The 71655-nt window shown below is 32.8% G+C and overlaps 5 protein-coding genes and 1 pseudogene across 8 annotated transcripts; 2 read left to right on the forward strand and 4 right to left on the reverse strand.

Moving 5' to 3' along the window:
• Positions 1-9826: 9826 nt before the first annotated feature.
• LOC146919828 (uncharacterized) lies at positions 9827-15194 on the forward strand. Its single transcript, XM_085713221.1, has 3 exons — positions 9827-9971; positions 11073-12921; positions 13133-15194. Exons 1-3 carry the CDS (start codon positions 9904-9906, stop codon positions 15056-15058), a joined length of 3843 nt encoding a protein of 1280 aa, XP_085569347.1. The 5' UTR covers positions 9827-9903; the 3' UTR covers positions 15059-15194.
• An 8520-nt stretch (positions 15195-23714) lies between these two features.
• LOC146919829 (uncharacterized) lies at positions 23715-28147 on the forward strand. Of its 2 annotated transcripts, XR_015011611.1 has the most exons (11): positions 23715-24140; positions 24740-24832; positions 24923-25039; positions 25200-25628; positions 25715-26022; positions 26105-26204; positions 26364-26423; positions 26634-26717; positions 26848-26964; positions 27111-27249; positions 27574-28147. XR_015011611.1 is itself a non-coding variant. In XM_085713225.1 (10 exons), the coding sequence occupies exons 1-10, from the start codon at positions 24111-24113 to the stop codon at positions 27874-27876; spliced, it is 1641 nt and encodes a 546-aa protein (XP_085569351.1). In that variant the 5' UTR covers positions 23715-24110; the 3' UTR covers positions 27877-28147. The 2 variants fall into 2 exon arrangements, 1 of the variants encoding a protein (XP_085569351.1); XM_085713225.1 differs by lacking the exon at positions 27111-27249.
• A 270-nt stretch (positions 28148-28417) lies between these two features.
• On the reverse strand, positions 28418-43601 carry LOC146919830 (uncharacterized). Its single transcript, XM_085713222.1, has 24 exons — positions 43118-43601; positions 42553-42662; positions 41411-41576; positions 41209-41309; positions 40991-41063; positions 40756-40891; positions 40406-40566; positions 39939-40063; positions 39760-39859; positions 38764-38860; positions 38508-38559; positions 38197-38298; positions 37961-38107; positions 37639-37801; positions 37314-37544; positions 36651-36823; positions 35276-35404; positions 34913-35030; positions 34584-34779; positions 34325-34436; positions 34092-34246; positions 31078-32449; positions 30018-30212; positions 28418-29239 (listed from the first exon to the last, which is right to left on the reverse strand). The coding sequence occupies exons 1-24, from the start codon at positions 43251-43253 to the stop codon at positions 28760-28762; spliced, it is 4830 nt and encodes a 1609-aa protein (XP_085569348.1). The 5' UTR covers positions 43254-43601; the 3' UTR covers positions 28418-28759.
• A 1080-nt stretch (positions 43602-44681) lies between these two features.
• LOC146919831 (uncharacterized) lies at positions 44682-48408 on the reverse strand (annotated as a pseudogene). The gene is made up of 8 exons (XR_015011612.1): positions 48068-48408; positions 47864-47981; positions 46643-46704; positions 46506-46557; positions 46292-46397; positions 45732-45830; positions 45507-45630; positions 44682-45432 (listed from the first exon to the last, which is right to left on the reverse strand). The product of XR_015011612.1 is annotated as an uncharacterized LOC146919831 (transcript).
• Positions 48409-50212: 1804 nt separating this feature from the next.
• On the reverse strand, positions 50213-55043 carry LOC146919832 (CDPK-related kinase 5-like). 2 transcript variants are annotated; one of them, XM_085713224.1, is made up of 11 exons: positions 54454-55043; positions 53582-53712; positions 53358-53399; positions 53129-53237; positions 52603-52681; positions 52222-52518; positions 52035-52147; positions 51408-51515; positions 51263-51325; positions 50999-51166; positions 50213-50609 (listed from the first exon to the last, which is right to left on the reverse strand). In XM_085713224.1, exons 1-11 carry the CDS (start codon positions 54967-54969, stop codon positions 50472-50474), a joined length of 1764 nt encoding a protein of 587 aa, XP_085569350.1. In that variant the 5' UTR covers positions 54970-55043; the 3' UTR covers positions 50213-50471. The 2 variants fall into 2 exon arrangements, with proteins under 2 accessions (XP_085569350.1, XP_085569349.1); XM_085713223.1 differs by having other exon boundaries at positions 52222-52681.
• A 13764-nt stretch (positions 55044-68807) lies between these two features.
• LOC146919833 (peroxidase 10-like) lies at positions 68808-70577 on the reverse strand. Its single transcript, XM_085713231.1, has 4 exons — positions 70289-70577; positions 69988-70179; positions 69659-69821; positions 68808-69445 (listed from the first exon to the last, which is right to left on the reverse strand). The coding sequence occupies exons 1-4, from the start codon at positions 70502-70504 to the stop codon at positions 69036-69038; spliced, it is 981 nt and encodes a 326-aa protein (XP_085569357.1). The 5' UTR covers positions 70505-70577; the 3' UTR covers positions 68808-69035.
• Positions 70578-71655: the final 1078 nt, after the last annotated feature.

A 71655-nucleotide genomic window follows, 5' to 3' on the forward strand; every position in this document is an offset into this window, starting at 1 on the left:
ATATATTCTAAAACTAATTAAAATAATTAAATAAAAAGGAGGGCGTTACAACTCTCCCCAACTTAAAAGAATTTCGTCCTCGAAATTGAAGCACAAGAGAAAATAAATTTAATTATTGTTTCTTCAAACAAAACACAAAACCACATCAATGTTAGTCAGTTAAACATGATCACATAATAAAACATAACTACTAACTAAAAAACATGACGACACGACACAACGACTCTTCTACTTGGCCGGACGGACCGACCTGCTCTGATACCAATTGTAACACCCCGTTTTCCCAACGTAAAAATTTCTTAAATAAAATCAGAGTTTTTCATCATAAAACGGAATGTCACATTCCTTAAAAAATGTAAATGGAATAATAATTTATCCTTCAAAAATATTACAACATAATCTTTAAAACTACTTCCAATAATCATCCTATAGATTATCTAAGGTCTGTACACAATTTCTACATCAATTCAGCAAGTTTTCATCATCTAATCATCAAATCTCTCTCAAAACCCTAATTCTCAAATTCTCACAAACTCTCCCCAACTTGTTAGATGTAATATAATGATTTAACAACTTAATATTAATGCAAGATAGTCTCACCCTTACCTTAACAAATCGATGGGCAGCCTCTTCTCTTGGTTCTTCTCTCTTCTCTTCTCTTCTCTCTTGTTCTCCTCTTTTCCAAAAAGCGGTTTAACGTAAACTCTTTCTAACCTAAGCTTCTCTATTTATAATATTAAACGCTCATTCTAAATCTATTTTGGCCCAACAACTTATTCTTCTTTCTATTCTAACCCCCTTCTTATTTCTCTTACACCTCAAAACTACTATATTTCTCATAATCTTATTTATTTCTAAATTAAATATATCTCTCCCCCACTTAATAATAATAATACACCAATAACAAATATATCTCTAACAAATAACAAATATATTTCTACACCAAATAACAAATATATCTATAACAAATAACAAATATATTTCTACTTTAAATAATAAATATATCTATAACAAATAACAAATATATTTCTACAGCAAATAACAAATATATCTATAACAAATAACAAATATATTATGCTAGTAAATACCAACATATAACATAACAAAATATCACATAAATCATGTAAATCATACCAATCATATAAATACATTCTAAAACTAATTAAAATAATTAAATATATAGGAGGGCGTTACAGGGTAAGGAGAGCAAAAATGAAAACGCCGTAAACGCCTTCCCACAGGGAAGCCGCCTTACCTTAGCGGGGTAAGGAGAGCAAAAATGAAGATGCTGTAAACGCCTTCCCACAGGGAAGCTGCCTTGCCTTAGCGGGGTAAGGAGAGAAAAAATGAAGATGCCGTAAACGCCTTCCCACAGGGAAGTCGCCTTACCTTAGCGGGGTAAGGAGAGCAAAAAATGAAGATGCCATAAACGAATTCCCACAGGGAAGTCGCCTTACTTTAACGGGGTAAGGAGAGCAAAACAAAGTACAAACTTCGAAATAAAATAAAACAATGCAACAACTGGATATACATTGGCAATAGTACTCGAAATAAAACAAATTACCATACAAATTATCACACATTGTCAAAACGCCAAAGAATAACAACAGAAGCAAAAGTTCATATTACCATACCAAGTCAAGATTAACTGATAAGTTAAAAGGATTCAAAAGACACTTAGAGGTACCACGCCGTCTATTACAAAAAGGCATTTAGCCTAAATCAAAAGCAAAGGAAACACTAGAAGACACACCTCCTATCTTGGGGGCTTGTGGACGGGGAAAACCCGGATGGGGGACATAGCGCCCTCTATAAAGAACGATACCACCTGGATATACCCACAAGAAAAGATACACAACAAACTATATCTCCTATCAAGACTAAAACACTCTGCCTTGTCCCAAGGCTCGTGCTTGGGGGACTTGTGGACCGGGAAAACCCAGATAAATGACACAATGCCCTTCATAAGAGCTCAAATAGTCATGAGCGCCCTCCTTAGAGGCCGAAATAGCCTAGGGCACCTCCTATACAGGCACCGGCATTCACACGTTCTAGATACAGCTAGAAACCTCAATACTTATCCGATTCCAAGTAACTTAATGCCTAAGTTAGTGGGCTGACCCGACCCATCTATGACTATAAATACTAACCTTGAGAGCATTCTTAATGCATGACCTAAACAGGCTAAACCTAGTTTTATAGATTGTACTCTCTGCAAGTACAATTATTATCACATATTTTAAACAGGAGTATACATATATCTTAGATCATAATTTTAGTTTCTTTTGAGTATGTTGGCTTTTCAATGTATGCTTGAAAATTTATAAATCAACTTTTGTGATTATAATATGTTTTTCTCTATTACCAAATAAATTTTACGATATCAACAATAAATTGGTTCAATTGGTAAGGTATCTGGATAAAAAAATTCAATTGAGAATCAAGAATTGACCTTGTGTGTTCCATAAGTTCTTTGACGAAAACTAATCAATGATAAGCGACCTTGAAAACTTCTACCTATAATTTGGTAAAAAAAACTTTACATATGTGTTTTTTCTTGGTTTTCGGGTGTCAAACATTGATTACGTTTGAACCTTTTTAACCTTTGATATCTCATTTTTTCTTGGGAAGGGAAAAAATAAGCAAAACCCTTGAGAATCGAGGTCCGGGAGTTGTTTTCGCTACGGGAAGGTGTTAGGCACCCATAACGACTATAGTATCCTATAGGAACCGTCTTTACTTTCTACGCTTTAGTTTTAAATGCTATTTGGAAGTGATATTTACACCTAAGAGCTTACTAAGTCAAGAATTGGAGGGAGAAGAAAGTGTTTGATTTATTTTATTTTATTTGAATTGAAGGAATATTGTTTCCTTGCCTACGTACCCTTTTAAGGGATCAAATCCACCGTAGTTCTCTTCCAAAAATGTTTTTTGTTTTTGTTGGTTGTTTTTAATTTTGAAAATGGAATTTTGAAGAATATGAGAAAGAGGCCTCAAGGGCATAAGATTGTGAAATTGTGAGGTTGGATTAGTTATTTTGCAAAGGAAAGTCAAAGTATGATTAAAATTCATTAAGATTTTTGTTTAAGAAAAGAAAAGGAAAATTCAATGGGATTTGATCCCAAGGTTTATTTAGAAAATCATTTGAGTGATGTTGTTCATGTTTTTTGGAAAAGAGAGTTTTTTCTAAGTTTCAAATCTCCTAAACATGCATCTAAGCATACATATCCTAAACATGCATCTAAAAATATCTATGTGATGTGTGTGCATGTGTCGGTGCTTGTGTCGGTGTACATCATTAGAGTCCATTGTCCTTTACATCATTGGCCTAGATACATGCTATGGTCTTGCAAGGAATTTAAAAGCATAAGGTAAAATACAAGAAATCCTAGGTTTTACACTCTAAATTTTGCATGAATTTTAAAGTGTAAGAAAGATAAAGACCAAGAGTATAAGATGGAGGATGAGATGTCTTATGGAATGCATGAAACATGAAGTAAAGTGGTTAGTAGCATAGGGTATTATAGAATGGAAATTGTAAGCAAAAGAAGGGTTAATAGGCTTTTACCCCCTGTAATATAGGTCAATTTTGGTTTTGCCCCCTAGGGAATTTTTTTTTTAGATTTCGTCCTCGTAAAATGAAGATTTTTTGGTTTTGCCCCCTGAGCCAGTTGAGTCAGCAGAATCTCCTACGTGGCATGCGACGTCAGCAGATTCTGCTGACGTGGCGCGCTGACTGTATAATTATTTTTATTTTTTTATTGGGGCACACGTGGCATTTTTGTTTTTTTTTCTTTAAAATAAAAAAATTAAAAAATTCTGGAAAAATAAAAAATTAATAAAAAATTGAAAAATTTTGGAAAAACGAAAAATTAATAAAAAAAATCTGGAAAAATGAAAAATTAATAAAAAATTGAAAAAAAATATTATAAAATTCAGGAAAATTGTAAAAATAATAAAAATGAAAATAATTGAAAAAATGGAAAAAATCTGGAAAAATGAATAAAAATAAAAAAAATCTTGAAAAATTTAAAAAATCTGGAAAAATGAAAAAAATAAAATAATCTAATAAAATGAAAAATAATTAAAAAATTCTGGAAAAAATAAAATTTTGAAATTTTCTAAAAAAATTAAAATTCTGGAAAAATAAAAATTTTCGAAATTTTAATGAAAATTCTGGAAAAATGAAATTTTATTGAAATTTTTTTGAAATTTTCGAATTTTTGAAATTTTCATTAGTATTTCTCAAAAATTTTCTGGGAATTGTGGTGTATTTATAAACCGAGAATAAGGGAAAAAATACACTGAAAAAACCGTATTTTTCGAAATTTCAAAATTTTCATTAGTATTTTTTCCGGAAATTTTTGTGTATTTATAAACCGGGAACTTTTGTGTATTTATAAACCGAGAATAAGGGAAAAAATACACTGAAAAAACCTAAGCTCGACATATATACTAATCAAAATTTCGAAATTTCAAAAAAACGAATGAAAATTTCAAAAATTTCATTTTTTTAAAAATGATTAATCTTTTTAGTTTTTATTGAAAATTTCGAATTTTTTTTAAATATTTTCCAGAATTTTTTCATTATATTTCATTTTATTAGATTATTTTATTTTTTTAATCATTTTTTATTTTTATTAATTTTTCCAGATTTTTTAAATTTTTTCAGATTTTTTTATTTTTATTAATTTTTTCCAGATTTTTTTTATTTTTTCCGTTTTTTTTCAATTTTTTTCATTTTTATTAATTTTTCAATTTTCCAGATTTTTTTAATATTTTTTTCAATTTTTTTATTGATTTTTCATTTTTCCAGAATTTTTTAATATTTTTTTTTAAAAAAAAAACAAAATGCCACGTGTACCCCAATAAAAAAAAAATTATACAGTCAGCGCGCCACGTCAGCAGAATCTGCTGACGTCGCATGCCACGTAGGAGATTCTGCTGACTCAACTGGCTCAGGGGGCAAAACCAAAGAATCTTCATTTTACGAGGACGGAATCTAAAAAAAAAAAAATTCCTAGGGGGCAAAACCAAAAGTGACCTATATTACAGGGGGGTAAAAGCCTATTAACCCGCAAAAGAAACACAAAAAAAAACTTGGCAAAAAGTAATGAAACCCTTAACCTAAAAGTGGCAAGATATTCCTAAAACTTATCATAATATCAAAACAAGTGTATGACCTATAATCTTCACATCATGTCAACTTTTCTAAAGGTTTTATTACATTCAATAATGTGAGGATTGTAAGGATACACTCAAGTCAATAATCATGATATGTTTTAGACATATTTTGGCATTTTATCTTCACAAACCAATATTAACATGACTTGTAAAACAAGCAAACACATACAATATATTCTCATGCAAGAAAAAACACTTCAAAACAGTAAGAAATCCATTGCAAATTCACACTTCAACAATCAATATCATGTATCATGATTGGGGATCAAGAACATGCACCTTTCCCAATTTTTTTAATGTAAAGTATCACAAAATAGCAAGAAAAGTAACACATTATTTTTTTTTTATCAATTCTTTGATATGCAAAATCATCACAAAAATATCACAAAACTAACAAGAAATATACGTGAAGATTTTTAGAATTTTAAAGGATTTTTAGATGCACAACTTCACAAATTCTAACAAAAATAGTAAACAATTAGCAAGAAATTCCACATATATTTTCCCTCAGGTTTTACACATAACAACACCACAAGAATATCAAGAAAATTGTCAAGAACATGTAGAAAATTTTTAGGAATTTTTATCAAAGTTTTTGAACATATAAGGGTACAAACAGCAAGAAACAGTTTTGAAATAGTAAAAAAATAATGAAAAACGAAATCCAGTACAAGCAACAGGCCCAAGCCCACACACACATGGATCCTGGATCATCAGGGAGCTTGTGGAACGTAGGATTGATCCAGGAACACTAACCCTAGATCTAACGGTGGAGAATCAAGGCCCAGGGGTGAACCAGACTGGTTCAAACGAACCGGTCTGGTTCATGCACCTATATAAGTGCAACAAACCGGTCTAAGGTCATTTGCACTCTTCGTTCTCTCTCTTCTCTCAAATCTGGTGAGAGAAGCTCTCACTTCTCTCTAAGATTCCGTCGTCTTCTCCGACGGACTTGTCCACCGCCGGTGACGGAACCCTAATCCTCTCCGATCTACATGGATCCAAGCCCTAAACTAACCTATTTTGCATGTTGGTTTCAAATACGAGCTTAGATTTGAGAAATAAACGGTGGAACTCTGTGGATCTACGTTTTGATGTTTCGGTTTTGAATCTTTTTCAATCTTTTTTCGAAAGAACGGGTTCTGGAGTTTGTTGATCTACTTCGTTTCACCGTTTATTTTTGTTTATAAGCCTTCGATGAAGATTTGAAATAGAAACGAGGAGGTTTTTGTGAGTTTACCTGTTGGAAACTGGAGATTCGAACCAAAAGGAAGGTGAGAAGGATGTTGAAGCTTCCTCTTCATCTCTGATGTATATTTTGATTCAAACTTCGAAAATAAATCGAAGTTTCTTCGTCTTCTCACTCTTCGTCTTTTCGAACTTTTCTGGTGCTTGATTCTCTTCCGTTTCCACTTCGATCCTCTTCCTCTCTTCTTAAATCCTCCGTGATCGCGTTGGATTCGTCACCATTGGTGATGAATCTACGCTAGAATTGCGAAGGTGCAAATTCTATGATGAAGATTCCTCAGAGAATCTCTGAGAATTTGTAAATTCGAACTGATTTTGTGAAATACTTGTTGAATTGATTTTGGCGTGATGAAATTGATACGAATTTTGTGATGAATTGAGGTGGATTTTGGTTCTGGACGGTTAGGGTTTAGAAATTGGGGATGAAGTTCTTCATGAACTTCATCGTGTTCTTGGATATTTTATGGGTTTGATTTGTTTGATTCTGGAGAGAGAAATGGAAAGGTGTTTATGTGAGTTGGCAATTGGTGATTGATTCCCCTTTTTGTGCATTGATGAGTTGGCGTCTATGTATAGGCCAGGTGTGATATTCTGAACCAATGAGCTACTGACACCTGTGCTGGACTTTGTTTGATTCGAACTTGGACAAATTATGACTTTAGGGACCTTTCTGCAATTATTAATAATGGAAGGACTAAAAAAGAAAGAAAGAAAAAAAAACAACAAGGACTAAAAATGCAATTATTAGAAATTTTAGGACTAAAATGAAAATTAAAATAAAATTGAATTAAAATTGGTAAATGAAAATAACGTAAAGTGAAACGATTAAAAATAACAAAACGGACTAAAACGAACCAACTACTAAATGAGGTACTTTAAAGCAACCTCTCTCTGTCAAAATTTCCTGTGAAATAACCAAAATGCCCCTAGGGACTAAAATGACTCAAAATGTCTCAGATGCAATTTTTAAAATGGTTTTTTAACAGGGAATTAAGGCAAGAGTTTATATAAGCAAATTAAAAGACTCAGAGACAATTTTTAGAGATTAAACAGAGTTTTAACACAGGGAATGACTAAAATGCCCCTAGGGGCTAAACTGACTCAAAATGACTTCAAATGTAATTTTTGAAATGGATTTTAACATGGAATTGAAACAAAGACTTATAAACCAATTGAAAAGATTCAAACAATTTTCAAGGGCCAAAATGAGTTTGAATGCAGGAAACGACTAAAATGCCCTTTTTCATGAATTTTGCAAATAATATTGAAATAAAATGCAGAGAGATATGCAATTGATCAGAGACAATTCAAATGACTTGAAATGCAAGAAAAATGTTTTTGGATGACTTGGAATGCAAGAAAACATAGACAAATACACAGTTGAAAAGATTTTTAAAGCTAAATTGAGAGATAAAGCAGAGTAAAATGTCAGTGTAAACAATAGCAAATTAGCAATTCTTCAAGAATAATAGACATATATTCAAGATGGAAAAATATTTTGAATAAGTATTTTTAGGTCCAAAATTAGGGTATAACAATATGGTTTTCCAAGCATTTTAAAAATATCTTGTACACATATCCAACAAAAGAGATAGGTCTAAAACCCGTCAAAGATTGAGGACTTATCTTCATTGAAATCAGAGCTATAAATGTGATATTTAACCTACTCACCGATCTTCCATTGTTATGGAACTCTTGAAGAACTTTGAAAAATCTTTAAGCATTTCTACAAATTCTTTTAATAAACAAAAATTTACACCATCCGAACTTGGACTCTTGAAGCTATATCCCAAACTGTGTATTTAACTTCCTCCAAGGAAAATTTCGAGATAAGGAAACTTCATTTGTGACAGAAATATGAATCATATAAAAGTTTTTTTTAGGGGTATGAATTATAAAAGTCAAGTATTTTAGTTTATAGTGGGTTATAATTAAAATCCGAGGCAGTGCATCATTATAGCATTTTACCTTTGTTTTGATGGACAACAATTCTTTTACTATTTTTTAAAGGAATTCTTTTACCTTTTCGATACAATGTTCTTTAAACTCTAAATTAGTACTATTTTGATATAAAAAAACTCAAAATTACTATAAACTAGCTGAAATATTTTATGAAACAACCTTGAATGAAAGGGGTAAAGTCCAGGAAAGTATTATCATAAAAAGAAAAGTCCATGAAAGTGCTTTGGTAGTCAATTGAACAGTGGTCTCGGTAGTGACTTTGCCATGCCCATGCCACTTTTCCCAATCAAACCTCGAGATTGGGCATGCTTATTTTAGATATTTTAAATAAATTTGTAGCACTTTTTTTCATTGTTACTAGTATGTATTTTTAAGAAATTACTCTTTGATTTATTATTTTTTAACTATTTTTGAAGTATTATTGTCTTAATATACAATCTTTAACTTTTTACTAAATTATTTATAAAAATTAAATACCATCATACTGATCATATAAACATATATTTTATGATATTAATATATTTTTAAATTTATTTATGGAAGAATTACAAAAATAACGACACATGATTTTTTTAACTGAGAATAATATTGAAATAAGATAACCATATGGTTAACATTTTCTGAAATTAAACAATATATTAATTTTAATTTAAGAGATCGATATTGGTATATTTTAACCAATTAATATGACAAAATCTTCATATTCAAATGATTAAACTAATTTACACAAAAAGGACTAATCAATTCTTATTCAAATGATAAATATTTTCTCAAGAAAATTTAGAAAGTCAAATTCATTTTTTTTTTTTTGTTTACAAGATCAAATTCAACTTTGTTAGGAAGACATAACAAATAATTCACGGAGGCATATAAGAATGTCAAAAAAGTCTAACAAACAATGATTAAAAAAATATTGAATTGATGAAACTATTTTCTTTAAAAACCATTGCAATAACCTTTTGACTCATTATCTTATTTTTAAAAAATTAAGAAAAGTAAAAATTACCTTATTATAAGATTAAACATCGAAAATTGCCTTTCAGCAACATTCAAACTTGTTTTTGACCTTTTGATGATTAAAAAAATAATATAAAATAATTAGAACTCATTTACTTTTTATAATTTTTTTTAGGCGAATTGGACTTTAGAGATCGACTAAAATCCGAACAACCACAAAAGTCGATAAACATTAACAAAGTAGTAACATATCATATGTCAAAAAGACCTCACACTGGTAGCGGATGTTAAATATCCAAGTGAGGATAAGTTATCTTATTAATTTTTTAGAAAAGAAACTCATTTATTAATATCATAGTAATAAATAAAAGTATATGAGTTTAATTAATTAACCATGGTGGTTCTTCTTTTACCACACGAAAAATTTCATAGTTAGTGACAACAAAAACCAACCATTCATTTTCATTTTCATTTCATATATTGATTCATCTTATTGTAAGTAAGCAGCATCCCAAAAAATTCGGTTCAACTTCTTATGGGTTCTTCTCTTCCATGGACTTTCTTCAAACCCTAATCTTCTTCTTCTTCAACCCTTTCTCCATGTTCAGCCTCAGCCGCCGGTACCACTTTTATCTCTTCTTCCACCATTTCTTTCTTTTTTCAATCAATTTTCAAACTTTTTCATTTTCTTCAACTTTATCACCGTCTTTTCTTTAATGGGTATTTTTTATTTTTACTTTTTGTCAATTTTTTCTTCATTTTTTCATTTTCAGTCCTTCACTGTTCTATTTGTGTCATCTATGATATATGGTTTGAGTAAAGATACTTTCTTTTTTAGTTTTTTTTTTTTTGAGAGCGAAGAATACTATGATTAATTTCATTTGAAAAATCTGGGTTTACGGTTAAGGTTACGCAAAAATGGTTTATTTAAGTGTTTATTTATGGTATATTTTGTTTCCTTACTTATTTTTGTTTACAAAAATTATATTTTTCTTATTATAGATGATTGGTTTTAAGCAAGGTTGGTATGATAATTAATTAAACTTTTCATTTTACACATAGGTGGGTGATAAGGGTTCTTGTCTTTTCTATTTCTAGCATGTTAAGCTGAATTCCTATAATTGGTTCCTATCTTTGTGTACATGCTGTTTATTTATTTACTTTTGGCATTATATGCTGCTTAATCTAACGTATGTAACACATGGTGCTTGTGTCAAGAATGGAATTACTTGTTTTGTAATCAATGCTGTGTGAAGTGTAACTGCAATTTGTTAAATTAAATTTTGGTAGCTTAGTAACTGGGCCATTTCAATTTTTAAACATTACCCTTTTTGTGTGCAGCCTTTTGCTATTTATTTATAAATTAATGTAAGGTTTTGTTAAATTACATTTCTCTCAAAATGTCTTTTCATTTTCTTTTGGAGCCAAATCAAATTATGAATAGGAAAATATTTGGTTACTTGACATTTTTATGTTTGTAGAAATGTGTGTATTATTTTCATATTTAATTCATATGCACCGTCAGTTAAATATTTTTTATGCTGTGAATCGATTGTAACTCTTAGATCATTAAAAACATTAAATTTGATCATATGTTTGGTTGTGATTTTGTTACAGTGTATCAAAATTAAACACATTATTTTCTGGCAATGAAAGCATTCTGTGCTATAATTGTTTTTTATGATGTGAAAAAATCTAACATGTATTTGTGGTTTGAATAGGGGATTGTTGCAGCTGGCCAGAAAATTCACTTGTCATGTGGTTCTGTCATTAATCTTATATTACTTTGTTGCGAATGGATTATGCTCTGTGAATGGCGTACAAAATTCACCAGACTATGATGCCTGTGCATCTTTTGAGAAAAGTTACCATTTTGATTCTTCAGACACCGTCGTTAGTGACTCTCGTTTAGGCCACGGGTTTCCAGCTGCTCACAACCGTTTTGGAAATGTGTGTCCAAGCAGCCATTTGTTTTGCTTTCCTTCATTGTTGTATGGGTTTTTTCGCGACGATAAAATTAAAAAGGAAGCGTCTGTAGAAGAATCTGGTAGTCAGTTCAAAAGTCCACATTGTGTAGAATTAGCTCAAGATAGTTTGCAAGCAATTAACAAAAGCTGGTCATCTGACTTTGGTGTGTTTAGGCTACTTAGTGGAGGGGTTATCTCGTGTTCTCTGAACTCGAAAGAGGGATTGAATGAGGTACCGTCTCTTCAAACTGAGATTGGTAGTAAAAATGATATTTCCTCGTGCGGAGGCTCTTTACTTAAGCTGAAGTCAAAACATATTCGGCCAAAGACCTCCGAAGTATCGACTGAATCAAGTTCCTTGGATGGTTCTGTCTCACCTAATATAAAGATTGGCCCTACTGTGTTGGACTGGGGTCAAAAGTATTTATATTCTTCTTCAGCAGCTTTTTTAACTGTGGCGAATACGTGCAATGAGAGCACATTGCACCTCTATGAACCATTCAGCACGGATTTACAGTTCTACCCCTGTAACTTCAGCGAGTTTTCGCTAAGGCCTGGTGAATCAGCTATAATTTGTTTTGTTTTCTTCCCCAAGAGTCTCGGCTTCTCATCAGCAAGCCTGATTTTGCAGACAAGTTCTGGTGGATTTGTAGTAGAGGCTAAAGGACATGCTACCGAGTCTCCTTTTGGAATTCAGCCATTATCGGGGGTGGAAATCTCTCCTGGTGGAAGATTGAGCAGGAGTTTTTCGTTGTTCAATCCCTTTGATGAACCGCTTTACCTGGAAGAAATAACTGCTTGGATATCAATATCTTTGGGGGATAATTATTCTGTTGAAACTGAAGGAATTTGTAGCGTAAATGATTTTCAGGTTTTTGATACTCGTCTCTCCCCAACCGTTAAGGATCGTTTGGTTGTGAGGAGTAGTCAAGTAGGGTCACCAGTAGTAGCAATTAGGCCACATAGGAAGTGGAATATCGGTCCACATAGCTCTGAAACTCTCTTCGAGATTGATATTACAGTTGGATTTGAGGGAAAAATCTTTGGTGCATTTTGTTTGCATTTACTGAGATCCTCACAAGACACATCTGATACTATTATGGTTCCTATTGAAGCTGAAGTTGATAGTCGTTCTGCCTCTGACACTGTTGGTAAATTTGTTTCAGCAACTCTTGAGGGTCTTGCCACATGTGATAGTGGTGAAATTGCTATCACTATCTCTCTAAGGAATGATGCCTCTTTCATTTTAAGTTTTGTTAAAGTTCTAGAAGTTGCCGACGTGGAGCTTTTCCATATCAAGTACAAGGAAGGTTTATTGCTTTTCCCTGGTACCGTTACACAAGTTGGCATCATTTACTGTAGTCACCTTCACTTGGATTCACCTAAAGTTTCCGACTCCCGAGAGAACTGTAAACTGTCAATTCTGACAAATGACTCGAGTAGTCCTCTGATTGTGATTCCATGTGAGGATATATTATATATTTGTTCTGAACATCACAGGCTTTCATCTGCTGGAGTAGAAGACAAGTCTAAACATATCGACGCTCGCAATAGGAGGGAAGGGTATGTCAGCAGAAGCATGCAATTGCCACCAAATGTCAAGGTATGTTAATTTTACTCTCCTTCATTTCCCATTCATCGCAAGTTGTTCTGCGTCTGCATGTTCATAATGCACAGCAATGGAATTCACATATCATATTGGAATTAAGTTTACTTACTTTTCTTTAAATTATCCATTGTTGAGTATACATCTATTGATATTTCCAATTTCGAATAATCATTAAAACATTACTATCTGCTGTTTTTGTATAAAGGTTTTAGAGACAACAGTAGACGAGCTAGTTCTTGAAAACTGGAAGTCTCAAGGAACAATGAGTGGCATGTCGGTACTTGAAGACCGAGAGATGCTATTTCCAATGATTCAGGTCGGAAGTTATGTCTCTAGGTGGATCACTGTGAAGAATCCAAGCCAACGTCCAGTTATGATGCAGCTTATCTTGAATTCAGGAGAACTAATTAACGAGTGTAAGGGACTGCATGATTTATTAAACCCTTCTTCTTCTGGCAGTTTGGTCGTCAATGAAGGTGCTACTCCAACAAAGTTTGGATTTTCAGTACCAGAGAATGCTCTGACCGAGGCTTATGTGCATCCTTACAATCATGTAACTTTAGGGCCAATTATTTTTTATCCATCTGATCGTTGCAGCTGGAGTGGTTCAGCATTGGTAAGAAACAATCTTTCAGGTGTTGAGTCAATACCTTTAAGAGGATTTGGAGGGTTGCTTTCTCTAGTTTCTCTTGATGAGAGTTCTGAGCATGTTCATAGTGTAGACTTTGATCTTAAAATGCCTAAGCTGCTCAATTTTTCTCTTCCCTACTCTCTACTTCACACAAAAGAGACAACTTCTCTCTGTTCACAACCTTTAGTGAAAGAGTTATATGCCAAGAACACGGGAGACTTGCCCTTGGAGGTTAAAAGTATCCGAGTTTCTGGGAGAGAATGTGGGTTGGATGGATTTAAGATTCTTAATTGTAGGGGTTTCACTCTTGAACCGGGGGAGTCAGTCAAACTTACGATGTCATACCAAACCGATTTTTCTACAGCTTATGTGCATCGGGACCTTGAACTTGCATTGGATACTGGTATTTTCCTGTTGCCGATGAAGGCAAGTTTCTCACATGATATGCTAAGTAACTGCAAGAAGTCCGTGTTTTGGACGCGAGTTAAACGAACTCTTTTTGGATTCCTTCTTGTTGCATCCTTATTATGTTTTGTATTTTGGTTTGTATCCCCTCAAAGCACTGTGTTGGACTCCTTGGATTTCTCGCGCAAGAGTGACGGTAACTTGGTCCACACCTCCGCCATGAAAGATGGTGGGAAAACCTCTTTGCTGGATCACAACCAGAGGAAGAGTAAGCTTTCTGTGACCAATAAGATAAATCATTTAATGGAGGCTTCTTGTGGTAGTTATTCATATGGTGTAGGAAATCCATCGGAACATAGAACGTCTCAGCATCCGACACAGACTTCTGAAAACCATCATTCTCCGGATACTCAAGTTCCAAGTTCCGAACAAATGAAAGCATCCGAGAATGGTCATCTTGTGGTCAAAACTGGTAAAGAAAAAGGTAGAAGAAGAAAGAGGAAGAATCTTGGCGCGAAATTAACAGCATTGTCTGAAGTTTCAAGTAGTCAAAGTGGCAATTCTACACCCTCATCTCCCTTATCACCAGTTACTATGCCTAAATATAACTGGTCATTGTCTTCTGATGTAGAGCAACCCCTCGAGACTCTTGGTTCAACAACATCGGTGGTTGCGCAACATTCTGTGAACAACCAAGGTTCTGTTTTGAAGCCTGCTTCTCCTCAAGTGTCACATTCAGCTTCAAGAAGCGCTGCGACTGCTAATATAACTGTTAAGTTACCTCATGCCACTTCTCCCTTTCGCACAGGCGCTCATACACCTTCATTGTTGTCATCAGAATGTACTGCTACTACTACACATGCTAGAGCTCCTGGATCAGAACTTGATAACCAAAAAGAGGTTCGAGCTGAAGAAGAGGCAGGACCAGCGGATGAGTATGAATATGATATTTGGGGCGAACATTTTTCTTTACCTCACTTGTTAGTTCCGAAAAATGTTACTCACATGAAGCCGAGTCCTGTGAACAACAATAGTTTCGACAGCTTTTTTGTAAGGGGTCCTCAAGCCCTTGTGACAAATTCTCAAGAAGGATAATTAAGTTGAAAAATAAAAAGCTAGCATAGCTGCTGCTACTACTACTACTACACTCATGCACACTCACTATGATCAACTAGTAGTGTAAAAATTATAATGTTGTGAATATTTTAACAAAATCAGTGCTTGACGAAAATCCTATACATTTTTTTGGTAGTAAAGGGAAAATAAAATATTTTTTTAGAGAATCAGAGAAAATGAAATATTGAAAAGTTGGGCCTGGTTTTGGTTTGGTTGGACTATATGATGTTGGTCCATATTAGTGTAGGAAGGTTGCTCGATAGGCCTCCCAGGTTGCCCAACACATGAAAAAAGTTCGTTCAATCAGGATGTATCTCCCAATAAGTTCCTGCGATTGGGAGATACGTGATGCATTTTGATAAATTGAGGGGCTTTTGAGCAATCATGGCGGGTCTATAGAGCAATTTCCTCGGTTTAGTTGTCATATGATCTCTCGTTGGTTGTGAAAAAAATGGTAAGGTTATGAATTTAGTAAGATTGTTTTTCTTTAGCATGTAGAAAGCTATGTAATTTTGTAAACGTAAATGTGTTCCTAGAAGTGAAATTAATTGCATTATAATCCTACGAAGTACCAGCCATTGGATTCCAAAAGTTTGTTTTACATTGGTATACAGCTTGTAGTACGGGTTTTTCTCTAACCAGGACCCATTCTTTGGGTAGTGTTTTCATTTTTGGATACATGACTATGACTATTGACCAATGACAACTTCTTCAATTTCAGTTGTGTTATTGTTGGCCAAGTTTGTTGGAGTGGGTTCAGGAAATCTCACATTAGTATAAAATGGACACTTGAGCAACATATTAGTAAGGAGATTGTATACTTAATTAATTAATACCTAACTAACAATTTTGGGGTGTAAATGTGATGTCCAAACTATTTGGAGAATTGTTCAATGCGTCACATGGATTGTTCAAAAGTCTCTCGAATTTATCGGATCGTAACTCACATCGTATAAAATCTAGTGGGAGTTACGCCTGATGAACCTTTTTTTTTTTTTTTTTTGTAGAGAATCGTAACTCTCGATGTTGGGTTACGAGGGGAGTTTGGGGGACCACACACATTAGGCAAGAGCAACCACGCAAATGAATGAGACACTGCACTTTTACCCAAAACTTTAAGACGATGAATCTATGAGTTATCTCACTTATAAAATGCTCAACCTTCATTTTTTAACTGATGTGGGACTCACCGACTATACAACAATCTCCCCCTCAAGTATGAGTCCATCAATTCATAATGGCCTCTCCTCACGTGGAAGCTCATTCATTCGCACACACTTGTACTTGTACCGCCATTCCGTCACTCAACGGAACCACCCTTGCTAGGAAGACTTTCGACACAAAGAGGCGGTCGAACTCTTTGCTGAACAGGTCACGAGGGATTATAGGTGACCACCCACATTAGGCAAGAGCAACCACACAAGTGAGATCGACACCACACTTTTACCCAAAATCTTAAAATAATAAGTTTATGCATCCTCTCACTTATAAAGTGCTCAACCTACACTTTTCCAACCGATGCGAGACTTCTATTCACATTTGCTTTACAACACTTATTTCATAGGCTTAACAATCCATGAGGCATATAGAGAAATTGTGAACTATTTGTATAGTCGTTTTTTGTCTGATTTGGTGATCTGCTCGTTATTTTAGGCTCTCTATGATCGAGCCAAGTCTTCGGCGGTTGACACAATTTTTTGTTGTCTTTATTTTAGTGTGCTAGGATAGTTGAGGATCTTCTGTATTTATAAGAAAAATGGAGAACTAAAGGTTAGCAAGTAATAGATCTCAAAATTTTTAAATAATTTATTTTTTTTAAATAAAAAGTAAGATACACAACTACTTTTTCATATTTTTTCTCTTAATGAAATCCTCCTTTTTTTTTTTTTTTGGAAAAATGGAAAATATTTAAAGATCTGTTTTAGGTAGGGGCTAACTAATAGAAAAAAGAAGATAAAAGATATATTGTTATTTTCAAATACATGATTTCATATTTATGTAAACGGGAAGTTGAAAGCTCCCACACTAAGCCAAACGGACTTTAAGATTTTGCAATACATTCAATAGGCACAATGTGCCATAAAATAATGGTGATTGCTAATCCAATCCCTTTAAAATGCGACATTTTAAATCAATTTAGGTTGGTCTGATGATATTGACTTGAGATCTAGGAGTGTGTTTCTCCTCAAGATTTAAAAAAAAATGCGACATTTTAATGGAAGGTAGATCTGGTGTATTTGACAAATTTGAGCATAAAGGGGAGAGATGAACAATCATCTAAAATAATTAGCAAATTTTATGGAAAGTGAAAGGAAGATGAAGAGTCTTCCAAAGCAAGCATGCAGGGAGGAGATCATGTCAGTTCACTAATTCACAGATGCTATGTTGGCCATATACCATTAGGCACCAGCCAAATGTTAAATCCAAAGTTTCTGATATTTTAATTTTGTACACACATATATACACTTTTGCGGGCCTCTATTAAAATTTGTGACTTCAATTGGCAATGCAATCATGTGTATGGTTGTAACTTGAGAGTTAGTTATAATGTCAACAAGGCATTGTTGTTTGTCTACACAAGATGAAAGGTACTACTCAATGTATATGTTCATTCATTTGGTCCTGTCACCAATTGGATTACCTAGCAATTAGTGGACCAAATTCTATTTTAGGACCATTTTTTCACATCATCAACATATTCCAATTGTTGGACCAAAATTTTAAAAAATACAACGTGGTGCTATCATTATGCATTGCATGACAAACAATCTTTGTATTGAGTAATGTTTCCAATTTAGTTCATGAGACCCTTCTAATTAACATTTTTTGAAATATTGAAGATCTAGTATTGTAGTACAAACAATACATGTACCATTTTTTAAAAATTTATACTATACACACAACTAAATATTTTTTCTCTCTGTTATAATTAAGAACCTTTACACGTTGATTAAATGTATGTTGTTGTATTTGAGTTTGTGCTGCCGTCAATATCCACAAAAGTGAAAAGCTGACTTTGGAAAGAAAAAGAAGGTATATGGGTGCCACACAAAAGTTGATTTCTTTGTGTGACAGCAAAAATGGTTATAGGCTTTAAGCTCTTCATCACATTATTGTGTTCCCATATGGTTGAGCAGAGCTGGTCATGATCATTGACACAATTGTCCTTGTAACAATTGTTGTCGGCAATGCAAACTTGTCACAAATCGAAGTGAATGCTTATAGAAAATACAAATAAAAATAAACTTTGATTATGAGGAGACAAAATAATTTTGACATGTTTAATTGTTGTTAAATATTATTGAATTTAAGTAAAAAAAAGTAAAAAAAAGTTGAATTGATTTTGCATTTAGAATTCACTAGTCTGAAACTGAGGTTAAAAATATCCCATTTTATACCCGTTATAATGATACTTGGATTAAAACATGAACGCAATAGCATTTTTGCAAGGTTTTATACAAAACCGACTTCAAATGGTGCAAAACGGGATTGATAGGGTTTTAACCAAAATATGTTATAAATTCACTTAACTTAGGTTTTTGTTCTATATTTCTCAACTCTATTGCGAAAAAATCCTTGCTCCAATCACCATTGTCGTCTTTTTTTTCCTTGTCGAGACCTCTTTTTCATTTTTGGTCGTCTCTTGTTCTTTCTCACCCCTCAACTTCAACAAGTTTTACTCACTTGTTTCTTCCGCCAAGGATGTTTGTGAGGAAATGGTCATATATGTTCCTTGGTGTTTATCCATATGCTTGTCCATGTTTAAATATGTATATATGTTCGTATTGTAGTCAGTGTAAAATGTGTTTATGGTTTTTGTGTTATACATTTTTTATTCATGTTGAAATTGTTATATGCGTTCAGATGGACAACGATAATTTTGTTCCTGCCATCCATATCAAATCAATAGGATTTTCTTCCAAATTGATTTGTTCTAATATTCATTTGTTATCTTTGCCATTTTTTTATTTGAGTTCTATCCAAAAAAAATCATTATATTTGAGTTTCTTTGATATTTTTTTCAAGAATATCATGATATGGTACATTGAATTCTATGGCCTGGAGGATGATATTGAAAATCAATTCGAGCCTGTTTAAGAAGTGGAAACGTGCCATTTTTAGTAACAAAAATACAGAGATGATTAGGGAAATATATAACTTTTTTTTTTTTTTGAGGAAAGGGAAATATATGATCTAACAAGTGGAACATTAATTTATGTTAATTACACTAGTTTTTGTCACTTCATAATTCACATCTCAATGAAGGTATATATGGAAAGGGGGAAATGGGACAACAACAAAGAAACGACTAAGAACAAACAAGAGACCAAGGTTTTACAACTCGAGAGTTTACCTCAACTCATTTTGTTCAGGTAAACTCGACTCGAGAACTCGTACGAGTTTACCTAAAATTAAAATTAAATAAAATTATAAAGGTTTTCAACCACTATAATAAAGCATTATGTTCAACTAAACATCAAAATACAAAATAAACTTGCAAAATCATAAGTCTCTTAAGTCTTTAACCATCCAAAAAGGCAAGTTTCACAAGTTCCTAAAGTTATTAATAAAACTATCAAAAAAAAAAAAAGACTTACATTCCGATTTTACTAGAGTTTACCCGATTTTACCGAGTTTGACCGAGCTAACTCGAGTCAAACTCGTCAAACATTCCGATTTTACACCAGAAATCGAGTTTATCTCCGAGTTGACACGATTTTGATACTTAAAAACGTAAACTCGGCGAGTTAACACTCGATTTGTGGAACATTACAAGAGACGACTGATCAAAACATTAATAAAAGAGTTAAGACTAGTCTAACAAATGTTTTTATCTATGGATATCGATCTACTGATGATGATGAATCTTATGATTAATCTTCAATGAACTATGATATAACTGTTTTATTAATCAAATTTGATCTTAGCTATAACAAAGTTCATGATGATTATAACTAAACTTTGTAGCTAGATTTAATTTATTTAAAATCAATTTTTGTCACCCAAAACCAACACACAAAGCAAATACAACAAAACATGCAACAAACAATTTCTAACAAGTGAAGAAGGCGATGAAGTTTTTCTTCTTCTATATTGAAATGAGATATTTCCAACTAATGAAAGAAAAATTATACTCCATAGAATAATAATTGGGTATATTAATTAAACCGTGCGTACACATATAATTGAATTGTTAATATAGAAAAGTGTAGATATTTTGACAAGAAAACATGCACTTAGCATCACAATCCAAAAGGTGATTTAACAACAAAAAAATGAGTGGAGATTGGCTATTGGAAGAACGAAGCCATTTTCCCACTTTTTTCATGTGCATGTGACTGTGTCCTTCCCTTTTCACGAATCGCAACAAATTCACCACTCACTCATCCTTCTACTTTATGCTTTGGATCAAGCTCACAATTTTATGGTGATTGTACGTTTTTGCACAAGTGATGCGTGGGACCACCTGGTCCATAACCCTACAAACTAATACCAAATAGATGTACATTTAAATTGGTTTTAGATTATTATATTCAAAATAAAAAGTTTTAAGCAAGAGTTCTGAAAGTATATGGAGAAAAGATCAATTGATGAGTTAAGGAATTCCGAAATGGTCAAAAGTTCGATCAATAGAACCAACATAAAAGAATACGTAGAATGTTGAAAAAGGCAAAAAGACTTAAAAACTACAAATTTTAGGTATTTTGGTATCATATAACAATAGTTGAAAATTTGAGCTACTAAAGCTGAACGAGGCGACAAAGCGTGCAGAGAGACAAACCTCGAAGTTGAGTATTTCCTAATAGAAATATTAATTGTGGAATCTATAAAATAAAAGTTTATTTTTGGAGCATAAGTTAAACATTTGTCATAGTAATCAGTACATCTTTTTTTAACCTAATTAAGATCGTTGTTAACATTATCTTTATGTTCGTTACTTCTTTAAAAAAAAAAAAAAATTATCTTTATGTTAGTTACTATATTTTTTCCCTCTATTTTTATTCTCCATTTATTTTACTTTCTGCTTGAAGTCGTTTTCTTCATCCTTTGGAAACAGCGTATGAAAGTGATGGCTTATGTTATGTTTTAGAATTTCCACTGGCTCAATGCTCCACGATTTTTGCCCTTAATCCTTCATCTTGCCAAAGCATATAAAGCATGTCATAAATCACACTTTGTAAAATGACCAAAGCAAGCAAAGGCCTTTTATGAATAGCTTTTGATTTGATCCACATTTTTAGTTATATTGTTACGTCATATTCTTAATTAAGAGAACCCGTTATATCTAATAGTGCAAATTCATCATAGTCAAGTTAAATGTATGTTTGAATTTATGGTGATTTTTCCAAAATTACAAGTGAATCACTATTTTGCAAAATTGTTTGTGATTCTAAACACGCACGAAGTGCATTCCCCACTTTGAATTAACTCATTTATTTTTTGTTCCAACAATAAAACTTTGAAAAACTTTTTGTTTTTTTTTTTTTGAGGAAAAACTTTGAAAAACTTATAATTTGTTTAACAATTTATTCTAAATAGTAATATTTTATTTGTATTTAATTTTATTTCAAATGATAATATTGTTCAAGTATTTCTAATTAATATTAAAAAAGTTAATTCAAATTTTTAAGTGATGGCGTTTTTTTTTTTGAAGGATAAGTGATGGTGTTTTAAAAATTATTATATCAATATCACATGTTAAGATATCTTCCAAACATATATTTATAAGTGCTGGTAGTTCTCACTTCAAAAACTTGTTTTGTGGAGTTGTGTTACGTTTAACCATAAGTTCTAAAATGATATCAAAAACTATATTTAAGATTAGTTGCATCATATGCTATTAGCTTTCCGCTATTAGATCACTTGGGTCATGCTTCAGATTACTGTCTTAAACGTGAAAGATGTGTATTAAGAGTCTCATGTTAAAAGATATATGACCTAAACAAATTTTTATAAGTAGATGCAGTACTCATCACACAAGCTATATGTTTGCAGTGATGTATTCTACTCGACCATAAATTCTATGAGTTATTATATCATATTACATGAGAATCTTATAATAATAAAAAATTTCATATATCGGATTATGAGGCACCTGTTGCAATGAGCAGATTACTGATAACGTTGCTTGCTTATTAATCTTGTGTTCGCATCCAATCCGCAATGATTCCTAACTCCGACAAGACTTGCATTTTAGAACGCCCACATGAGACGGTTTTCTATACGGTCAGTGTACCACAATTAAGAACCATGTGAAGTACCACTATTCACCAACAAATTCAACTTTGCACCTTTCATGATATTAAATACTACCTCCGTCCCTAATTATAGGGCCATTTTGAAAAAATAACGGGAATTAAGATAGTGGATATTTGTATTAAATATGTTTGTAATTACTATTGTTTTTACAATTTTATCCTTTAAGAGAGAGAGTTGGTTTATGTTTTCAACATGTTATTTATTGCTGATGGAAGAAAAAGATGTATAATAAATAGGGGCATGTATGTAAAGAAATAATTAATGTAGTTGGAAATAGCAAAGGGGTCTTATAAAAAGGGACAAAAAAATTTCTCAAAAGGGTCTTATAATTAGGGACGGAGGTAGTAATTAATTCTCCTGTTCAGCAAATACATGTCAAATAATAAAACGCAAAATAAATAGGCAAAATACCTCTTTTGATCCTTTGAGTTTAACAAAAATAATGGATTAGTTTTAAGTTTTTTAAGTTTCAAATATGTTCTTTAAATTTTTATAAGATTCAAATAAGCCTTTAAATTTTATTAATTTTCAAATACCGTTAATTTAATACACCTATTTTAAGTTTTTTATATTTTTATGTTTTAAATAGGTCTTTGAAAAAGTAATAAAGACCTATTTAAAAGTTAAAAAACTTAAAGGACCAAAATATGTATTTTACCAAACAAATACTATTTGATAGGCTGAGGCTCAAATTAGAACCCACGATTCATCACTTGTAAATGAGTTAATCGAGCTCTCATCTTAAAAGTCACCAATATAATTGGTATCTTTTTTATTTAATTTAATTTTGACAAAAATAATATAATTCTATCGTTTAAAAAGAATAAGTAGTTGTCCTCATAAGCTTAACTAAGTTGATAGAGACATGATATATGTAGATGATGAGGTTCAAACCCCATAATTTTATTCACTTTAAAAAAAATTAACTTGTAGCCACTAAACTACTTAAAAAAATAATAATAGTAATTCTCATTTTTATTATACATTTATCCATTTTTTTACAAACTCTTGATTATTGATTATTAAAGCATCGCCCATTTTTAAAAAAGTCAATAAATAAATAGACATATTAAAAAACCCAAAATTAATGAAATTGATGTATTATATTTTTTTTTTTGAAGAAGCTAAATTAATCTACCTAAATTAACGCCGGAGAAAATCGAACATGAGACTTTGAGGAGGAGCACCGTTCCAGGTCCAAGCCAACCGAAGTGGCCTAGGGAGAAATTGAAGTATTATTAATGACACATACCAGCAGTTTCACTAGGAAAAGGAATTTTTCTGTCCTTATCTATGCCTGCCAACAACATTTAATTGTAAGCAATATGCATGTAACACAGTAATAAATATCATTAAACATCTCAGTTCAGAATTTGTTTCATTGTTGTCATCATTATCCCATATTGGTACTTTACACAAGCAACAACTGTAACACTTTCATTAGTCATTATATGAGGTCGTATATGTAACAACTTAAACAAACAGACATCGTCCTTCTCATTTGTTTTCGCCATGTTCTTCCATATTTTTTTTTTATTATTTGTATAAAACAAAAACCATTTTTTCTTCTTTTTCCCGCTCCATGAATTTTAGTATAAAATCTTTCTCAGTTTCTCTTTTTCTCTGTTGTTTGTGAATTATTGGTTACTGTTTTGCAGATTCACTTTATCAGAGTTAGCATAACTTTGTGCATGTTTTTACTACCTTTTTCTGCTGTAGTATTGTATTAGATTGCATTATTTTCTTTCTTGTTTTGTGTGAAAGTGGTAACATGAGTAGCAGAGCACACACCACTCTTCAGGTAATCAATCAAAATTCCTTCAAAAAACGGCAAACTATTTTCTTAGTTTTTTTTTCTTTCTCTTTATGGCCAATTTTCTTTATTTGTTTTTCTGTATAATATTTGCAAGGTCTTAAGAAACAAATGACCATTTAAGGTTGTTGGTTTCTCATGTTTTTTTTTGTTGGTCTTACCCTTGGGTCCCGAGGAATCGGACTCTCGTAATTTGGAGATGATAAGTAAAGACTGGTCAAAGATTATTCATGCTATAGTCTAAACTTGCGTACTTGTGGTCAATTTGACTTTCACTGAAACTCATCGACTACTTAAGTCTAACCACTTGGTTTTGAATATAGGCTTCTCATGAAAATTAAGCTATGTAACATAAAATCTCTTAGAAAAATTGAGAAAAATAAGAAATTGGTTTAAAAGCATAACATAAACTAAGTGTTACTTTAACAGTTAGGAATGATGTTTTAATTCCAAATCTGAGAACTATGTTATTTCACTTCTCATGAGAAACAAATAGTCTCTGTCCTTCCTTCTATCTTTCTTTCTCATTTCATACAAAAACTGAAGTTTCTACAAAAAAATTGTTTCTCACTTAATGTGCAAAGCAGGAAAAGATGGAAAAAGGAGGGAGCAGGAAAATGGCTGCACATAATACTTTGAAAAAAGGGCGTCGAGAAAGGAAAATGGCTTTGATACAAGATGTGAGTGTAACATATACCTTGCATTATTAATTGTTCTACACATTATTTGTAATTTTTCAGTGTATTTATTATGCTGCTTGAAGTTTGCAGGTTGATAAGTTAAAGAGGAAGCTAAGACATGAAGAGAATGTTCATAGAGTGTTAGAAAGAGCACTCACTAGACCTTTAGGAGCACTTCCTCGTCTTCCTCCTTATCTCCCTTCCCATGTAAGTAGATTAAGTCAGTGATCGATCAATTGTATTCACTATATCTCACCGATCAATTGTATTCAATGCATTTGGTATATATCTTAATTAGAATTAAGTTTTTGATCTTTGATATCTATAGATATCGAAAGTAAGAAAAACTGTGTATTGTGTATTTTAGACATTAGAGCTTGTGGCTGAAGTTGCGGTATTGGAGGAAGAGGTGGTTCGATTAGAAGAGAAGGTTGTGAATTTCAGACAAGGTTTATATCAGGAAGCTGTCTACATTTCCTCCAAGAGGAATGCCGAAAATTCGATTGACCCGATGGACCAGAATTCCATCAAAGGATCCAAACATCAAAGGTCAAAATCATTGTCTCAAAGTGAGCTTAATTCTACAACCATTAGGCCTCAGATTTCTCTTGCCAGAAGTGCTTCTAGTAGAAAGCTAGTCAATGGGAAGCAATTGCATTCCAAACAAGACTCCTTATCTTCAATACCAGAAGAGAAATCTATTGAAAAGAAAATGGCTAAAGTCATCACTCCAGTGAAGAAATCACCAAGCAAACAAGAATCAGTTGACAAGTGTGCAGATCACGTGAAGTTGCAGGTACTTAACAATTTCCAATAATTACTATTTGATGTGCGAAACAATTAAGCTGTCATTTCAGAAATCATTTTGTTTCGATTAATCAGCTGGAGAAGAGATTAGTAGATCAAGAAAGAGCACAAAATTCATCAGACGATAAGGTGTTAGAAGTTGATAGGACACCAAATAGAGTTTCAGAGGATATAGTCAAGTGTTTGTGTAGCATATTTATGAGAATTTCCATATTCAAGGACAATCTAGGAGAATCGAAAACACCTCCACGTGATCCATACGGTATCTGTTCAATATCGAAAACTAGAGATATTGGTGACTACAATAGTTTTTGTGAGATTGAAGCCTCCACCATTGATTTCAACCGAATGAAAAATTCAGTGTTTCTCATCAATCGATTAAAGTAAGTTATAAAGGGTTATTAACTTTTTGTTGATTCTACATATGGACTATGAGTGTCTGTCTAATCTAAAAGACATGTCCAGGTTTTTATTTGGGAAACTTGCCTCTGTGAACTTGAAGGGTCTTACTCACCAGGAGAAACTTGCATTTTGGATAAACACTTATAATTCCTGTATGATGAATGTAAGATACTTTTTCTGTCACTCATTCACTACTTGTCACTACAAGGCAAAACTAAAAGAGTTGTCTTTTTGAGGTCTATTTTTATATTTGATGTCACATACACTCACATTACCTTGCCTAATATGTTGAGGTGACTACAATTATTTGGTTATATTGTAGGCATATTTAGAGCATGGCATACCTGAGAGTCCTGAAATGGTTGTAGCACTGATGCAGAAGGTACAATAATCCCTCTAATGTTCTCAGCTTTTGTTTTTGTTTTAAGAACAAATTATTCAGAGCACAAAAACTATCGTTGTTCCTTCTCAATTCATCTTTGCTTCCATCACATATTGACATGAATGGATTTCTTGGTACTCTTCTTTCTAACTTCCAATTATATTTAGATAAGCATTCGAGTTGACTAAAACTTGGTAATGTTTGTGACAGGCCACAATAGTAGTGGGGGGACACTTGCTCAAGGCAATGACTATAGAGCACTTCATCTTGAGACTTCCTTATCACTTGAATTATGTAAGTTCATAATCTACTATCTGCTTGTGCTAAACATGATCATTTTTTATTTTTTTATTTTTTGAAGTCCTTGTTATGCTTTGTAGATTACAATTCATCTCTTGATTTTCATCTTTGCTTCCTGCAACAGACCTGTCTAAAAGCTGCAAAAAATGATGAGATGAAAGCAAGAGGCATATTTGGTTTGGAATGGTCTGAACCTTTGGTTACATTTGCACTATCTTGTGGAAGCTGGTCATCACCTGTGGTATGTTTGTTTCTCAATTTAGATGAAAATATTGTTCTGTGGACATTAACTATTTTCTTTTTCGGATATGCCTTAATGTCTTATGTGATCATCTAGTCTGACAATATATGATTTCCTTGACTAGTATATATGAAAATTTGTTTCAGGGTGTTATGTAATGGTTAGATGCTGAGAATTGACATAATCTAGGATAGATTAAGCGCTAAGCATAACTGTGTGGAGAAAATAATCCAAATCTCACCTTCACTTGAGATATGACCTAAAAACTGACTTGTAACTTGTAAGGTAATGACTGAGTTAGTTTCAAAACTTAAGATGTATTGTAATCTATCATAAATTTGTTATCGGGCCACTCGGATTATCCAGCAAGGTACAGTAGGGCTTATTTTGATCCTACAAGCCGGTTTTGTTTGGTATCATAGGAGACTCATCATTATGACACAAAATTAAACATAGTGAAAAGCTTTCCAATTTCCACTTTTCTAATTTTCACTAGCAGGATCAGTTACATAGTTATCATTCTTAATGTGGGTGAAATCATAAATCAATGTATTTATTAAGGCATTTGGTTGAATTGATGGAACAAATATATATTTTTATTTTATGAAGGTAAGGGTGTACACAGCATCACAAGTTGATAATGAGTTAGAAGCAGCAAAGAGAGATTATTTACAGGCAGCAGTTGGCATTACAAAAACAAATAAGTTAATAATTCCAAAGATACTTGACTGGTTTTTACTCGACTTTGCAAAGGACTTGGAATCTTTGTTGGATTGGGTATGCCTTCAGCTACCTGTTGAACTGAGAAAGGAAGCAGTTGAATGCCTTGAAAGAAGGGGAAGGCAGCCTCTTTCACACATGGTACATATGATGCCCTATGATTTCAGTTTCAGGTTGCTTGTACACCAGTAACCTGGTTTTTTTTGGACAACCACAAATAATCCAGTGAGAGGTGCTGTTAATGTTCAATAAGCGCAGATTTTTGAAGTTTGATGTTCTGGATTTTGTATATTGGATAGTTCACATAGAAAGTAGATAACAAGTAATGTTTCCTTTGATAGGGTTTTGACCTTTGTAAACTGCAATAAGGTCCCTTTTTTTTTTTACAGACTGTAATGAGGTCCTTCGCACTTAGCAGTAAGCATAGATTTTATAGGAAAATTTTCCCATGATCGCATCAAAATATGAGATATCTTTGAAAAATAATACAAAAACAAAAAGGGGGTTGGATAGACCATTATAACCAATAATCTTAAAAATACTATTATGACAGTAATATTATATATACAACTTGGAATAGTTCTTCCATATTTGTCAGCAATAAAGCCTAAGAGGAGTGATTGTCTCATTTCAAAATACATAATAATATAATTTTTTTTTTTAAAGAATCAAACTAATACCTTTTTGGCAACGCTATTCAATCTTACCTGATAACTTTCATTGACAACCCAGATTAACCCTAAACCAAAAGATGATTGATTTTAATGATGTTATTCAACTTGTTTCTATCTTCACAAAGGGTTAATATGTTTTACAAAATTATTGGATAACAAAACTCTAATTACAGAGAAAGAATGATCCAGATCGAAAAATTAAGTTAAAGAGTGGGAAGGGGTGCAGAGGCCATCTCAAATAACCACAAGAAAACTCAGGCTGTGACACAAAATTCAGAAACTGTATGATATCTGGGATTTGGTGTGAGAACTTTTTCTCCTTTCCCATCAGTTGTGTCCTCCTTACAATGAAGTTATGTTAACTCAACAGCTTCCGAAGGAAACACACACTGCTAGCAGACTCAACCAAATGGAGAAGGAACTGGGCCAACTGACCCTGTGTGTGCATCTGATCTTTTGATGCTTCCCATTCCACAGATGGTACATCCAGGAGCATTCACAGCTGAAAATTTGGATCCACATAGATCACAGACATCATATCCAATTGTCGACAGTCTGCTTAATGTGGCAGCACAAAACTGTGAAGGATCTTCCTGTGGATCAATGGATTTGTTATTCAAACCCCTCTGAACACACAAGTCCATCAGGCTCCTGAATTCCTCCTGCTTGCTTGGAGGTGCTTTGGACAGTAGTAGTTCTAGCATTTGCTTGGAATATGCATAATTTTGCACCTCCATGTTTCGTTTTATGGCAGTTCGAATGCAATTTATTCTGTGTTTAGCCAAAAGAGGTAACGAACCTAGATGGCGAGAAAGTCTTGCCATCTCATCTTTTGCACTGATTGCCCTTGAACCAAGGACTTTTTGCAAACGTCCAATTTCCTGCAGGCACAAGGATAGCTTTAAATTAGTAAAAGGGATAAACATAAGTAAAAATAAAAGAAATTTGGAACGACATATGCATCTAACAGGCACATTATTTGGGAAGAAGATTAAGACTTTTGGAGTAATTTATCAGGTCTGAATGTCTGATTGAACAACAAGGTGTCCACAAAAAATATTTACGCTCAACTCACAAGTCTAGACTAAGGTTTATTTTCATATCAGTTCTCAAAATCGGCCTGGAACTCCATATCAGTTACGGAAAATATTACACTATAGTTAGTTAGAGTGTTTGAGAAGCTTGGTTAGAGTTAGAGTTAGTTACTCCAACTAATCTCTATATATAGGAACACTCATTGTACCATTTCTATTATTCTTGTATCAATCTATATTCATTCTACATGAACCTCTGAGTATCTTCCTCTCATATACTCCTATGCACTCTATCTTGCTTGCATCTATGATCTTTATCCCTCCGATTCCATGATTCATAATAGAAAAACTTACTTATTCTTCATGTATAATTCCATATAAACTATGACAGTAGCATAGATTATAATAATGCCTTAATTTTCTCTTATGTTTGCTATCTCAGGAGTTAGCTATCTTTACAAAAACTTTAACTAGCAAATATTAACAGCATGAAAAACATCAAACTACAGTTTGATGATAGTGCTTCCCCACGGCCTAAAGGTGCAGAAGCTCAGTTACCTAATGTATTTTTAGGTCCGACTCCATTCTATCTATGTCATTAAAAGTTCGAGCTTGGTCCTGGTACCTGAAGAAGAGTGACCGTTATCTTGTATTGAGCACAGATTGTTGCTTGCGCTTTTATATCACTTCCACGAGATACTTCCTTAGCTAATGCAAGAAAAGCTTCATCAAAGCAAGACAAGGCATCAGAAAGATTATTTAGCTCCAGGTGAGCAAGTCCTGTCTTGAAACATACAGAAGCTTCAGCCCCTTGGGGAACCTGTCATAAGAGCCATGAGAAGATATTAAAAAAAAACCACACTTGCTCAGTAAAATGAAACTGGAACTAGAACATGGTTATATTGAAGAAATATCGAAGTTCCTTCTTCAGTTTCCACTATACTATCAAATCTTTACCTGTACAAATTACCAAAGACAAACACACACATAAAAATGATAATGATGGATACATTACAGACTCTTCAAGTTATTTTCTCCTACCCTTTCCAAACCTTTATTGCTTCACCGCCACCCCCTTCTCTCTTTATTCTGTTTTACTCAGACAATCAGGTCCCTTCCCCACCTGTCATATGTGCAGGTTGCTGCCCACATACATTCCCCCAAACTGATCACCTCTCATATTTCCTTCATTGCCTCTAGTTTATTGCTTCTCTTTTCTTTATTCCTAATGTACACCTTAGTTCTAATCGAGAGGGTAAAACTTACCAGGTTCAATAAAGCAGGCTTCTAAGATGTGGCATTATTGGAAGTAACTACTGTTTATATGTACACTAGCTCAATAAGAACATTTTTCTTAGAAAACCTTCATAATTTATTCTCTATCCCTAGATCCACAAAATACTGAAAGGAAGAAACACAAATTGAGTATTCCTATCTGTTTATGCCGCATGCTGGTTCAATCCAGTGCAGAACATCTGATTCTTGCATGTCTTTCCATGTTCTTACGCAATGAACAGATTGAAAATACCATGAAATATCAAAAAGAGAAATGGCAAAAAGCATCTTTAATGCTCTAGTTAGAAAGTGTTCCTAGTTACACTTCCACATGTATATGAACGCCTATGCGTGCATTGTTTTATACTTACAACATGTATATGGATGCCTATGCATGCATTTATTTATACCTGTCCAGGTCGTACAGAAGATGGCGAAGACCCGGCTTGTGCAGGCTTATCAGCTGAATTTGGTACTCCAAGAACGCTAAGATCGAGAGGTTGGGTAGAAGTTGGTGCCTGCAGCTGTGATGGGGGAATTTCTGCAGCCTGAGCCGAGGATTGAGGTGGCAAACCACCATCCGGAAGTCCTATGTGCTCATTTGAAACTACAACAGATTTAGGTGGAACATCACCTACATCAGCTTCAGAAGCACTAAACTGGTTAGCCGTTTCCTTGCTGCTTTCAACCCCTGGAGTAAGTTTAGAGAGATACGACCCAGCAGGATGCAGTGTAGCAGCAACCTGAAGGGATGAAACTGTATTCTGAAAGAAATCCTCTGGAATAGGTCCTCTACCCACAGTCCCAGTTGCAGGCTGTGAAATTGATTCTGGTCGAGTAAGAGGCTCTGTACCAAACAGGTCACCAGGAGTTGAAACTGTACGAGCAGCCATTCCTGTTGTTACAGGAGGCAGGGCCAAAAACTGGCCAAAATCTTGTGGTCCACTGGTTAACGACCTGCTCCTTGACGGAGTTAAACCTCCGGCAAGTTTAAATTTACTAGCCGCTTCTTTAATTTTGTTCACATCCACAGAAGAATCAACTGGCTTGTCTCTTATTCTAACATGTATTTTTTTGATTTTTGACACTCCTTCCTCATCGCTACTGCTACCATCACCGGAAGCTCCATACAAAGATTTCTTGAATTCTTCTGCTGCTTTAGCCTGTTTATCAGCCGAAGAACTGGCAGGCTGTTTGTTAAGACTCTCCAGACCCATTAGTGAATCACCTTGGGTCTTATCAACCCCCTTCAATTGATTAGGTAAGGATTTAATAGGAGATACTTCAAGACCATTGGCTTTAGCATCCATAGCTGCTAGAGTGAACGCTTTGACCAAACTATCTTCCTTTACCTCTACAACATTTCCTCTTCCTTTAATCGAGCCTAAATACACACCAATATGATCTAAAACTATGGATGGAATTGCAGCATCATCAGTCCTCATATATGGTGTCACCTCTGCAGCAAGCTCCCACTTAGGTATATCCTTCGCAGTAGCAAGGGTTTTGATTTCCCAGTTTCCACCGCCCCATTCAGGTCCTTTAGGAACCATACTTTCTGCAGCAAAGTTGGCAAATATTCCTTGTGTCCATCCAGTAGATCGAATTCGTAAAATCCTTTCACAGTGTCGCCTCAATTCTGAGTCAAGATCTTCTTCTTCCAATTTCTGAGCAAGACGCCTCATGGCACTAGGATTAAGGTGGCATATAAACAGATCAAGCATGCTTTCGTAGTCTTCAGTAACTTCAAAGGTTTCCTTTGCTTTATCAAACTGACCAAACCTGCAAGTAATCTTAAATTACAAAAGTGAACAAACATTATGATCATGCATTCATGCAATTCAGAGGACGACATTTCACGTGCTCATCGATAGCATTAGCTCTGCTGGAATATCATATTTAGTAGTCTCAATGTTAGTGGGCTTGGTCTTGTCTAACAGTCCTAGCACCCCACCTAATTATTGGTGTGAAGAGAAGTATTAGGCTACAACCTATCAGTGATTAGTATATTATTAACAAATCTCTCTCTCTCTCTCTCTCTCTCTCTCTCTCTCGCTCTCTCTCTCTCTCTCATCCGTCTTCCAAACCAAATCATGTTTTCCGTTTCCCATTTGAAAGACACAAGCATGGCATAGTTCATACAAACGGTGTTATAAATCAACCATATGAAAAAAATGCATCTTTACAACGACCATTCAAATGTAAACAAGCAGGGGGCAGAACATTTGATCATGAGATAACCGATTAAGCTAGGTAGGTCAAAGCAAATAAAAATCATACAATAACAACCACCAAAACCTTTTCCCAAAAATGAGATAACGCCACTGTATTTTATTGTGAACCAAATCCTTACAAATTTAATGACTTGGCTAATAGTATTCCTTAGTCTCCTTTTCCTTCTAACTATTGGGCTGTCCTCTATCTTATCTACCTATTTTTACCGGGGCTTCTCTTGATATTCTTCTGACATAAATAAAACACTTTAGAATAGATTCTACAATATTTTCCTCAATAGAAGTTAACTCCTGCTGTCTCTCTATTGTACCCCTTCCTAATTCTACCTTGTCTAGTATGTTCGCTTATCCACTGTAACAGTCATTTCTGCAATACTAAGCTAATGTTCTTATTTGCCTTTACCACCCAATAGGAAGCATCATAAAGAAAACAGAAATTATGCAAGCATACAAGTCCTCTATATGTAATGATCATACTCATCATAGGAGGTCTCACATGCTTCCTTAACGATGCTTTTATTGAATAGTGTCTTCCATATGCTCTGAGCATACACTTTTTTGTTAAATATATTTGATAAATATTGAAGTTTTTTGTTGGCTCCTGGTGACATGCTAAGGTGTTAGTCAGCTGTATATGACTTGGAAACTCTATTTGTTCATATTCTTGCATACAGGGGGAAGTGGGAGGGGGTGGCCTTTGTGGGCCATGGTCACCCAGATTTTTTTATCTTCCTTTACAATGCTATGAGAAGTAATTTTGTGGCACCCCTCATAAGTTTTATCAAAGAATCTACACTGCACCCCCAATATTTATATTTGTTTTTCTTCTTCCAATCTTTTATTGTTTCTATGACTTGTTTAGATCAATTTCACATGTCAATGTTCAAAGTGGATATATCGTTTTTAATCTTCACTTATAATTGTGCTTGTAAATTGTCCCCCTCACAGAAGAATAAGGCCAGAATCATGAGATTATAATTATTGATGAAAATAAAAACTAGCACATTCATATATGATATATAAATTTTTTAGATACGTAATAATAGGTAGCTAATGGCTGGGATAAGAAAGCAGTACCTAACTAGCATCAATAGAAAATAAATCAAGAAAATCATATTTCAGCAGTCCATCTAGGTAGAATAGCAGCAACATGAGTACAATGAATTTTCCTAGTCTACCACTCCGCCTACCTGATGCATGAATAACCCAACTGTCTGAACCTATGGAATAAATGAGATGTAGGAGGGCATCGTGGATAGTCTCTTGAACGCAGAAACTCATCTTTCAGAACAGATAAAGCTATTGAAAAATGAAGAGATTTTACAGCATAGACACCCCGCATCACCTAAGATCAAAACTCGATGTCCTTAGGAGATCAGATAGGGAATATCTAAATTCCAAGACAAAAAGAATTACTACTTACCTGGGTGAACTGTGGACCTGATTGGGATAATGACACAGCTAAATCTCCACAAACAGGAGAGCCTAAAGCAAGGATGTCGAGAGACCTTGGTGTTACGCGCAAGCTGTCAAACCTTCACTCAGATAAAATTTACAGTATCAGTTGTTACCAGCTTTAACATATATACAGAAGTCTTAATGAGATCATGAAATCTAGCACTTTCTCCATTAGAAAGTTAGATTTTTCTAAAAGGATATAATTTAGCAGGAAAGAAAGAAACCTTGATGTTATTTGGTATAGTATTTCTGACAGTTCGAGCTTCTGCTTAAAACTTTGTTGCATTGTGACAAATCCAATGAGAAGAGGCTCAAGAAGACCAACAAGACAGCTTTTGATCTCAACTCCCTTCTTCTGTCTGGGATTTATCTCTGTCGGGCTAGCAAGCAACAATCGATCATTCAAAGCACCAACCAAGACTGCATAAGAAATTTATAAAAATAGATCAGTAGGACAGTACCTGGAAAAAATAGTACGGTAGTTGATAAAGTAGAACATACAAAATAGATGGCTAAGATATCATGAAATCCCAGTACAGAGCAAGACCTTTACCTGCTTGAGGCATACTAATTGAGAGGATGGACCTCACTTTTCCATCCCAGCCAAGTATACTGATTGCAGTGGCAGTAGAAAAAAGAAGGGCAGGCCCAATCCATAAGAGTGATCTGAAGTAAGCATCAATTAAGGAATTGAAAACACGAATATATTCAAGCGGCATATGAAATTTCGGTGTGCTGGGCTGACTATGTGGAAAGGGGGAAGGTAGAGGCAGAAGAAAGGGTAAGGCTTTAATTAAAGAGATCCTGTTTATTTTCCACTGCTCATATTTCTTTCAAAAATTCCACTTAATCAATCAAACACACCCATAATATGAATAAATAGTTCCTTAATTCAATTAAAAAAATCCAAGGATATTGGAGGAAGTCCCTTGTCGAAATTTGTTGAAGTGCTTGCAAGTATGTCAAGTGTAGCAGAAACAATAAGAACTCTGAGAGTTGTCAAAATCCCTGCAACGTGTCCCCTAAGGGTCTCTTGCCAGTGTACCTGACAGATTTTAAAAAAAGTGTTACCAAGTAGAACCATAATTCAGAACCATTAGGAATTATTGTTCCACAATGCAGTGTCATTTTAGGTATGCCAGGGTGGCGGAGATAACCTTTATGTCGTTGGTTCGTCCAATTGTCCTCAAACTCGCGATTCTATGTAAGTTTATATGATTCCTGTGTGGGTCTACCCGACTTTACTAGAAACAATATTGTAAGTGAGTTAATTTGACTTTAATACCTACAGTCTTGAACTGGCGGGGTATTGAGTTAACTCGAAAGTTTGACAACTATAATAGCCACACTTTCATTGTCTATGTAGTCAATGGCATATAATGGACGACCCCCACAGTACAGGGGGTAGAGGTATGGCCACTACATCGATGTTTAAGGAAACAATACAAGAAACTTATACCATACATATGAAAGCTAAACAATAGAAGAATACATGACAATATAGGCATATTCAAAACTAAAAATCGAAGTTCATTGCTGCCAATGTTCCAATATAAAATACGCCAGTTTTAGCCTCTGAGGCTTAAAATAACTAAATTTAAGAATTTAAAATAAAAATACAACTGATTCCTTTAATAAAATCACTATCTCCAAGATGATAATGGGCGCCAAGAAGTCACAGAAAGGGCTGCTGGAAAGCAGCAGAAAAGCGCACACAGTGAGAAGGGAAGATGTTGAAATTTGGGGCCTAACTCATCCTTACAAAACCGGCTAGTAAGGTAGGAGTGCCTCCTCTTTATTAACTCTTATCAAGAGTCCTATTTAACCGATGTGAAATCCACCCCCCCTCAAAACCAACACAAGGCAACTAGGGGCAGATCACATAAAGGTGGGATTACCAACACACCCCCTCACAGAAGATGAAGCCATTTCAGAGTAGAAACGAAAAAAACAAGAAGGCTGTATTTCGTTGTCATTCAGAAATGACCAAAAAGTCCAAAATATTCAGAATTTTTTAGGAGTTTCACTTTAGCGGTCACTACAACTGCTATTTGGCCACTATATGACTGCTATTTGGTTTATATTGGCGGTGCTACAGCCTCTACTTAAAACCACAATGCAATGGCCAATCGGTTTCTTGTAGCACCTAGGGGCCACTATGCTACACCTCTATAGACGCTGCTATTGACTATAGGGCATTTTATCGCCCTATTATCTTTATTTTTCTTCACTTTTAGAGCTGGATATTGCGACTAGTTCTAATCATAATTAATCATGCAGCTGATTGATACCTGGAGTACAATCTCATTTATTTTCAACTTGAGTGACTTTTTCCCCTCGCCCTTGGTTGTTATATAATGTCCATTAGAAGTGGAAGTAGAAGTTGAAGTAGACAGGCGATACCCTTGTACGAGCTTTACTAATCCAATTTGGCTCCCATGAGAAGCAAACATCAAGGTTGAATCTACCACCAAGAAAATTAATCATTACAACCTACTACTACCACTAAATCAATAGAAAGCATCTAAACTTGTGTGTATGCCTTGGTTTGGATGGGGATCCGTTGAGACAAGTTTAAGACTTTGTATGCTTTTGCTCAGTGATTTCTTTAAGAAAACTACCAATCCAACCAGTGAAATGTGAGTAAATATTATGTAATTGTTGTGGGCTAAATTTCAGAAATTGTAAACAACGAAAGTTCTACAGAAGAATCATAGATATTTCCATGTATTTGGAAAGTATAGTGTACTTCGATGGAGTGCATGAAGCATATAATATGAAATTGTATGCGTATGCATGAGTGGATTTTGGATTAAATACACCCTATAGAAGGTTATTTTTTTGTCATGGATGAATTTTGATTTACGTCATTATCAATGAATCCCATGTCTACACACACAACAAAAACTATATATGAATGCATGTAGAAACATATGCATTCAACTTTCAAGCACCTAAAGGAGTAGAAAAGATACGATCAACTTCAGTTTCAAACATGAACGGTGTTGGGCCTTTAATTGAATTATCACTAGTTTCTGTAGGTTGATTTTCTTCAAAAGCTTTTTCAATATCCTTAGGTTCGTGTGAGGGCCCTCCTGGTAGTATATATACTGCCAACCCTGTCTTATCTTCATCAAGAATAGCAAACTGATTTTCATTGGGACCAATAAATGCTGCATCTCGACCTGTAGACAACTAGTTGAATTATTTTATTGCACATAATGCATGACCAAAGTCTGGTTGAAAGAGAAAAGAAATGTATTCCTCACACATAAATACCTTTCACAGTGCTGCTTTTACTGTTTACTGTCTCTACTTCAGTATTTTCCCGATAAACTACAACTTCATTTGTAATGCCATTAAATTCGTAAGCTACAAGAAATAGATGTTGCTTTTTACTGTAAGTCAAGTAATTTGCTTGATACTCCACATGGCCAGGAATCTATACAAAGTTGCTAAACATTAGAAGGTTTGATATAGACATGATTTTCACTAGTAAAATATAAATAGTTACAATATATTATAGTATGCAAAGGATGATTTCAATAGAATTAGAGGGACAACACAATATTTGTTAAAATTACTACTCTCTCTACGTTACCGAATTATAGAGCTTTCTGTAGGTATTCTCCAATCCAGATGAGAGATTATAAGCCATAAGATCTGGTCCATCCACATAAAAAGCCCTGACGGGATAATGAAGAACTCGGTTCTCTTTATTGAAAAAATTAAGCTCCAGATGGAATGGCTGGCAGTGCATGAATTGTTTAAGTTGATTGAACAAAAATGTCTAAAGACAAAAATCAGGCCCTAATCAACTTGTCACTGGGACCTTACCTGGACAACGGGAATGTCCTTCAGATGATGCTTGGTATCTAGAACAGCGATGAGGGGTAAGCGGGATATGGGAGCACTTTTTGTATGGCCTTCCATAAAATGCTACAAGAATAATGCAGAAGTGCAAAATTTAAGTCAGGTCAAGAAGAGTTGTCAAAGCTTTCTTAGGAAGTTATATGCAGGACTGTAAGGAAATTTGAGCCATCAAATTTTGTGGTCAAGTTATAGAGTCACATCTTAGGCAATAGGCATTGCACTTTTTATTTACATCGAGTCTTACAAAAAGGTAATACAATAGGAAAGAAACATACACTGTGGAGAAAAGCCTTCCTTGCAATGTCTGATATTGTAAGATGACCGTGGCTGCAAGAAAGAGAGTAGATTATCAAGAATAACATACAATAATTATGAATTGTCACAAATCAAATGCATTGGATAACAAAGGGAGAAAAGAATCAAAAGTAATGAGTTCCATATTTTCCATAATAAAAATAGATTCTAACGACTAGTTATCCATAAAATACTGGTTACATATTTTCATCTACTCGGTTACAGATTTCAACTCACCCTTTCATATGATGTTCTTGCAATTGAGCTTGAAGCTGATGATCTGCTAAGACACCAGATGAACCCAAGACTGACAATTTTTCTTTTAAAACCGATGCTGCAAACAATCTCAACCATTAGTATGTATATGATTAAAGAGTTGGATGGAAACAACATATCCAACACAAACATGAGATGCATGATACTTTTTGGTAGTGGCCGGGGTTTGAACCCCGGACCTTGCATATTTTATGCATTGTCCCAACCAACTGAGCTAAGCTCACAGGGACTGAGATGCATGATACTGATAGAAAACAAAAAGTGAAAGACAACCTGCAACAGTAAATAAAAGTAACTAGCAAAATATTTACCAAACAAATGAGGTATTCAGTGTTGAAGTTGTGGGTTTTTAGATAAAAGGATAAAAAATAATAAAAACTGTGAATATTATTGATACTAACTTGATAGTGACTTGATACAAAACACTAAATACTAATCCCTATTTATAGGAATGCATAGATTTAAATCAAGAAAAATAAAAAATAATAATAATAAGTTATATAAGATATAATCCAAAGAGAAAATCAAAGATACTCTAAAATTATAAAGTGATCCTAGGAAATAACTTAAGATAAATATAATATAAAAGATATTATAATTTATAAGATATTTATAATATTCTAACAATTAGAAAATAAAAACAAACTTAAATGAAAAAAAAAAAAATGTCCAAAAGACCATAAAATAAAATAGGCATTTCATGGAACATTATGCAAGATATCCACAAAAGGTGGAGAAACAATATCATACAATTTTACCACAGGCCATCAGGGCTGACTTCAGTAAGCCGTCCCATTAAAAAATAAACAGAAAAACTTGAGATTTTAGAAGTATCATGTTGATGGATGAAAATATAGCAGCAAAACTAGAAACCTAAAACTGTGGAAATTTTATATGTTCTAGTAGAAAATATCCTTAAATGTTGAAGGCTCTTTAAAGCTAAATAAAAGTAGTTACCCGAGGATCCCCGTGCTCCTTGCAAAACTGCAAAAAGTTGTTTTCTCCTTTCTCTATTGTTTTCGGTCTTGTTTTTTGAAGTATCTCCATTTGTTACATTCTGTTAAAATAAACGACAAGTTTATGTATCTTATATTAACTAGTCAGGATGGTTCAAATAATGAAAGGTGGCACTTAACTGCAAACACTAGTGCTGCCAAATTAGATTTTGGATGAAATTCTATAGCTTTAATTCGCGGTAAGGGATACACTGCTTCTCCACCTTGTTGAGAAAGGATACGTGGGATATCAATTGATTCAATTGCTGCATCAGAATGTAATACGAATTAGAAAGTGAAACAATTCGATTGTTTGGTATATTTGATTTAATTCTTTCTAAAGTTCCTTTATTATTTCCTTCATCACACCATTACCACAGAGAAATTTGAAGGAAATAACTATAACTATATTGATCTGCATAATGTTGTTGAAGTGTAGTTTCTAGCCCAGGACTTTCCGAATACTTTGCCAAGAGGGCTGATGATGCTGATGCTACCAAGAGGGGCAAATAGCACAAGAATTTTGCAATACACGTAACATGAGAAAGTATATACCAAGAACCAACAGGAAAGCTAGAGTAGAGGCAGAAAGAGGCAAGATAGCTAACCAGCGGGCTCAAAAAAATTTGCCGGCATAGGAGGTCTATTAGGATTAACTAGAACCCGTAATCTCCAAACTTTCATATTTCCATCCTTTGATAGGGTTACAAGTATACGCAAAGTTGGCACCCAAGCAACTGAAGTTATTGGTTGTGAGCCAACTTGAGTTCTGAAATTTACAATAGATAATCATTAGATTTGAAGACAAGAACAAGAGTAACCAAAATAACAAAGACATGAACATTTCCATCAATAGGATATGTGTATTTAACAAAGTTTAAATAGATAACCATGATGCTAGGTCTTCCAGTTAGATGATGAAGAAACCTCAACCAAAGGTAAAACTACAGTCACTCACATTCCAATCATACTAGGCTTCTCGATTGATACATCCCATGCTAATAGTGTACCACGTCGATCACCAACAAAAATCCATTCTAGAGTTGGATGAAATGCAAATGCACAAGCACCATTAAGCTTTATAGTATTTTCAACTGAATAAGAAACAAAAAATCAATAACACTAAGGATATAACTTATTGGATAAATATAAACCATGTCAACAAGAACAGAATTTAGCAAAAATCATCTCACGCTGTAGTGTGTAATGAACAGCATAGGTGTGAATGTTATATGCTCGAATCAAACCATCTGCATAAGCAACATACTAGGACACAAAGCAACAAAGTAGAGAAGGGAGATTGAAGTTTCATCATTAGAAGAAAGACTGAAGACTAGATATTTTTTATGGAGAAATACATATAACATGAACTTGCCAATAAATAGAATTATGACAAGTATTTAAGTAATACCAGAACAGGAAGGCGAGGATGACAAGCAAGATTAACAATAGGCTTCTTCAAGTCTGTCTTGATTTTTGTGGGTGCTCTACCGCCTTCAACAGTTCCAACAACTTCATTTATGCAAAAACAGATGTAGAAAATGTAATGATTATTAATCAATCCAGTGACAATAAGACATTTACCCTCACAGATGAGAAACCAGACATCGAACCTGTAACACTCATCCGTTTATGAAACCCAAAAAACACAACCTGTTGTAATGGAGTCATTGCCAGATGAACTTCTGTTTCAGAATAAACTTTGTCGGACTTCTTATCTGGCGAATGCAATACACATGTTTGCTCCAAGTCAAAATCGCAAGATCTTAATGTACAATCCTACAAATGAAAAGCAATAACTGTAATAAATACAGAAGAACTTTGCAATGACAAAAACTCACATGTAAACTAATACAAAACAAGATTGTGCAACAATAAATTCAGAAAAACATAGACGAAACAAGTGGAATTTACTCTAAAATAAACAAAAAAAATCAGATTATCTATGCCGCTACACCATTACATGTTAAAAAAAGTAATATCAGAATAAAAAAATAAAGGAAGATATAACAATGATCTCATAAAAAACATTCAAATAAGGGAACTCTAAACTGGGAGAATGATGTTGGCCGAATTCAAAGGTAAGATTTAAACAGGAAAATGAGTTAGTAAGTTATCTTCTAAAAGGGCCTAAGTACTTGAAAGCTCTTAACATGTCAACCAACATGAAACTTACTTGAATTTTTGGGCCATGGCTCAACTTGAAACCTCTAAACACCAATTATGTTGCATTAAAATCAGAAAAAAATATTTGCAATGGAAAGACCTTTTGCTCGTTGCATAAATAATTTTTTTTTTTCTTTACTTAGAAAGACAAAAGGTGAAATCAACCAAATAGCAGTCCAAATTAATGTGCATAAACCCACTCTGTCTATTTTCAACTTAAATCTTGCACATTTGTCACCAAAATGATAGGAAAATTTTATTATAACTTCCTGCAATAAACCGTCAAGTTAGGTTGCCAACAATAAACCTGTAATATGTTTGGCCCTTATAAGGTTATCAAAATAGTAAAGTTGCAAAAAAAATTTAATGCAACTTAGTAATTTTAATATAAGAAAGGAAGCTTTGGCGCATCGGTCAAAATTATTATCATAGGTTCGAGTCGATGAATCAGCCTCGTGCTGCAAGATAACCATAAACTAGTTATTGTTTCACTCCCACGTAACCGGAATATTAGTCTTATCTAGCCCCTTAGAATAAATAACAAAACACAATCAAATATACACCAAAGAGAATTTCAGGTGGGTCCAACCTGGAGGATTGCAACCACAGTATGAGCACTTGTAGGACTATATGCCATACGGACAACAGGTGCACCAATGTCAAGAGCAGAAATCTTGCTTCCTGTCAATGCGTCAAATTCTGCATGCATCGAAACAACCCAATTTGTAACGTATTTTCCAAAATCAATTCAAAAGGGAAAGTATGACATTTTTCGAAGAAGATCAAGGACTATTTGGATTGTCAAATTTAAACTTATCTACCAACATAAGAACTTGTGATACCGTTTGGAAAAGCTTATGACAAGAACTTATAACATATTCATAAGTCTTTTTAGCTTAATCTCATAAGCTCTGTTTGAAAACTTATGAAAACAGTTTATAATGTATACGAAAACAATTTAACTTCATTTTAGGTTTTGTCTAGAAATGATCCACTGAGATTCAGCCCTTGTCGCTTCGATTCGTCCCTCAAAAAAAAGGTTTTGTCTAGAAATAGCTTACACATGAGCACTTATACCAAACAGCGCTTAACTAAGCTGAATTTAAAAAAGGAGAATTGGTTACATGATAATGCAGGTACTAAACAAAACTTACCGACGATGTAAGTTCCAATGGCAACGGCAATGAGAGCCTGATGAGAATGGAAGCAAGCAGCATGAGGTTGAAACGGGACAATGCCGCGACCTACGTGACGAAGATCAAGATGCTGTAATGTTGTCCACTCCATCATTAATGAATGCGATTCTTCTTCTTCTTCTTCTCAACTTTCCACCTACAACATCTTCATTGTTGTTACTTTGCGAATCGAAATGATTCAGATCTTGTGTCGAAGTTGAGATGCTAGAAAAAAGCGTTATAACTGTAAAATGGAATTGCATGATCTTCGCGCCACAGCAAAGGGAAGGAACGAAATGAACGCGAAATTCAACCGGACTTCTCTCCATTGTGGCCCACTCAGACCGACTGCTTCAAATTGCCATTTGCATCCCATTTTTTCTAATGTACACCTCTCTCCCTTTTTCTTATTTTTTTTTTATAATGATAGAATAATCCCTCAATTTTATTCTTGGAGTTGTTTGTGTAAAGTGGAAAAATGACGGGTACTTATCGATTGTATGTGTAAAATAAATTTACACCGACTGTGCATGCTTCTTTAATTCCTTAAGATATATGAAATTTTTTCGTTTTAATCCCTAAATTATAAGAAAATATGTTTCATTATTTCTAAGCATCTAGCGTAGAAATTACCTCTAGAAAAACTTCAAAACTAAAGTGAAAATTTTCATATATTTACTAATTTATACATTTTAAGAGCCAGGTTTTTGAGAGAATGATACTCCAAAGACTTTTTTTTTTTAGAGAAAAAAATATACAATCCAACTTACTGCTTTTAGAGAGCTTGCAAAAATACTTTTAGCTCACAATAAAAATAGTTTGACTTTATTTTGGTTCGTATATCAAGTGTGAATAAAAGTGTTTTTCAGGAAAGAAAAAAAAAGTTATGAAAGAATGATACTCTAGAGGTTCGAAGAAAGAGAACTAAAATCTAATATTTCAAAGGATAATTGGAGAGCTGCTTCTTCTATCCCCTTATCTGCTTGAAAGTACTTTTCGGACTGATAAAAAATACTCTCTCCGTTTTAAAATGAGTGTCGCTTTAGCCAATTGCACACAGATTAAGGAATGAAATGAAATAATCATTAGACATAACACTTTTACTAAACTGCCCTTACTTTATAAGAAAAAGACAAACTTAAAGTTGCATTGAAAATTGTGTGAGAGAAAAGTTGAAGTATTTATTGAGGGTAAAGTTGGAAGAAAAAAATTAAACTTGTATTGGAAATGTAAAGTGACATTCATTTTGAAACAATTTTTTTTGGCTAAAGTGACACTCATTTTGAAACGGAGGGAGTACAATTTTTCCATCTTTAAATAAGTGAATCAAGACAAAATTAAGTTTTGTCCGTCAAGAAAGGTACAGATGGCATCAGTTTTCAAGCAACAGTGAGAGATAAAAGCAGCTCTTGGGTAATAATCCCCATTTCATCATGCAAAAGATAGGTGAGGTCTCATACACATGCGCGCAGGGTACATATTTGCAAAGAATGATTACACAGTCACACTCCTCTCATTGTTCATCCAAAAATACAATGTACACTGGTCCAAATATTGAGCTCGATTTGAAAACAATTTAAAAGTACACTTTTTCCTCAAGTATATGTACACCCATAACTACGAACACATTTTAAGAAAGGATGATTACACTCCTCTCATTGTTCATCCAAAAATACTATATACACTGGTCCAAAGTCAAATGCACCGTAGGTTAGCCCATGGTATGCCATTGTTAAAAGGTGAAGCCAAACTGTTTATATTTCAAAAAACAGATTATATATCACATGCCATAATATCTCCCTCTATACCTGTCTCTTGGAGACAAGTATAATGGCCTGTCCATACGATCTGCATTCAAATTCTTCATCTCAAAGTCGTATCGGTTCGTGGGGGCATATGATAACCATCATCGAATATATTTGTTCTAGTTGTGAAGTCACTAACACCAGGCCTGTAAGGTGGGAATCCTCTTATATTTGGATTTGGGCCTCTTCCATGATAAACGAATTCATTTGGTCCACTCCGGCTTTGAGGATGTACTTGATATTGATATGGATAGGCGGGGGCTTGATAGCGGTCAAATTGAGCAGACTCGTGTACTCTTCCCCTTGCAGATCTGAAGGCTCTTGAAGATGTACTCTCATTCCATGTAGCTTGTGTAGATGACTTGGCCTCTTGATGCTGATACTCGTTTGCTCTTCTGGAGCCATCAAGGTGCCTAACCTTGATTAGATCACCAGATCGTCCTTTTTTTGATTGTTTGGTGTTATGGATTTCATGCTGCCGCTTAGAACCTAATAAGGTATGAGCGACGAGTTACTAATAATGTGAAAAACCTGAAAGACAATACTACACGAACTTATACTACCCTTAGATCCATTTGCATTACAGGTTTTCTTTTTCTGCCTCAACCCTCTCACAAACCTTGCAGCTGCACCGCGTCTGTGCTTCTCAGATAGCACTTTGACCCTATCAGCTTCATTTTTCCATCTCTAAAGCATGACAAATAACAATAAAAGAAACAAATAGCAACACCCTGAGGATGGGGAAAAGAAAAACAAAATTATAAATGCTTGCATGAACTAATTGATACCTGTCTATAAGTTTTCAGTTTATAAAGATTACGGCCCTTTACAAGCAAAGGAGTAAGTGGAGGTAATTTCCTAACCCCACTACTCCACAGCACCTCAACCTGCAAGACATAGATGAAGAATTTAACTTAGCAATGAGTCATCAAAATTGACGAAGCAAGAGTTATTGAAATGCAAAGAGTTCTTGACAACAGTTCTGCATAATATTAATCTGAAAAATCTGGCATAAGACATTTCTACCACATGAAATGCAAGTTGCAACTATGAAACCCAATATGCATTTCTACCACATGAAATGCAAGTTGCAACTATGAAACCCAATATGTTATTGTTTTTTGAATCTGTTTCACTAGGGGAGGGGTATTCTCAAGAAAAAAAATTGGTTATTGCCACAGAAAACAATTGTGCCAACACTGAAACACCAACCAAGAGAGCCATTGCACTCTGCATCTTACAAGAGCATATATCACCCTCAAGTAATTGTTGTTCAAATAAAAGACCAAACCAGTAGTACAAGGACACTTTTTTAATAAAACCCATTGCTAGAACAGTAGAGACTTACAGTGAAGGTATGTTGTTGTTTAGCTGCACCATAGCTTTCCTTTACAACCCTCCCAGCAACAGTTCTGCTTCCTCTAACTCTTCCATGCCTAGCCACTTTGCTAAACCTGGTTAAATATACAATTGACTAATAACAAAATAATAACAATAATAAAATAATAATTTGGGAGTAGAAGGAAAATTATCTATTGAACATGATGAGAGAAACAAATTACTTTTCATAAACCTTTTGTCTGAACAGAACAACATCTCCCATGCAGACATCACCTGAGAAAAGTGAGAAGGCTACTACTATTCATCTAAAAAATGATAAGGGCGAGGAAGGTGAAAGAAAAAAGATATAATAACTCACCGGTACAATTAATGTTGAAAGATGATCTTGGATACAATGTGTACCCACTTCCATGTTTTAACCTGAGATATCAAACTAGTCACTTAGTAAGATAGCATAAAGATGTAAGTGCAATAGCTCAAAATCAAACTAACAAGTCCAATCTTCTCAGGAAATAATCATTACCTTACTCTTGTGTGTTCGAATAAATTGAAGTTATTAACAGAAAATTGAATAAATTAATAAAATCTATTTTCAGAAAATGAAGATATTTAAATGTCGTCTTGAACTTTGCCAATTTACAAATGCTTTCCATGCCCCAGTGTGTGTATCTTAACACAAAATCATACAACATGTAGCACCAACGCTTCATATTGAAAATGAAGATGTAGCACCAGTGTTATAGCGGCTATAGCACTATAGCATAATGGATATTCAACAAATCTGCTATTGTCCCGCAATATACTATTTAGTACAAAATATTGTGAAACAACGGTTATAGTGCCGCTATAGAACTATTGCATAGCGGAATTTGAACAAACCACTACTTTCCGCTATCGACAATTGACAACAATGACTCGTACAACACTCATTTTGAGAACATGACTCCAATCCCTAGTCAAAACTTTCAATCCGACTAGACATAAAAAGGAACACAGTTGGAACCAAAATTATCATGTTTAACAATGATGATGATGATGATGATGATCAACTAGTGGTGAAAGGCCTTATTGATTAAATACTTTTTAGCTTTTCAATAGTAGACTGATGGATCAAAGTTGAAACGCATATAGTTCAATAGCTCATTGTCTTCTCTTAGAGTCTTTTTCCTAAGGAAACAAAATGTTCAACTTGTGTAGTGATGTCAATATATTTTTTATGAGGTCATCATGATTCCATCTATGTGTAGTGAAAATGTAATACTTAACAAGCTCTCTAATATGATGATAAGGAATATGCGCCTGTTTTGATTAGCTTATATGAATCCATCTACTGCTATAACCACTTGTTAAACTGTTTGGAAGAACTTATGAAAACAGTTTATGACAGGTTCATAAGCTGTTTAAAGCTTATTTTCACAAGTTCTCCAATATAGCTTACAAAAACAACTTATAGCTTATACGAAATCAATTTAACTTAATTTAAACCTTACCGATCACTTCATTGTCGATTACAGTAACAGAAAAAATAAACGTAAATGTACACATCAAAGAATATGAAGTAAAGATTTGAAATAGTTACCTCCAATGCTCTTTTATCCTAGCAATACAAACTGCTCTATTTCCTGCAAGCCTCAATCCATGTTTCCGCAAATATGCTTTGCATTCGTTTAATTTCAACGAATCTATATCCTTTCGACCTGGAAAATCAAACACGAAATTCAATAAACTTGATCGATTCGATACATCATTGTTAATTTTCAATTCATTTGGTAGAAATAAAAACCTTGAAGGAGAGAAACAACTTTTTCGGAGAGAGATTCGTCATCAACATCACAATTATCTGATTCCGAAGCTTCATCGCGATCTTCTTCATCATCATCCTCATCTTCAATTTCACTAGTATCTGATTGGGACGAGTCATCGCAATCGCTGAGTTGTTCTTCGGAATCGTCGTCGTAATCACCATCATCTTCTTCTTCAGAGGAAGAGGAGAGAACAATCACTGCTCTTTTACCTCTCCTCTCATCCATTTTTTGTAGCTGTAATTGTATTTGCAGACACGCCGCGGTATTTATTCGTGTAAAAATATTTGAAATTGAAATGAAAGAAAGATAGAGAAAGAGCGGCGTTAGGCCTGGGTTTAATTCATCCTTTATGCTCAATTTTTGTTATTTGAGTACTTGTTGGCAACTTTTTCTATCAACAATCAATAATCTCTCTTTGTAAAAAAATAAAAAATAAAAAAATGGTTAACTAATAAGTTACTAGTTTATAGCTGATAAACTTACGAGTCTTTTTGGTAAAACATAATTTTAAGCTTATTGCTTGTGTTCTATAACCTTATTTGATTAAAAAAGACTTGTTACGAAACTGCAATTTGACACGAGCTTATAACTTATTTTTACTAATTTATAACTTTTTTTGTAAGCTAATCTAATTAACTTATAAGTTAGTTAAGCCGTTAATTTTATCCAACACTGCAAATTCAATAAGCTAACTTATTTGCAATCAGCTATAAGTTAGCTTATGAGTTATTTACTATTTTTAACCAAACATAACTTATAGCGGTTGACTTATAGTTGATAGTGCATAAATTAGCTGATTGAGTTAGCACTTGAACTAACTTATAAATGTGAAATGACATAAAAAGCATATTTGTTGAATATTAAATTTTTTCAATTAAAATAATATGTATAAAATTTGGAGGAAAAATATAAGTTATAAGCTACTTGACTTAGGTTATCAAAAATGTTATAAGCTAATAAAAATAAGTTATACGCTTGTCAATAATGTTATAAGCTAATAAAAATAAGTTATACGCTTGTCAATAAATGAATATAAGTTATAAGCTACTTGACTTAGGTTATCAAAAATGTTATAAGCTAATAAAAATAAGTTATACGCTTGTCAATAATGTTATAAGCTAATAAAAATAAGTTATACGCTTGTCAATAAATGTTATACGCTTGTCAATAAATGAGTTGTTACTGTCAATAAATGAGTTGTTACTAAATAGTTTAGTGGCTAGAATTCACGAATTCACCTTTTCAAGGTGAATAAGTGGGGTGTTCGGGATTCGAACCACGGCCCCTGCATATAATAATGCATATCCTACAACTGAATTATGCTTACGGTGACATAAATTATAAGTTATAAGTTCAAAAATATATCTTGTTAAACAAACAATAAAAGTCACATTACTCAACAGAGAACACTAAGCTTAAAAACACTTATAAATGATTTTATATTTATCACTCTCTAAGAGCATTAGCCAGGCTCGAGATTATAGCGATTTTTCGTATGACTTTATCGACCATTTGGTATATGACTTGCCAACGTTAAATAAGATAATTGATGCAAACTAGATGATAGTTAGCACATTAAATTAGAAAAGGTGGGATAAATTAGCTATTTTTTTGGTGAAAAGATAAATTAGCAATTGAATTAACAAATAATATAAAATTATATTTTTAATTGACAGTTAGATTTATATAATTACCTCAAAATTAAAATAAAATTAATTTAATTAAAATAATGCAAATAAAAATGAGAGAATAAGATACTAGCTAATATGTTAAAGTATAGGATTTTGCAAAACCATCAGTTACCAACTTACTTTACCTTCTTTTTTTTAGAAAAATGGTGGATGAAGTACAAACAAGTACTTCCAGCAAATTACTTTATTTTAATCCTACAAGCTTATCCACTCAAGTTAAAACTAACAATTTGACCTCAAATATACCTTAGTCTTTGTATCTTGTGTTTTGTTTCATAAGGTAAACCATTTTGTCACGACTTGGTGCATATTTGAAACTGCAGTGCATTACAATTTCAGTTGCTGCCAGATTACCAACAGGAATAGCATCTGCAACTTAGTAATTGCTTATTCCAAAAACCAAAATCTAAAATGATGTTAAGAGACTAAAAAGAGCTCCAAAAACCTCTTTCATTCAGCTCTGGATGCAAGTGGACAAGACTGTCATTTTTCAATTCTGAAACTCAGAATGTGTTACAATATATAAGTGTACCCTTTTAATAACAAACATACATATTCTCACCTGTAACTTAACACACTACAACTTTACAGTGGAAAACGCAAACTCCTATGGCAAGGTTTAACTAACTCAAATGGTAAAAAGAAAAAAGAGAGAACTTGTGCTTTGTATTGTACCGAGCTTCCAAAGTTTCTATTGAACTTTTGCAAGACTTCTTGATGGGCCATGCAACAATTTCACAAATCCAAGGAAGCTTAACTTCCCATCAGTGTGCCGAATCCAATCATGAAGAACAGCATGAACAGGAATGGATGGACCAAGCCCAAGCTCCTGATTATTTCAGTTTAAACCATTCATCAGAAATGTAGTTCCATAATTATTAAAAGTGACCATTGTTTACTAAATTCAAGCGAAACCAGATAGTTCCATAAACTGCTAATGAAAAGACAACATTTACTAACTTATAAACATTATATCAACTGAAACTAATTTAGAAAAAAGGAAAGAAAAAAAAAAAAGCTAGTTTCTTTTCTTGCAATATATCTACAACAATATTGACCTTTACATTCTATTAATTTAGCAACCACTAGGCATTATGTAAATGTAGCTAGAAAAGTAGATTATGAGGAATAAAGAAACTTCATATATTGAGATCAAAATGCAGCACCATGAGAAGTTTAAACATGTCTAACTTATAATTATAGTCAAATCAAGCATACCGAAGCTAATTCGTCAATGACTATGGCCTTGTTTCCATCCTTTTCAAACAGGTCAAAGGCATAACGTGCACGCTTCTCCCAGTGGTCGAGTGCTTCAATTTGATGAACACTAAGGGCAGCTGCACAGAACTCGTCAAAATCCATCCTTCTATATTGCAATGCATTAAGCTGCCACCCAGATTATTTGTATCAATAACTATTGTGGCCACAAAATTCTCTTTCTTAGTTTATAGAGGTATTCTACAGTTAAATCACAGCACTTACTGATGCCAGAAAGTCGGCAATGCGTGACTCCTTCATTGCATCTGTTGCATTTACTGAAAAGGCCTGAGCAACTCAAACTTGTGAGATGATAAACACCTTCCTCCCAATAGCATGCATAAAAAAATAAATGAAACAAAATACCAACCGCTTTTATATTTTCCAAGTTAATGGTGCCACTTTTGTTAGGTTCTAAAAGTGCAAACTGCTCCTTCAAATAGATTAGCTCATCCACAGTTAATGCCTTAGACAAAGCCTGTCCCAATGCCCATGGAAATAACATTTTTGATAAGTTACTGAGAAGTACATAGATTGTTATAAACCAAAAGAAAAAAGACGAAAAAAAAACAAAATAGCAGAAAGACTTGCTCCGCCTAATGGTTTGAAAGGAAACAAAGTATAGGTAATTTTTTTTGTCACATCTTTAACTTCAAACTTCCAAAACTCATTTCATCTATAGAAAAAGAAATTGAGTCTGCCATGTTGGAAAAAGAAAAACTCTGAAAAGTTTGGCAGGGCTGCTACTCAATATTTGGAAAACAATCAACTTTAGCTACAATTTGAACATTAGCTTCAACATAAACACTTGGTGAAAATCTAATCATATTAATAGAAGAAGAGTGGCAGTACTGCAGTGGTGAAAATCAAGGTTGGAGAGTAACAGGACATACATTTCAATAGAGGCTCATTCTGGATCAAAATCAGGTTTTTTTTTTTTTTACAGTCAAAATCTAGTTTTTTAAAGTCAGGCAAGGATTTATATAAAGAGACACACCCTTAAAGCAGCTTTTCGTAGAGAAGAAGAGCGCATGTATGCCTTCATGAGCTTGAAAATTAAAATATCCAAAGGTACTTCCGTATCATCATAGTCTTTAATCCACGGATGACCTGCAGTACACAATTGTGAGTAACAAAAAAGAAATAGAAGAATGAGAGCCAACAATAATCGCCAAGAAACTTACTTAATGCTTGTGCTGCACTCATTCTTTTCCTTGGATCTTTATTTAGTAATCTCTTAACAAAATCGCTTGCCTCATCTGATAGAGAAGGCCAAGGAGGATCGTCAAAACTTGGATCAGATTTCAATACAGTACGAAAGATACCAGACTCAGTCCGAGCCCAAAACGGACGGCTGCCACATAATAAAATATACGCAATCACTCCAATACTCCAGACATCAGCCTCAGTACTATAAGCTCTAAGTAGAACTTCAGGAGCCACATAGTATGCACTACCGACAATATCATTGAGCCTTTCATCTATAAAGCAAAATGAGAAGTCAGAAAACAAAGCATCTCCATGATAATAAATGGCACGCGATATACGTGAAAGGGCAAGCATACCAAGTTTAACAAAATCCGACAGCCCAAAGTCTATAGCCTTCAGTTCTGAGTTCTCGTCATTGGATGCGAACAAGAAGTTCTGATCCAAAAATTAGCCATATTTAGAACTTTAAAGTTAATGCCCGGTAAGAATTAGGAGGCAAGTCTCACAGGCCAAATCAAGCAAAAATCATAACCATCATATTCATATAGCCATATTCTACTACCCCCTCTCCCCCACCCCTAGGATAAAAAAAATTCACATAAAAAGAAAGGGTCTTTTCTAAATGCAAAAGATACTTCAACACGTACATTTGAGTGTCTATTATCTTAAAAGGACAATATTAATAATTGTTAGTATTATGCTGGGAGTGTGGTTCGAATCCTAGACCTCCTTATCACTCCGCTCCTTAACTCGTCCCCCCAGCCACCAAACTAACCTTATACCCCTACATTTGAATGTCTAATTACTTAAGCTAAATAGCTGGGCTCAATAATATGATGTACAAGTAAAAAATTAATATTAAAAACTGCAAATATATTTGACCTCAGGTTTAAGATCTCGATGCACAACACCCTGTAGATGGCAAAATGCAGCAGCATTCAGTATTTGTCTCAGGATAGCTTTTGCATCTTCCTCCGTGTACTTCCCACCTCTGAAAGAGCACAAAACTAATTTAAAATCAAGCACACTATTTTGCCTCTTTCAATCACTCAACAACTTAAATTTTAAACATTCTAAATATTTTATATCTCAAAACTAACTAAATAAATACCTTGATAATATTCTGTCCAACAGCTCTCCACCTTCACACAATCTGGAAGATGAAAGAGTTTAAGAAGGATTGTTTGTTTATAAGAGAATCATTACAATTAAATTGTCCTTACTTATTCATCCAAAAATATAGGACAAAATATATAGGTAGTATTGTAAATCAAATATTTCACAAAAGATGAACTGCGGCATTCAACTCATAGGAGAAACATAGTTAAAGCTTACTCCATTACAATATAGACATTATCACGATCTTCATAAGCATCATAGAATCGTACTAGATTCTTATGTCCATTCAAAGCTCTCAATATTTTCACTTCCCTTCTCACATCCTCGATAGCAATAGCAGATGTCATCTACAATTAAAACATAAAAGTTAAAAACACAACGGACATATTTGGATAAACAGTGTAAGCATAAGTACGTATCATATAAGTATACGATATAACCCTGTTTGGATAAACAACTTAATTTAGAGCTTATAACATAAGCATTTATCATAATAAGCGCTTATGTATAAACAATTTCTATAACAAAAGATAAAATCAAGATAAATTATTTTCATATACGCTATAAGCTGTTATGATAAGCTACCTGAGAGAGCTTATGAAAATAAGCTGAAAACAGCTTATGAACACGTCAAAAGTTGTTTTCATAAAAAATTCTCCCAAATAGTTTCACAAGTGTTCATGCAAGTAAATTAACTCAAATAAACAAATCCAAACAGGCTCATATATATAAATTCAAAATGTTTTTATATAAACAAACTATAAGTTGTTTTTAGGAAAAATGCTGAAAATGACTCGTTTCCATAAACTCTCCCAAATCGTAGCACAAGCTTTGTAGCAAAGAATGCCTCTGATAAAAGTCGTGTCCGGTGTCCGAAACATGTCAGTGTCAGACATAACAGTGTCGCATGTGATTGTGTTTTTTTTTTTTTTCTCTTCAAATTATTATCGATGTCAATGTCTATGTTCGTGTCAGTGTTTTGTAGATCACAAATCCTTTATGTATTAGTAGATAAGCTGAAATAAGTCAAATACAAACATGCTTAATCTCATATAAACGTTCAAATAGTGATTGATTTGCATGAGAACCTTAGCTTTGGGGATGACTTTAACAGCAACTTGTTGACCTTTGCGATCACCTTTCTTCAACCTCGCAGCACAAGTATATCCAAAATGTCCTCTTCCAACTTCATCTCCAACCTCATATCTACTTCCAAAATGCTTGGAAAATCCAAAATTCTTATCAAGCGCAACCACAGTCTCCTCTTCACCACCTTCCGGTATCGACACTTCAACAGAGCCACGCCGGCGAGCTAGAAGCGATCTTATATGCTTCGCCGGAGACGGTGGAGGAAACGGCCGCTTGAAAATCCTTGCCGGAGACATCTTAGAGAAGAATTGATGAGCTGGACTTGGAGTGTAGAACGGGAATAACGGAGATCGCTTAACGGCTTCTGTTTCGTTAGAGTTTTCGCCATTGACAGTAACGGAGTTTGTGTGAGGTTCAGAACTACCGTTAAGTGTGACGGAGTTTTGTTGAGGAAGTTCAGTGTTGAAATTGTGAGAGGAATGACTCGTGAGATTTTTTGAAGTACATAAACCCATTGAATTGAATTGTTAATGTAAATTTTGTAATGTTGATGAATAGAGAGAAGAAAATGGATGAGGTTGAATTAATTAAAAAGGTGAATATGGTTTATAGTTAGTAGTGGGGAATGAAATGAAGTTGGTTAGGTTCGTTGATCACGGAGAGTGTGTGTGTGTGTTTTTGGAAATGGTGGGACCTCAGAAGGTGATGAAGAAAGAAAGGAACATTGAAAAAGTTAACAAACAAAACAAAAATACTCCACTGGTATAAGATTTGATTTCGGTGATTTATTTTTATTAGTATTTATTTTCTTGGTAACGACTCAAGGTGAGGTATTCCTTTAAGACAATAAAGTAAATAATTGCATTAAATTAAACAATTATGAGTTATTGAAATTTGAAACCGTCCATGACTTCATATTTGGGTTTGATATGTGTTCCTTAGACTTGTTTATCTTAACAAAATGATCAACTCCTTTGACATTTCATTATAGATTGTTTAAAACGTCAAAGTTTAAACCACTCAAGTAGAGTGAATCACTATTTTAATTTTTTATTGACAAGTATTATAATATTAGTAAACTAGCAGTGCCAGTTACTATTATTGTTTACATGCTCTCAACAAATATTTGGATTTAGACTTATTGAAAGTTGATTCATAAGTAGAGTTCATCCTCTATTATTTCAAAACTTTCAAATCACTCCATTTTTTAATAACAAAAGTCACAATATTAGTAAATCAGTAGGTTATATTCCTTTTCAAAGTTTAAATTTATGATATGATGAAGTATGCATAATCTTAAAGTCACAATATTATTTTTCTTGTCGTATATAAGATTTTATTGAATGAATCACCCTTCTGGTATAAATGCCAACCAGAAGAATCCATTCACTCGTTCGTACCACCGCTATCAAAATTTCAAGATACAAACATTATTCAAAATAAATAAATAATTTGGTGAATAATTCCAAATTGGTCCCCCGTGCATCTTTCATTCATTCGCTATCATTGTTTTGTTTTTATCATCATATATCGTTACTATGTTTTCGGTTTTATTCCCTCTGTTTCGAATTTTGAAAAATTCTTCTGAAGACTCGAAACAAATTAATTGTGTATTTTTCTTGCTTCCCACTCACCACGCCATCAACATTATTTAGCTCCCCACATATGTGTTCATCTAATGTTGCTTTCTTGATCGACATTTGATCATTTTTGCAGAGTTGGCACTATCTCATCACAACCTTTGTTTAAACTCTTGAGAATATATTTATTTATATTCTACTTAAGAAATTAATCTAATAACTAATTACTTTTATTAATTGTAAACAGAAAAGTTGATTAAAAATGAAGTAACATTGTTGTCATTGATAGAAATGATTTCAACCAACTCTGGTTGATTTTTTTCTGCAAGAGGTTTGAGTGTGAAAAATTACCTTAATATCATCACCTTAGCAATATTGGGACCAAATATTTTAAAATTTGTATCGTGTATTGAATGAATCAATGAGGCATTCAGTATGTAGTTCAACGGTTTTACACCACTTGAACGGACACCAAAACTTCCATCAAATCACTCAAATTAGTGAACCATAGTAATCAACTAATATTAGGTTTTTATATTGGATATCTAACTTACTTTATAAAAATAGTTTAGGCAAGATGAGTCTTTATAAACTCACTTTAAACTTATCTTGATTTTAAGTTAAATGTGAGTTTTTGTCAACTAAATATAGAAATAGTATGTATGTGTATCATATGATCTAACTAAAGTGCTATTAATATTTGACAACTAAATTTAGTGTATATTTTGGTTCCACTTTTGAAGAAACCAAAATTGATTTTATGGGTGTTGAACTGATTTTGACATGTTTGATTGTTTTCAAGTAAATTTGATCGTGTCTGTAGAATTGATTTTATCATTGATTTTTACGGTCAAATTTATATTTCAGCTTATTTTTCCATGAAATGTTTTCAAATACAAATCAATTTAAGATAGCCAATTGTTGTGAATTCGAACAAAAAAAATCACACAAATAAACTTAGATGTGTAGAGCAAAATGGAAGTAGTAACAAATATCAAAGTAACCTCAAGCAACAACAATAACAATAACAAACTTAGATCTAATCCTAGGAATCAAGTGTAAAGCACAAAACCACAAGCATAAGATAAGAGAGAAGAGAAACAAACACACTAAGAAATGTTTACCTAGTTCGGTCCAAATTGACCTACTCTGTGGAAGAGATCTCTCTAATCCACTATCAATGAGTTCTTTACAAAGAGATATAAAAGAGTTATAATAAATTAGCTTACACAAGCTCACAAAAAACAAACCCTAATTTCTACCATTTTCCCAATCTCTCAAATGAACAAGATACTCAATGATTTTCAATTACCCAAGGTGTTTTACAAATGTTTTCCAACCGAAGAGAACCTCTCAAGAGAACCCTCACCAAAGACCCTTAACCCTAAAGTTGCCTTATTTGATTTCTCAAGTTTCTCTCTCTGGAAGATCTACCCAAAACATGAACCCTCACCAAAGACCATCAACCCTAAAGTTGCCTTATTTGATTTCTCAAGTTTCTCTCTCCGGAAGATCTACCCAAAACATGAAGAGTGAAGCCTTATATAGTGCTCATATCTCAAGAAATCGTACACCAATTTTTACTTCGTACACTGTATTATATGAATGTCATCCAAAAATCGTGCCCTGATTTTTGTCGAATCAAGACTCATTTTAGTTGTTGAGAAAAAATTGTAAGAGCAAGTTTAGTCTACGAGATTTTTTTTTTTTGTCTCTAAGAAACATAAACAAGGACAACTTAATTTCTTCTTTGCATTTTATTTAGTTGATGAAGGAAAGATAAATGATAGAAAAGAAAGTGAAAAAAAAGAATATAATATGAAATATATTACGTAAGAATCAAAAGAAGAAAATCAATTTTTAAATTACAAATGTTGTTTCAATAATAAAAAGTAAAGATTTTTTTTGACAAAAAAAAAATATAAAACTTAGAAATTAGTGTATGTATTAATATATTATTTATAAGTAAAAAAAATTAAAAAAATTAATGTTAATGTATTATGGCCACTTTAACTTTGTCACTTTTGTAGGTATTAAGTCGTTTTATGTTATTGATTTGTAGGTATTAAGTCTATGTTTGTTACAAGTTTACTAAATTTTATTCTCGGGTGTAAAATATTTCTGGGAATAGTAAATTTTTCACAAAGAAAATGGTGAGAATAATGAGAACAAATTCTTGTGTAATTACCTGTTATAATCCATATTTTTATGGTTTTCAGGAATATTATAATGTTAAGCAAACATATTTTTTTTAAATATCTTGGAATAAAATTCTGATCTTTATGTTTCAAGGAATGTTATTATTAGTTACTAGAAATAAATTTGATAAATTTGAAACAAACACACCCTTAGATTTTTTTTTTTTTTTTAAGGAAACACAGCCTTAGAGTTGTAAATTTATTATCATAATACCGTTAGAAATTTACTATCATAATACTTCTATTATAATTTGGGACAAAAAATGGGGTTTTTTTTTTCTCCTTAAAATTTAGGACAGATGAAGTAGATTTATTTGCAATCTCATATATTTATACGATTTCTATTTTTAAGGTTGTATGTGTTTCAGTGTTTGATAGAAGTTTTGTCGAGTTTAAATTCAAATTCCCATTCAGCTTGATTTGTATTCAAAACTAGCAAGCTAAGCACGGGCCCGTGCTCCGCACGGGTTGATCCTTAAATCGCGATTTATGCGTCAAAACGCATTTACAATATTATTTACATTGAGAAATAAGAAAGAAATTATTATCAAGATGAAGATAATAATAAAAACATTGAAATAGTTGTTATTAAATAATATAAAGTGGTAGTCTAAAAATATGTGAAACTATTATAAATAATAAAATCACAATAATGATAACGGGGACGTTAATAAACCACGTGATTTTTATATATCATTGAAAAATATTTGTAATTTTTTTAGCATTTTTTTATTTTTATATGAATTTATAAACAATGAATATGTATATCCTGCAAGATTCTTATATCAAATTATAATTAGTATATTATAATTACTCCCACTATTATTTAGAAGATACAATTAGGCATGACAATGAGGCGGGTGGGGATAGGTTTTATCTTCCCCGTCCCCATACCCTACTACCATATACTTACCCGCTATCCTACCCATACCCAACGGGGATAAGAAATCAAATCTCATTCCCGTCTCCGACGGGTTCGGGTATCCTAGCCTCATCCTCGCAATGGATAATTTTTTTTAATAAAATAAAAGTATTTTTCTGCCTCAGACGCAATGTTGCAATGCATTATCCTGCAAAGAATGACAACGATAGATCATGGCTATGGTGATGGAGAATAGAGAGAACTCTGAGAAGTGAGTATCATTTGATAGACAAAGACTCTGATTGTGTGACTGAAATGACTTATGGTTTGAGTTTCTTTTTATATAAAAGGGGGCAATAAAATGTTTTTCTACATTTGGGACGAGTTTGAGTATGGGTTTAGGGTGGGTATACCTATTTTCCCGTTACTCATCCCGTACCCGTGTTTTAAAATTGAGGAAAACCCAAACAGAGCCAAAAAGGGGAAAAATACATCAAATTGAGTTCGGTTCGGACGGGTACTCGCGGGTATGGGTTTTGTTGTCATGCCTAGATACAATACATAAAAAAAAAATCAATTTAACTAATTAATATGTGACTGATTGTTGTCCCATGTATGATTTGTACAACAATATTAGTTTGTGTCTAATTAATTAGAGAGTAATGTTTGTCTTGTGTTTTTTTATATAGTCATTCTTTGAAAGGATATAATGATTAATAATGAATAACGGTTAAAAATAATAATTTTATAATATGATATTAAGATAAACCAAAAAACGTATGTAAATCATTTATACAAAAGAAGTAATCTGGAAGATGTGTAATTTTATGTAAAGTAGTTGTATTTCTCATAAAAAATACTAACCCCATGTATAATTTATAAATGAGAAAGATTTTGTAACTCTCTCAAAGTTATGTTATTTGTGCTCATTCAATTGGATATACTTGAATAAATTTAGATGTAAAAACATGTATCAGTGAGAAATAGTCCTATGATTTTTTTGTCAAAAAAAGTCCTGTGTTTTTTTTCTTTTTTATTTACTCTTTTTTCCGTGTTTTTTTAAGTATCGGTATAAAATATTTCTCCTATATTTTTTATATTATTCATAAGTGAAATGTATTTATTAATATTTTTTATTAGAAACACACGATGAGGTAAAATCACATGTGCGTCATATAGTTTATTTATAGTAAATGTAAATTAAATATATGACAAATTTGTTACGAAATAAAAAAACGTCATTCAATAATTTATAGATATTTTTATCATGATAAAAACCACCTCTTTATGGCCTTTGACCCTCTTTTGTACCAAAAAAAAAACACCTCTTTAAAAAGAACAATTCCGAACCCGTTTTGTTACAAATTAAAATAAAAGTGATTTTGATATCTATTATTTAAGAGAATTTATAAAACAAATCACGATTTATTTTGTTTGGTTATTGTAATTAAAATCACATGTTTTAAATAATTTAATTTGTTTGGATACAACTATAAAAAAATGGTTTTTTTTTTGTTACAAAACTACATCAACTTTAATAATTAGAGAAAGATTAACTTTAATAATTTGAGAAAGATAATAGATTGTAAATTGTTTTTAACTCTTTAGATATTTAGAAGTTGAATTATAGAAAAATTTATTTTGATTGGGATTAAGATTTAGTTTGTTTGTTCTTTAAAAAAAAAGATTAAGTTAGAGTGTTTTTTTTTGGTACAAAGTTAGAGTGTTTTATCAAGTGAGTTTGTTTTAATTTGTTTTTAAGAGAGAAAATATAGGAGGAGGTTGAAGCAAAAGACATAAAAGAATATAATTTTGACGATGACTCAAAAAATTAAGAAGGGGTAAGATTGTATTTTTGGTGCACATTAAGTTTCATAATTAGAGAATACACCCTCCGGTCACTAATATAAGTAAAAGTTAACATTTTAGATTCATTTATTAAATGACGTATGTGATCTATAATAAAGACTATATACATCATTAATTGAATGAATGCAAAATGTAAATTTTTTGCTTATATTAGTGACCAGAGGGTGTAGATAATTAGAAAATAAAAGATTAAGTTTGTTTGTTATTTAAAAAAAGATTAAGTTAGTGTGTTTTATCGAGTGAGTTTGTTTTAGTTTGTTTATAAAAGGGAAAAAATAGAGGGAGATTGAAACAAAAGACACAAAAGGATATAATTTTGATGACGTGTCAAAAAATTAAGAAGGGGTAAGATTGTATTTTTGATAGACATTAAGTTTCATAATTAGAGAATGATGTATGTCTGTATAAATATATAAAGGGAACCTCTAAAAAAAATATAAATAAAGGGAAATTCTCTCATTGAAATAAGAAACAATGACCTTAACTTTCTTCCACGATATTTTTGTTTCACTTAATTGTCTTTACATTAAAATAAAATAAAAATGAATTGACTTTTGTGGAATTGATGGACATTATGGGTAGTAAAATGCTGAAATTTGTAAAAGCAAATGATGATTCAAATTTGATTGTCAAAATATTTTTGTTTATGGGATTGATTGCATTCATTTATTGTGTCATTTGGTGGTGCCTTTTAAATAGTAGCAAGTTAGAGTCCATGCAACATAAACAATCGGAATACTACTTGCAACATGTTGAGGGTGAATGTTTTAGTTAGTGTTGTATTGTTCATTGTTGCAACTGCACAGGCTCAACAAGAAGGCGATTGGAACTTATTCAAAACAACCGTTCGTGTTCAAAATATATTGGGAGGTAATAGTGTTCTTGTGGTGCATTGCCATTCATCAGACAATGATCTTGGCATACATAATGTTATTGGCGGGGCATTTGTAGAATGGAAATTCCGTGTCGATTTGAGGGAAACTACACTCTTCCGTTGCACCCTTCAATGGGATAACGTACCTGAAAAGAATGTAGTAATTTATGATGCAAAAATAGACAATCCAATATGTAGAGAAAGATGTTGGCGAGAAGTAAGACCCGATGGACTCTTTTTTTTGCACGAGAAGGGATCTGGTTTTTGGGAGAAAAGATACTCATGGTGATGTGATAGATCTAAGTTTTTGAATCGTTTTTCTAGTACTGAAGAAATTAAATAAAACGTATTTCTCATTAATATTTATCTATTTTTCTTATGAAATACATTTCTCTTTATTTTGTCAAAAGTCGATCAATTTTCCATTACGAATTGTCATCATCGCTAATAGTAATTTTGATTGTTCTTTTACTATTAAAAAATCTTATATTTACAATCATCTATGTTCTAAACAAGTTATCGGCAAAACTCACATATATTATTTTGAGATCCAACACAATTTAAAAAATTAAAATTGTATAAATGAAAGAGTAATCTATTTTTTAAAAATTTGTTACAAAATGAACAACAATTTTCAATTTAATTTTAATTATTATTATTTTAAAACAAATTGTGGGCGGTTAGTGACATTTTTATTTTTTAAAGTGTCCCTAATGAAATTTTATGCGAAGAGATTTGAACTATGGCTCTGTTTGGTAAAAATAGCGGATAGCTGATAGCTTTTAGCTGATAAGCTAGCTGATAGCTTTTAGCTGATAAGCTAGCTGATGACTGATGACTGATAAGCTAGTTGAAGTGTTTGGTAAAATTAGCGGTTTAACTAGCTGATAAATGTAAAATGACATAAAAGGGTATTATTAATTCAAAATATAATGTTTATATAACTTGATATTTAAATATTCAGGAATTCTTAATTCAATTTTGTTTTTTAAAAAGTAATTGAAATTTATAAATTTAATATCTTTTATATTGTAAATTAAATTTTATTCACTAAAAAATTTATTTAAGTATAACGAGGTATATATACTTTTTTGTCAACGGAGGTATATATATTTTTTGTCAACAACATAAGGCAAGAGAGATAAATGGAGGTATTTTGTCAAAAAAAAAAACAAGAAGATAAATGGAGGTATATATTGTCAGCAACATAAGGCAAAAGATAAATGGAGGTATATATATTGTCAGCAACATAAGACAAGTGAGATAAATAATAATGAGGGATGTATTTGTCAAAAAAAAAAAATAACGATGGATGTATATTTATTAGGGGAAAAAAACGAGGGATGTATATTAGGGAATTGTAGGTTTGAATTAAATTATAATAAAAGGGTAAAAATGGATTTTAGATAAAACAATAGGGGTAAAAGTGGAAGAAAATATGAGAAACTATAAGCTATAAACTCAAACGCTACTTGGAATAGCTTCTGAAAAATAGCTTATAAGCTCGTGAAATAAGCTATAAGTTCATGGTCAAAAAATGTTATCAAACAGAGCTATTTTGTCAAATGAGCTTATAAGCTAGAAGCTAAGAGCTAAAAGCTCTTTTTGGTGTTTACCAACCATCGAACAATCACTTGAAATGGAATTTTAATTATTTATTCAATTACACCACTCTTAAGTCAATGTCCTCCACGTAATATTTATGGTAATGATGAAAAAAATGATAATACTAATTTAGAAAAAAATATTATTCTCTGTTCCATTTTTTTCATTTTTCTTAATCTATAAAAAATGGATAATGTCAAGATCAGAGTGAAAAATACCAACTTGATTGTGATGTGTGAAGCACTACCTCCAGTAGCTGAGGTAGAAATAATACTATGGATGGGCCAATTCTTTTAACGTAGTAAATTTATATCTTTTTTTTTATTTTTTGGTACAAAAAATTTATATCTTCTTATTAGTTAATTCTAGTGATTATTAATTTTTTTGTCTCTGGAATATTATTTAAACCGGTGTTTTAAGAATATCTTAACAAAAATATCATATAATTTTTATTATATTACACATATACTTTTAATTGAATCCTTAAAAAAAACATATACTCTTAATTGAAAAAAGAATCATGCTTTATTCACTTAGAGTTGTAAATTTATTATCATAATACCGTTAGAAATTTACTATCATAATACTTTTATTAAAATTTGGGACAAAAAATGGGTTTTTTTCTCCAAATGGATTGTATGTGTTTCAGTGTCTAATAGTAGTTTTGTCGAGTTTATATTCAAATTCCCATTCAGCTTGATTTGCTATTCAAAATGTATAAATATATATAAAGGGGACCCCCTAAAAAAATATAAATAAAGGGAAATTCTCTCATTGACATAAGAATCAATTACCTTAAATTTCTTCATCAATATTTTTGTTTCACTAAATTGTATTTACTTTAAAATAAAATCTTTTATGGAATTGATGAACATTATGGGTAATAAAATGCTGAAATTTGTAAACGCAAATGATGATTCAAATTTGATTGCCAAAATATTTTTGTTTATGGGATTGATTGCATTCATTTATTGTGTCATTTGGTGGTGCCTTTTAAATAGTAGCAAGTAAGAGTGCATGCAACATAATCAATCTAAATACCTTCTTTACAACATGTTGAGGGTCAATGTTTTAGTTAGTGTTTTATTGTTCATTTTTGCAACTTCACAGGCTAAAAAACAAGGTGATTTTATCTCTACGAAAACAACTGTTAGTGTTGAAAATATATTGGGAGGTAATAGTGTTCTTGTGGTGCATTGCAGTTCAAAGGACAATGATCTTGGCAAACGTAATGTTTTTGTCGGGGCACCATTACAATGGAGTTTCTTTGTCAATGTAAGAGAGACTACACTCTTCCGTTGCACCCTTCAATGGGATAACTTACCTGAAAAGAAAGTAGTAATTTATGATGCAAAAATAGATCTTCCATTATGTACAAAAAGATGTTGGCGAGAAGTAAGACCAGATGGACTCTACTTCTTGCACGACGACGATACGAAACTTGGTTTTTGGGAGAAAAGATACTCATGGTGATATGATAGGTATAAGATTTTGAATCGTTTTTCTTCTCAAGTATTGAAGAAATAAAATAATTAATATTTATCTATTTTTCTTATGAAATACATTTCTCTTTATTTCGTCAAATGTTCATCAATTTTCTATTATGACTTGTTCTCATCGCTATTATTTTTTATGATAATATACATCCCAATATTTTTCGTGACTTTGAGATATTGAAGAATTTGAAAGATAAAGCCGCTCGTGAATAACCTTTTAATGAAAAAAGAAAAATATAGCTAAGAAAGTTCAATCACATAATATTTGTTTGAGAGGTAGAAAACTTATGTAATATGAGAAGTTTTTTTTCTTTACTAAGTTAAGTTTATGTCCCACAAATTTTTGTTTAGTTTTTTCTTCAATAGTTTTTTAGTTTAATAAAAAAATTATGTTCATTATTGTTGTCAAATTAGATATTTAACCGAGGTAATGATTGATAGTCCTCAAGTGTGACATTCCCTTTTTTCAAAGATTAATGCTGAGAAATGAACTTTGTCCTTAGTTGTGAGTTCCTTAACTAGTTCCTTTCTTCCTCAACTGTTAATTGTTGAGTTTTTTGTTACTAGAATAATAAATGTATTTAAATAAAGATAAAACCATAATAATAAAGAGATAAAATAACGTAAATAGCTCGTGTGTTGATTAATTGTGCCGAATACATTGTATAAAATAAGTATTTATTGGCGAAACTATACCTACTAATTAAAAAGACATGACCTACAATGTTTAGCCTTGCTCGAATATTGTGCAGGTTGTGCATGAGTATATATGTTATTTTACAAATACACATGTTTTTTCTATTATCATTTTCTTTCATTTTTTCAGCTACCAAAAGTACTAAATAATCATCTTATATTCTCTTCTTTTTATTTTCTTCCCCTCTCTTTTTTCATTAACCAAGCAAAATGTAAAGAAGATATGGACCAAGAGCATCTACAATAGAGATACCCATTTTTATGTACTTAAATGAATTCTATTTGTACAGATAACTCGTTTATAAATTTTAATAATAGTATCTAATAAGCACTCAGTGTACGTTTGATATCACAATGATTATCCCAGAATCATGATGATCTACTGTGATTTTGCAAAAGCTACAAAGAGTAACTTTTGAAAAATCATATATATAGATCACCATGATTCTGACATATCCACCCTAATATCTAATATAAGCTTAATCACTCCAATCCTTGACCTCTAAAAAAAGTTCTAAATAAACAACACCGGTAATTTTATATCCTTTATCAATAGAGCAGTGCTATTTAAAGGGAAAAAAAAGTGCCCCGAATTCATCCAGAAAAAGAATTGACCAATTAAAATGCTTGCTTTTCCACAATACATGGAGGAGAGAGAAATGTAAACATGATAGAGAAAATGGAAATGCACGTTCGGGATAACTTCGGAAAAATAGTTCTCGCGAGATCTAGCATTATTCTTATCAATAACTCTATATAATTACATTTCAATAACTTTTCATTTTTTTGTGCGGCAGCTTGCTTTTGTTTTGGGTTTTGGGGACTTTGTAAAAACTCTAATTGGCCTCCTTTAACACACCTTGTGCATGGGGTCATTTTCGTTGTGTTAATATAATCTTATTTTGGCTTGTTAAAAAATATTGTGAGATCAACATAAAAGAGTGCTTAATTGAACACTTACCTCACAAGCACCAAGTAAGTAATGTCCGTGTTAGCTGTTGATTTATACACCATGGGTTGATTTTATTAGCTTGTCTCTAGTTCATGTTGGTTCGTCCAATGCTTGCAGATTTCTACACATTAATTTCTTTTGCAATTTACTTGCAGCTTTTTCTGGATTGTGCATATGATGATAATTTTCTTGGGTTGTATTCGGGTTCGTCATTGAATTTACGTCCAGTTTTTTTATACCACTTTTTGTTAATCTCTCTCATATTATTCTGTTTGGGTTGTTTTTGGTTCCTTGATCAGGTTTATGTCCCCCTAACTTGTTACTTCGTTTTTCTATTTAACATATTTTACTTACTTAAAAAAAATAAGAATTAAACTAATTCATTCAAATTAAATAGTACATATTCTTCTGTCACTCTATAAGCAAAAAAAGAAAAAAACTACTTTCGCAGTAATTAAGAATTTGGTCAAGTGCAATTAATTTTCTAGATTTCAATATTTCATGCAAACCATAAATCAAATTTACTAAATTGTCCCTTTAATATATTTAGTGAAAAAAGACATTCAACTACACACATATTTTTGAATTAAAGGAAGTGTATATTAGAGATTATACCATCAAATAGCTCAAAAGTAGTTAACTTTTATTTATCATAGTGACCAAAATTTGATTAACATTTTCTTTTTGCTTTCCCTAATTCCTTTGACTTCATCAAAAAACAATGATGCGTGAAAAAAGATGTTTTGGTAATCATGTTACAAAGTATCAACATAGAAAAATCTTTAATGGAAGTCAAAGGATAACCTCACCAGAAAGTGATGATGAGGAGAGGTAGTGTCAAGAAGACATATTGATGGCTACCTCAATTTTGTATCCCCACAATTGATGCGCATGCTTAACCTCATTTCCCTATCAAACTAACAAAACAAAAAATCAAACAAAATTGGCACTATTTCTCTATATCTCCTTTCTTTTTCATTGTCACAATTTATTTATTCATCTAATATCAATTTCTCCATACGACATATTAGCATCATCAGAAATTCCAAAAGAATGCACTACATGTGACTTTTTTGTTTTGTTTGTGACAATCTTTTATTCCTTAGGTCGTGAAATTCTATCCTCCCAACAAATAAACTTGAATATCAATCTAAAACTCTAGTTAAATATTTAATGGGTTTTTAGTTGAGAGGTTTAAAGTTACAAATTTTAGTTTGTTGGACAAAAACGAGTAATAATGAATGAACAAATTAAAAATTTAAGAAAAAGAACACAAAAACGTAAACGGACATAAAAAACAAGAAAAATAGTAAAAGAAAATGGACGGATGTGGAACATCTTACTCATTGTTGGTAAAACAAGATAAAACGGACCTACATTGTTCTTAAACACTGAGTAAGATGTTTTATCCTATGTGAACGGATGTGTAATCTAGTATGTTAAATAAATTCTTTTGCATAAATTTGATTCTACTATTTATAGAAAAAGAACTAAACTAACTTATATGGTGCATGAATGTCAAACTTCTTCTAACTAACTTGAAAAAAAAAATCTCCAAGTTTTTTCTAGCATTTTCAATTTGGAATGTTGAAGGTCTCTCAAGTCTAAGTGCTTCTTTAAAAGTTCTTCTACTTAAACTTTTGATACGAACAATTATTTTGAAAAGTTAGATACTTTGAATCTTCGAATTTCTTCAAGAACACTTATCTTTGAGTTCCTCTATACTGATCTTCAAAAAAGGTCTTCGAATTCTTGTACCGGTGGTAGAGGAAGCTTGCTTCAAATGATGAATTTTGAGGAGAGTTTTACTTCTCAAACTCCTTATTAATGACTTTGTAACTTTATAAAATATATGAATTTTAAGCACTCTTTAATCCAGTTTTAAAAATTTGTTCGCAATATTGTTTTTATCTTTTATTGTTCCATTGTTAACATTGGAGCTCAAGACTATATATAGACAAAGACAATGATGAAACGGTTGGTGCAAGCTTGATGCTTACACTCAATGATGAGAGAAAAGAGAGAGTTCAGGACGTTCTGTTATGTATTGAAAATAAAGAGGAAAAAGAGAGTTTTGTTTATGGTGCATTGTAAAACTGTGAATTGTATCGCATAATGATTATGATACAAGATATGAGTTATATCAACCGAGCACTTATAGGCTAAGTGGAGTTACTTGCACTACAAGCTACTAACTAACTAACCAACAAACATAGTTGGATTTATCCACAACAGAAACATGCTTGTGAAGAACATGTAGTACATCAATCCATCATCAATGGACCAAATAGGATTTTACTTCCATACAATATTATTAGTATCACATAAATTTCCCAAACACGACCAAACCAGTAAAATACTAAACACACATTTATATCATTATTTGAGGCAAGCCCAGTTTCATACAGATACATTATACTAAATTTTTTAAAATCATATATCTAGGTTCCTAGTTAACGGCCCTACAATTTTTCCTTATTTGACCCTGTTGTCCCGCAAGAACACCAATGCGACCCATTTTCTCAACGGAAACTGCAAAATCTCTAAAAAACAGAATAGGCCACTTGCTATAATTGTCAACCAATGCAGAAGTTGTATTGTCACCCAATAGAGCTTGGTCTGATTGTAGTAACCCAGAATTGCTCAAAACATTTTTGTAATATGTGTTATCAAATGTGTTCGTAGTGACAGGATCCAACGGAGCCAAATTGGAGTCGGAATCAGCTTGATTTGGACATACTTTTTGTAAATTTTGTAGAAGTGAAGAATCAAGCGATGGATCAGATTTACCGGAGCCACCAAAGTCGAATAGCCTTGGCTTGAATGTAAAGCATTGCGCGAACCCAAAGGTGTGTGCACCTGTATATATTGAGAGTGCGTAGTCAATACACATGAAATTGGTCTCTTCACTAACTTTATGTATACAAGAAAGGACCTTATGATCATTAGAGTTAGAAATATGTTAGCCTTGAAAATGACGATAACATAATTCGAATAGGTCAACTCTAACGAATCATAAACGTTATACGTGTTATAAATATTTTTGCACAAATAATTGCAAGAGAAGCAAACCTGAGAGCACTGCTACATCCTTCTTTTCAAGACCCTTAGAAACGAACTTGGCAGTAATGTTTTCTAGAGGTTCAAAGGGTGAGGGCAAGTTATTTGCGTCGCTCTCACTCGCGGTTGTGCCATCTCTACGACCAAGAGGTACAGCCCAAAATGGCCCTTTACTCTGAAATTAAAGAAGTTCTGATTAATAATTGGAAGCATGCATGCAATAATATGTAATTTTTCATGCAAGATAAATCTGTTTTTCTTGTTCCCCAGAAACATTATCATATAGTAAATTTTTAATTTTAACCAAGTAGTCTCCAAATAATTAAACAGCGAGTTCTTACTAGAAATACAGCATCCCTGGCTGCTAGAGTAAGTATATCAGCACATGAGACTGTGGATGGACAAGCATTCTCTAAATCAGACTTTATTTTATCAATTACATCAAATCCTCTTATTGAATTTTTATTAGGAAGTGCATTTTTCTCCCCTTTTAGTGTGTCCGTATCATCCAGTAGCACAGATCCATCACATCCCTATGTAACACAAAAATGAAATAAGAAACACATAGTTGATTGATAAATTTTTCCGAGTATATAAATAGCAAAAATAAAAGAGAAACAACAATTGAGAGAGCTTAATTACATTGACAAAACAATCATGGAAATGAAGGCGCAAGAGAGAAGCAGCAATCCTTGAGTCATTGGCTATAGCTGACAAGATATTGTCTTTAACAATTTTGTTCAGATTTGGACAAGTTCTGTTATAGAAATTGTAATATAGTTGAGAGCACACAAGTGGAGTAAGAAACACAAGACAAAACATGAAAACAAAAACATGTTTCTTAGACACACACTCCATAAGTTGAAACTATGTTGACAGCAAGGGGAAGTTAAAATTTGTTGAGTTGACAAACTTAATTAGAATTTTGTGTGACAATAAGTTGTAAGCTGAAACAATTTATAGAAGGAAAAAACATCACTTGTTAATTGTTAACATAGTTTTTATAGAGTGGCAAAGCCACTATGATTGTCCTTATCTGTTAAGTTTGGTACAATTCCAAAATTTCTGCTCTAAGTGGCAAGATGATGCATGAGTATATTAAAAATAGTCTCCAAATTAGTATAGTGCATAGTTTACACATGATGTTTAAAGGAGCTAGATTGAAAGAGTGTTATTTTATTTTCTCCTAGTTGTCCATGCACTACTATAAGATACTAAGAAACTTGCATTTTCATTAGAATAAGTATTATGGATTGTTAGAAGAAGAATATTTCAAAGAAATAATTATAGATATATACCGGAAGTGCTTGATGTTTCATGTTTGACTGTTGACTGTGTTATATTCAGTGAATATGTTATGTGGTGGAACATGAGTGTACAGTCATGATATAAAAGTTACCAAAATAACACCAGGGAGATTAAATAATAATAAATTATAAACCTGGCATTTTGTGGGAAACTACATGATCAACTTTCTGCTATATATAAACTTGTGGACAGCAATAGTTTAATTGAAATACATTGATTTCAATTTTGTGATTGAGTTCAAGTGATTGATAAGTATTGATCCTTTGATCTAGGTCGATTCAACTAGGGAAGTACCCCCTCTGGTCCTATTTATAAGAGAAAATTAGGTCAACAAAAATGAATGTATTTTTACTGGATTTTTAACTAGATACATTAACTTTTGTTGACCCAAATTTCTCTTATAAATAGGACCGGAGGGAGTATCTAAATTCGATCTTCGACGATCCATATCTCCTTACTTTTTGACTGAACTCTAAATTAGGGAAAGAGATTTTTTCTAAAAACTAGAAGACCAAATAAGTTGACTTTTCAACAGAAATAACATTGAGATTTTATATGAACTAATACTAATGCTAAGGTCTTATATTAGACATTAACTATTGCTCACACAAAGTGATTGATATTTTTCTTTATCTCCCCACCATCCTTATTTATTAATTTTGTTAGGTCTGCAGCAATTTAACCTAATATTTTTCCGCTCA

The sequence above is a fragment of the Medicago sativa genome, chromosome 5 (genome assembly GCF_051527215.1).
Source record: "Medicago sativa cultivar Bolivia chromosome 5, Bolivia_mono, whole genome shotgun sequence".
NCBI lineage: Eukaryota > Viridiplantae > Streptophyta > Magnoliopsida > Fabales > Fabaceae > Medicago > Medicago sativa.

Excerpts from the sequence above, each read along its gene's own strand:
- LOC146919828 (XM_085713221.1), top strand. The coding sequence starts at position 9,904 with ATGGACTTTCTTCAAACCCTAATCTTCTTCTTCTTCAACCCTTTCTCC. Across the intron at positions 9,972-11,072 it reads ATGTTCAGCCTCAGCCGCCG|GGGATTGTTGCAGCTGGCCA; the intron begins GTACCACTTTTA and ends TGGTTTGAATAG. Across the intron at positions 12,922-13,132 it reads AATTGCCACCAAATGTCAAG|GTTTTAGAGACAACAGTAGA; the intron begins GTATGTTAATTT and ends TTTTGTATAAAG.
- LOC146919829 (XM_085713225.1), top strand. The coding sequence starts at position 24,111 with ATGAGTAGCAGAGCACACACCACTCTTCAG. Across the intron at positions 25,629-25,714 it reads CAGATCACGTGAAGTTGCAG|CTGGAGAAGAGATTAGTAGA; the intron begins GTACTTAACAAT and ends TCGATTAATCAG. Across the intron at positions 26,718-26,847 it reads TTCCTTATCACTTGAATTAT|ACCTGTCTAAAAGCTGCAAA; the intron begins GTAAGTTCATAA and ends TTCCTGCAACAG.
- LOC146919830 (XM_085713222.1), bottom strand. The coding sequence starts at position 43,253 with ATGATGGAGTGGACAACATTACAGCATCTTGATCTTCGTCACGTAGGT. Across the intron at positions 41,310-41,410 it reads TAAACGGATGAGTGTTACAG|TTGTTGGAACTGTTGAAGGC; the intron begins GTTCGATGTCTG and ends GCATAAATGAAG. Across the intron at positions 40,064-40,405 it reads AAATTTTTTTGAGCCCGCTG|CAATTGAATCAATTGATATC; the intron begins GTTAGCTATCTT and ends ATTCTGATGCAG.
- LOC146919832 (XM_085713223.1), bottom strand. The coding sequence starts at position 54,969 with ATGGGTTTATGTACTTCAAAAAATCTCACGAGTCATTCCTCTCACAAT. Across the intron at positions 53,400-53,581 it reads AATGTCTATATTGTAATGGA|ATTGTGTGAAGGTGGAGAGC; the intron begins GTAAGCTTTAAC and ends TTCATCTTCCAG. Across the intron at positions 52,148-52,221 it reads GAGTGCAGCACAAGCATTAA|GTCATCCGTGGATTAAAGAC; the intron begins GTAAGTTTCTTG and ends TGTGTACTGCAG.
- LOC146919833 (XM_085713231.1), bottom strand. The coding sequence starts at position 70,504 with ATGGAGTGTGTGTCTAAGAAACATGTTTTTGTTTTCATGTTTTGTCTT. Across the intron at positions 70,180-70,288 it reads TCCATGATTGTTTTGTCAAT|GGATGTGATGGATCTGTGCT; the intron begins GTAATTAAGCTC and ends TGTGTTACATAG. Across the intron at positions 69,446-69,658 it reads GGATGTAGCAGTGCTCTCAG|GTGCACACACCTTTGGGTTC; the intron begins GTTTGCTTCTCT and ends CAATATATACAG.